General features: G+C 39.9%; 2 protein-coding genes across 5 annotated transcripts; one reads left to right on the top strand and one right to left on the bottom strand.

Moving 5' to 3' along the window:
* Positions 1–13,344: 13,344 nt before the first annotated feature.
* On the bottom strand, positions 13,345–31,558 carry urpta-1.L (up regulated post tail amputation-1 protein L homeolog). 4 transcript variants are annotated; one of them, XM_018225931.2, is made up of 5 exons: positions 31,221–31,558; positions 18,517–18,585; positions 17,032–17,128; positions 16,898–16,949; positions 13,345–13,726 (listed from the first exon to the last, which is right to left on the bottom strand). In XM_018225931.2, the coding sequence occupies exons 1-5, from the start codon at positions 31,245–31,247 to the stop codon at positions 13,582–13,584; spliced, it is 390 nt and encodes a 129-aa protein (XP_018081420.1). In that variant the 5' UTR covers positions 31,248–31,558; the 3' UTR covers positions 13,345–13,581. The 4 variants fall into 4 exon arrangements, with proteins under 4 accessions (XP_018081420.1, XP_018081422.1, XP_018081421.1 ...); XM_018225933.2 differs by lacking the exon at positions 31,221–31,558 and adding an exon at positions 21,743–21,943; XM_018225932.2 differs by lacking the exon at positions 31,221–31,558 and adding an exon at positions 21,760–21,943.
* Positions 31,559–40,720: 9,162 nt separating this feature from the next.
* LOC121395553 (interleukin-18-like) lies at positions 40,721–49,086 on the top strand. Its single transcript, XM_041569301.1, has 4 exons — positions 40,721–40,893; positions 42,306–42,443; positions 46,279–46,418; positions 47,584–49,086. Exons 1-4 carry the CDS (start codon positions 40,854–40,856, stop codon positions 47,815–47,817), a joined length of 552 nt encoding a protein of 183 aa, XP_041425235.1. The 5' UTR covers positions 40,721–40,853; the 3' UTR covers positions 47,818–49,086.
* Positions 49,087–60,581: the final 11,495 nt, after the last annotated feature.

Below are 60,581 nucleotides of genomic sequence, written 5' to 3'. Positions count from 1 at the left end.
GTGTTTATAGTGTACACTGCCCTGAGCCCAGAGTCACTGTTAATTCTTTAACTCACTTAGTTATGGGTAATGAGATATGAGATATTACACCCCCGACGTTTGCCTCACAAGGAAACTTCAGGCGTATAACTTTGTTTTTCCGAAGTCACCCCTGAAGTTGCCTAACAAGCAGCTTCAGACTTTGGATAACTAAGCAATACATATGCCATCCAGCTGGTGATTTGCATTCTTAGCCTGCGGGAAGATATTTGGGGAGATTAGTCGGCCGCAGTAGAGATTTGTCGCTTAGCGACTAATCTCCCCGTGTCCCTCCACCCTAAGGTATGGCGCCCACACTAATGTTTTTCTTCCATTTGCATACCTTTGTAATAACGTTGTGTAAAAAAGTATAAAACCCCCACCCTGTTTTTGTTCTGTATTTTGCCTCTTGCAAGTACAGAATCCATGCAGTTTGTGTCAATAAACTTCAACTCTTTACCTCAAGTGATCTCCTGTTTATTGTGAATTCCCACAGCAGAGAAAATGAGGACATGCTCAAGTTGTTAACAGCACCCATCCACAGTGAGGACCTTGTTCTGTCTCCTTTCTCCTCTGGTTCCACACAGACTGACCTAGGAGATCACTTAAGGGGCAGATTCACTAAAGCAGGGTTGGACTGGCGCAGTCGGGGCCCACCGGGTTCTGAACCTCGGGGGCCCCCGGGCGCATGCGCAAAAGCCTGTGCACTGTGCGCATGCATGAAAGGCAGACGCACTGCGCGCATGGGCGAAAACAACAGGCCCACCGCGTGCATGCGCTACCGGCGAGTACACTTTGCCGCACAAATTTTTTTTTTGTGCGGGGGCCAATCTAGAACTGAGTCTGGGCCAGCGGGGGCCCAGTCCGACCCTGCACTAATGGTTAAGTTGGCTAACGCTAGTGACTTTTCGCCAGCGTTACCATCCGCTGCGACATCACCAATTCACTAACAGGCACTAATTCGGTAGCGAAAGAGAACTGAACGTTACCTCTTTTGCTAGAGTTGACTTCACCACCTCAGACCAGGTGAAGTGCTAAAAAGTAGCCAGATCTTCCTCAATCACTTACATCTTATCCTGTGTGCCGAAAATGCATTAAAGTTCCAAAAACGCTGGCGACTATTCCTTTTTTGAAGAGGAATTGCCTGCAAAAGTCCTGACAAACTTTTTTTGGGTAAGCGGTTTTCTCCAGACATTTCCTAACATATGGAACATTCATTTTACAGTGGGCTCATGCGTAGGGCATTATATTAACTCTCTTGTCTTTATTAAGGTTCTCTGGACATTTGAAATAAAAAGTGGTAACTTCAAGCATTTGTACCAACATTTATAATAAAGATCTCCATACAACTTTAAATTACCCACAGTATGCAAATTGACCTAAGTGCAAGATCACTAGCGAATTTTTGCTAGGCACAAACAAACGCTAGTGCATCTTTGCTATGAACTGCTCCCACTACCGAAGTAACGCTAGAGAAAATTTGCCAGCGTTTGGCGCCCAGGGCGCAACTTCGCATATTAGTGAATTAGCATAGTGGTAGCAAATTTGCGCCTGCTGAAGTGGTGCGATGTGTGCGAATCGGTCTCTGGCAACAATTTGCCCTTTAGTGAATCTGCCCCAAGGTATCTTGATTTGTATCTTTGTTTTGTCCTAACCATGTGTCCAGTATAAATGTACATATGTGTGGGAACTAAAAAGAAGGAGTGTTCATCCTCAGCGGTGTTTCAGGGCTGCTGCTGCCTGAGACAGCAGCCCTGATACTGCCCCCCCCCCACTCACTCCGCACTTTCAACTTTTAGGGGCATATTTATCAAGGGTTAAATTTCGAATTGAAAAAACTTTGAAATTCGAATTCAAAAATACCAACCTAAATTAAGTTGAAGGTTTTTTTTTTGTTGAATAGGTCAGTTTTCGATCGAATAGGTCCATATTCTGCCAAATTTGAATTGTACGAATCAAAGGAATAGGGCATTCGATCGAATTCGATTCAAAGTTTCCCCCAAAAAAACTTTGATTTTCAAAGTCCACCAATAGACTTCAAATAGGTTCTAGGAGGTCCCCCATTGGCCAAAACAGCAATTCGGCAGGCTTTAGATGGCGAATGGTAGAAGTCAAATTTTTAAAAAGACAGTACATGATAAATTTCGATATTCGAATTTTGGAATTTTTTTCAAATTGGAATCGAAATTTGGACTATTCCCTAGTTGAAGTAAACAAACAATAGCTCGAAATTCGATTTTTTTTTTTCATTTGAAAATTCACCTCAACCTTTGATAAATCTGCCCCTTAGCGTTGGAGCAAGTCCAGGGGCAAATGCATCACTAGCTCAGTGAGCGTTATTGTGCTATTAAGTCTACTTAAAGGGATACTGTCATGGGGAACATTTTTTTTTTCAAAATGAATCAGTTAATAGTGCTGCTCCAGCAGAATTCTGCACTGAAATCCATTTCTCAAAATAGCAAACAGATTTTTTTATATTCAATTTTGAAATCTGACATGGGGCTAAACATTTTGTCAATTTCCCAGCTGCCCCAAGTCATGTGACTTGTGCTCTGATAAACTTCAATCACTCTTTATTGCTGTATTGCAAGTTGGAGTGATATCACCCCCTCCCTTTTCTCCCCCAGCAGCCAAACAAAAGAACAATGGGAAGGTAACCAGATAACAACTCCCTAACACAAGATATCAGCTGCCTGGTAGATCTAAGAACAGCACTCAATAGTAAAAACCTATGTCCCACTGAGACACATACAGTTACATTGAGAAGAAAAAACAGCAGCCTGCCAGAAAGCAGGCACAAGTCACATGACTAGGGGCAGCTGGGAAATTGACAAAATGTCTAACCCCATGTCAGATTTCAAAATTGAATATAAAAAAATCGGTTTGCTCATTTGAGAAATGGATTTCAGAGCAGAATTCTGCTGGAGCAGCACTATTAACTGGTTCATTTTGGAAATTTTTTTTCCCCCAAGACAGTATCCCTTTAAAATGATATAAACATTAATTAAACCCAATAGGATTGCTTCGCCTCAAATGAGTATTCATTTTAACTTAGTTGTGATCAAGTACAAAGTACTGGCGAAGCAATTCGTATGCCATCCCGCCGGCGATTCATATTGTTGCCGGCGGGAAAGCATTTTGGGGAGATTAGTAACCCGAAGAAGAGATGATTTGTCGATGTGTGACAAATCACTCCGAATATTCACATGTACCATCACCCTCAGATGGTACTTGAGGTCACAAGATAGTTAAAAGCTTCCAAATATATATCTTAATTTGATGCCAATATAGAGAAATTGGAAGTAATCGCCCTACAAACTTGGGTAATTGAGACCAGACACATTAACCCATCACAACCAGCCTTAGCCCCAACAGCACCACAATCTTACGCTGGTATATACCCAATTCTAACTATAGGTAGGGGAGAACAAGAATCTCAGGAAGCTACAGAAGAAGAACAGGAAAGTCATAAAAGTGCTTTAGAACCCATCGGTGAGTTAATTGTCCTTGGCAACCATCTGCTTACAAAAAGGTACAGTCCCTCCTAGAGTCATTGAGACTAGATCAGTCACCACTTAACAAAAACAAGAGGAAGAAGAGAGAAGAGAGAAGGCTTAGAGAGGAGCTAAAAGCTGCATTATACAAAGACGCTGACAGCTCCGATCAGACAATCCCTGTCAAAGCAGTAAAAACTGAAGCAGCTCAGTGTATAGTTTGACACACACACACAACAAATTTTATGGACAGCTGCAGATCTTAGAAGGCTCTTTCAAGCCTCGCAGCAATCCTCACAAATTTGTGGAGGAACTTGTATTCGTCCATGCCTCACACAACAAAATAAAAAGAGTCGCCAAATCTGTTTAGTGAGGCCCTCCGGCAGTTACTAGATACCTAGGAGGCCCCAAAAGATTCGGTCCTCGTGCAGTATGTTGATGACCTCATGTTAGCCTCACATCTAAGGAACACCGTGTAAAAAAGGTCAGTGCAGATGTCTGGGGTTAAAGCTGGTCACCTTCGGAGGCAGGACAAAAGAATACAATTTGTAGCTCCCTCAGTTTTTCATAGCAAAGGCAGGAGTACCGGTATGTAGGCCGAAATGACCCTTGGCAATAGCCAACACCTCCATAGAAAAAAAAGGGAGGGACTTACTGCATCGACAGTACTGGCCCAGGAGAAAAGGATTTACCAGTAAGAAAATCGATTTTTCTCGGGCGGCCCGTCCTGTCAGATGTCTGGGGACATTTCAAAGCAGTTTGTGCCCGACAATGACGGTAGCATCTCAAACAGTAACTAATGGTTGGAGCACTTTTCTGCCAAAAGTTGCTTCAGAGGAAGCAAATGTGTTCAGCTTTTACAATTTGGTGAAAGTATGGATTGAGGAACAGGTGGCTGCTTTGCAAATTTCTTCAGGTGATGCTAAGTTTTGCAGTGCCCACGAAGCACTGACTGCTCTGGTGGAATGGGCTCGCACTTGTAGAGGTACTGGTCTCTGCACCTGTTTGTAGGCATATGAGATGGTATCTACCAGCCATCGTGCAATTGTTCGTTTCAAGGCTCCTAGGCCTTTTTTAAATGGTCCATAAGTGACTAGTAAAGAAGACCTCTTGATGTAGATCTGGAGCACCCTGACCATATCAAGGTAGTGAAAATGTTTTTCTGCTTCATTCTTTGATTCTGGGCAAATAGATGGGACTAAAATCTCCTGGTTAATGTGGAATGTAGAAACTACTTTTGGTAGAAATGCCCTTGGTCTTCTGAAGACTGCCTTGTCCTTGTGGAAAACCAACCATGGTCTATTGATTAACAGACCATGTTCAGAGGCTCTCCCTGCCAAGCAGACCACTAGAAGAAAAGTCACTTTCCAGGTTAGATATTTAACTTCACATGAAAGGAGGGGTTTGAACGGTTCATGCTGCAGCGCCCTGAGTTTAGATCCCAGGGAGGTGGGATCCATATACCGCCTGAAAAAATTGCTTGACCTCTGGTAGTAGAGCCCACTGAAATTGAAAAAGTGTGGATAATGCCGATGTTTGGGTTTTAAGGGCAGCCAGGCTGAGTCCTTTTTCCAGTCCTCATTGTAGCAAGTTGAGGAATTGTGGAGTACAGCAGTCTTGCCACTGCAGCCTGCTATCTCTACGTCATGTCTGAAAGACTTTCCAAACCCTGTGGTAGGCCCTTGACGTGGTTTGTTTTCTTGCTTTGAGTAGTGTACTAATTACTAGTTCTGGAAATCCTCTGTTTCTCAAGTTCCACGCGACAGCTTCAGCATCTCTAAGTTATCGTGAAGGACCGACCCTGTGTCAGAAGATCCCACCTCAATGGTAGGAGCCATGGAGGAGCTGCTGACATTGAGACCAGGTCCACATACCACTCTTGGTAGGAGTGGGAATGGTGGGAACATGTACACTAGGGACCAGGGAATCACCAGGGCATCTATGGCCTCTGCTCCTGGGTCCCTGGGCCTTGCACAGTATCTGGGTAGTTTGGTGTTCTTGTGCTATGCCATGTGGTCTATCTCAGGTAGTCTCCCAGTTTTCCACTCCAGGAATGTTAATGGCCGAGATGTCTGGCATTCTGCCCTCTGCCCACTCTAAGCTTTTTGACGCCTCCTGCATGGCCGCCCTGTTCCATGTTCCACCTCCAAGGTTATGGTATGCCACTGTGGTTCCGTTGTCCGATTTGACTCAGACTGGTCTCAACCAGAGGAGAGCCGACCAGTGGCAAAGTGTTCTGTTAACAGTCTTGAGTTCTAGAATGTTTATAAGGAGGCTTGCCTCCTCCCGGGACCACAGGCCTTGGCAGGACAGACCTTCCATGTGAGCTCCCCAGCCTATCAGGCTGGCATCTGTGCTGATCATGTTCCACAGGGGGAGCGCCAATAAGTGGCTCAAGCTAGGTTGCGATCATCTAGCCACCATGTAATCTGTTTCTTTACTGTGTTGTTGAGAGGGATTACCTGAGAAAGATATTTGTGGTTCTTATTCCACTCTCTGAGGAATGCAGTTTGTAGCAGTCGCATATGGAAGTGTGAATACAGAATCGCCTCTAGGGATGAGACCATCAGGCCTAATAATCTTAGGCAATCCTCTGCTGACATTGTCTGCTTTGTGAAGAACCGACGAGTTGCGACCTGCAGGTTGGCCATCTTGACGTCTAGAAGAGAGATTGTATGAGCTTACGAGTTGAAGATCATCCCCAGGACGCGTATCTCTTGTGATGGCTGTAGGCTGCTCTTCTTCAGCTTGATGAGCCAACCAAATTCCTCCAGTACTTGGAGTGCCTGTTGAGTTTGGTGACTCGTCATCTCTAGTGATGGGCCTTTGATAAGTATAAATATCCATATAACCCAAGCAAGGTACATGCAATTGGTATTGGCCAAATAACGGCCCGCATTAAGGAGGTGTCCACATTTGATTTATATTGACATATTTCCCCACACGAATATGGGACTTATCCTCCAAATACGATTAAACAATATTAGATAACCAGGACCATGCAGTTTAAATTAAAAAGCAATATTTATTATCACCATGCCAAAAACTAAAACCATTTAAAATAAGCAGCGCTGCTTGGGGGGTAGGGTTCCCATTTCTCCTAAATATGTATTAATAAACAGTCCAATGTAGTGTAAGAGGCTGCATGCACGCTTTGAATCCGAGCCTCCACTGAGTATCAATTGTAACCAGCTTCTAGTCAAAAGCGCCCATCCATACAAGGACCGTGGTTAAACTTTCATAAGCTGAGGAGAGCAATGGATCATTACAGCAAATTAAATAAATCACCAATAAAGTGCTTGGTTCGATGGAGAAAAGGAGATTAGTCCAATTCAAATTGTGAATGACAAGTGTAGAGCGGCATGTGAGGCGGAACCGGTGTGGGGTTAACTCGTTGGTGCCCAAAATAGTACAGTTCTGAATAACAAGGACGTGGGCTCTGAAGAAGGGGATGTCCCCTAAATGTGTCCGATAGACATTTAGATTCCGATGTTATGGTGGTATAACAATCACTATGTAGTTGTATGTGTCCCACCGCTCTGCAGCGATCGCTGCACCGAGTAAGGAAAATACTGACCGTAGCAGATCACCTCCCACACCGGTTTGTGTAACAGTCCATACTCACATCCGTCTTCCGATATCGCTTGTACCTCTGGTGCGCATCATCCCCAACGGGAAGGAGAGCAGAAGGACGCGATTCCCCTAACAGCGCTGCTAGGGGAATCGCGTCCTTCTGCTCTCCTTCCCGTTGGGGATGATGCGCACCAGAGGTACAAGCGATATCGGAAGACGGATGTGAGTATGGACTGTTACACAAACCGGTGTGGGAGGTGATCTGCTACGGTCAGTATTTTCCTTACTCGGTGCAGCGATCGCTGCAGAGCGGTGGGACACATACAACTACATAGTGATTGTTATACCACCATAACATCGGAATCTAAATGTCTATCGGACACATTTAGGGGACATCCCCTTCTTCAGAGCCCACGTCCTTGTTATTCAGAACTGTACTATTTTGGGCACCAACGAGTTAACCCCACACCGGTTCCGCCTCACATGCCGCTCTACACTTGTCATTCACAATTTGAATTGGACTAATCTCCTTTTCTCCATCGAACCAAGCACTTTATTGGTGATTTATTTAATTTGCTGTGATGATCCATTGCTCTCCTCAGCTTATGAAAGTTTAACCACGGTCCTTGTATGGATGGGCGCTTTTGACTAGAAGCTGGTTACAATTGATACTCAGTGGAGGCTCGGATTCAAAGCGTGCACGCAGCCTCTTACACTACATTGGACTGTTTATTAATACATATTTAGGAGAAATGGGAACCCTACCCCCCAAGCAGTGCTGCTTATTTTAAATGGTTTTAGTTTTTGGCATGGTGATAATAAATATTGCTTTTTAATTTAAACTGCATGGTCCTGGTTATCTAATATTGTTTAATCGTATTTGGAGGATAAGTCCCATATTCGTGTGGGGAAATATGCCTTTGATAAGTATATCTTCCAAGTAATGATGCCCCTTCGTCTTAGGATGGCTATGACTGGAGCTAGAACCATGGTAAAGATGCATGGTGCTGTGGTGAGGCCGAATGGCAGGGAGCAGAACTGGAAGTGTTCCTGTGCTACTGTGAACCTCAAGAATTTCTGTTGGATTTGGTGTATGGGTACATGGAGGTACGAGATCTTGAGATCTATGGTGGTCATGAAGTTTCTTGGTTCCATTGTGTTGATGACTGAATGCAATGTTTCCATTTTGAAGCTGTTTTTTTACAAATTTGTTCAGTGGTCTCAGATTCAGCACTGGTCTGTTTTGACCTCCTTTTCTTCTGACTAGGAATATATTGGTGTAAAAACCCTTGAAGTGTTGTTGCGGTGGAACTCTTATGACATTGTTCAGTAACAGCTCCTGTAGACAAGCCCGGAGCGCTTTGTGTTTGGTGGGATTGTGGGGGATAGAGGAGGGCACGAATGCTCTGTGGGCGGGGAATGAGGCAAAGGGAATTTTGTAGCCCTTCTTTACGATTTGGAGCACCCACTCATCTTGGATGCTGTCTTGCCACACCTGGGAAAACAGTAGAAGCCTCCCCCCGACGGCACCTGTTGTTCCCTGTGTGATACAAATTTCATGCATCATGGGGTTTTGAAGGACCTGGATTCCTGTTCTGTCTATGGCAGGAGGCCAGGTGGTAGTCTTTCCTTTAGGGTAGGTGGAGGATGACGTTTGGGCCTGGTTCTGGTTTCTGTAGTTACGATAGGAGCAGGAGGAGGAACCCCATTGTCGGGTAGGCTGCCTACAATTAGTATCTGGCCGTTGTCTCCTCCCTTGTGAAAGGAATACAACCTTTCCCCCTGTCATTTCAGTGATGATCTGTTTTAACTGTGGACCAAAGAGATGTTCACCCAACAATGGCAGCGCCATGGGCCTGCATTTTGAGGCATTGTCCCCCGACCAGTGGCGTAACCATGAGGCTCTTCGGGTTAGCACTGTGTTAGCAGATGCCCTCACTGTTAGTCGTATTGTTTCCATGGAAGTATTGCTTATGAAATCTAAGGCAGCAGCTATGCACCCTAGCTTAGCCTGGAGAAACTCATCGTGGGCATAGTGGTTTAGTAGTTATGACCGCCAGTTGCAGTAGCAGGTCTAAAAGTCACTGCTACATTGACAAAACTCCTTCTGAGATTATTTTCCATTCCTTTATCCATACGGTCCCTGAAAGCTGTGGCATTCTCTGTCGGGAGAGTTGTGTACCTGAGAGGCGAGAGATGGCCGAATCTACCTTTGGTGGTTTATCCCATTTGGCCTCATATTTTTGGGGGACCGGAAATTTTGTAAAGAATTTTTTTCTTAGATTCACACAGCCTCAATGAGCTGTGTAATGGATTTGAATACTGGAAAACATTTGGTTTTCTTTGTCTGCATACCCAGCACCTTGTTGGCTTTGGAAACTGGTTCTGCTGTATATTTAATATACAGGGTCTGAAGCATGTCTTTTAGTAGTCTTCATCCTTGTTCTGAACTGATATAAACTGGGGACTCAGTATCTGAGGCTGATGCATCTGAGTCTGTGCTCAGGTTAGCGGAAGACTGTTGCGGTATCTCTCCTGAAGATAGGTCAGAATCAGAAGGTGAGGGAGACCTTGCTGTCCCCTTAGTGTATTGCTGCTCATTCATTGACTGCTGGATTGTGGATTTGAGCCAACTGATCAGATCAGCTAATTGGTTCTGATACCCTCTGTCTTGGAATGTGCCGGGCCTGCTTTCAGAGGCTGCAGGCTGCAATAATCCAGGTTGGTCCTCTGAAGGGACAGAGGTTTGCCCTGAATGCTGTCTGTGCTGAGGTATTTGTGTATCAGAACCAGAGTCTGCCATAGGGACTGCCAGTGAAGCATCTGGGCTTAAAGTAGGGAGGGAATCCTCCTGTCCTTCTGACCCTTTTAGCTTTAGCTATATCTTTTCTAGGTTTTGCCTCTGCTGAAGGCATATCTTTGACATTATTAGTGATGTTGTAATGCCATTTTAACGTTTTCGGTAATTATTTGGTCCACATACCACTCTTGGTAGGAGTGGGAATGGTGGGAACATGTACACTAGGGACCAGGGAATCACCAGGGCATCTATGGCCTCTGCTCCTGGGTCCCTGGGCCTTGCACAGTATCTGGGTAGTTTGGTGTTCTTGTGCTATGCCATGTGGTCTATCTCAGGTAGTCTCCCAGTTTTCCACTCCAGGAATGTTAATGGCCGAGATGTCTGGCATTCTGCCCTCTGCCCACTCTAAGCTTTTTGACGCCTCCTGCATGGCTGCCCTGTTCCATGTTCCACCTCCAAGGTTATGGTATGCCACTGTGGTTCCGTTGTCCGATTTGACTCAGACTGGTCTCAACCAGAGGAGAGCCGACCAGTGGCAAAGTGTTCTGTTAACAGTCTTGAGTTCTAGAATGTTTATAAGGAGGCTTGCCTCCTCCCGGGACCACAGGCCTTGGCAGGACAGACCTTCCATGTGAGCTCCCCAGCCTATCAGGCTGGCATCTGTGCTGATCATGTTCCACAGGGGGAGCGCCAATAAGTGGCTCGAGCTAGGTTGCGATCATCTAGCCACCATGTAATCTGTTTCTTTACTGTGTTGTTGAGAGGGATTACCTGAGAAAGATATTTGTGGTTCTTATTCCACTCTCTGAGGAATGCAGTTTGTAGCAGTCGCATATGGAAGTGTGAATACAGAATCACCTCTAGGGATGAGACCATCAGGCCTAATAATCTTAGGCAATCCTCTGCTGACATTGTCTGCTTTGTGAAGAACCGACGAGTTGCGACCTGCAGGTTGGCCATCTTGACGTCTAGAAGAGAGATTGTATGAGCTTACGAGAATGCGAGCGGCGGTAGGGAGAGCTGCTCTGGTCCACCAGTCGGTTGAAGAGGGAGGCTGCATACAAGGAAGCCTGCGTTCTGGTGCAAGCAAGGCGCATCCATGGCGAGCGAAGTGCCGGTTGCCATGGAAACTGGTGGTCTGGGTAAGAGCGCAAGTTTTTGAAAGTGCCAAGAAACGCTTACCATTTATTTCTCCCGCCGATTGCACTGAATGCAAAGCCAGGTTGTCAATTTCAGCAAGGCAGCCTCTGTTCAGAGTGACTTAAGGTAATTCTCTTCATGCCTATAAAGGCCTAACTGTCTGGGCCTTCTGCCGATAAACATTGTGCAGGAACCTAGCTCCTCGCTTGACAGTACACTGGCAAGGAGGGGGAGCCCAGCCCAGATACCTGGCAAACGGTTTACAAGCATTTCCTTTAACTGAATTTACCTAACTACTCTATTAACAAACTAAAAGTGGGGAATCACCCCAGAGTCCTACCTCCATGTCACAGGACAAAAGAAAAACTGAGGGTAGGAGGAGAGAGCCCGGTGGATACCAAGGGAAGGAGGAGCTACAAATTGTATTCTTTTGTCCTGCCTCCGGAGGTGACCAACTTTAACCCCAGATGTCTGCACTGACAGGATGGGCTGCCCCAGGAAACACACTATCATCCTATTGCTGTTTCTGCACAAAATAGGTTGCAAAGTTTCCCCAAGCAAGTTGCATTTCAGGGCATTGCATTTCATATGTCATGTCAATACAGACCGTATTGAGACAGTACTGCGCTCCAAACCACCATGTAATCAAAGGGATCTCAGAGCCTTTTTAGGTCTTGTGGGTTATTGCTTTCAGTGGATCCCCAACATGTCTGCATTAACAGCCCCACTGTATGCCCTTACAAAGCAAGATGCACTTGTGTAGTGGAAACCTGAAGCATTAGATGCTTTCCAGGCACTAATGGAAGCCCTTTTGTCTGCCCCAGCCTTGGTGCTTCATGATTACATAAAAGCCTTTTCCACTTTTTCATGAGCACAATGGTCATGCCATTGGTGTGCTTACTCAGAAACATGGGCACAAGCAGAGACCAGTTGGCTACTATGCATATCCACTAGATCAATACTACCTGCATGCTTGTAAAGAATCGCAGCAGCTGCCCATTTCCATATATGTCAGAGAGTCTTGTACCTAATGCAGACTTTGTTATGTATGATGACTCCTACCTGTTTGATGCATTTAGTACTAATTATTTTCTTATTTGTGTCAGTTTTATCTCAACCACAGGATTAGGAAAATACAATGGTGTAACTAGCAGGAAGTAGACCCCGTGACCATGGGGAAAGGACTGCAGATAGAGGGGTGTCAGTAAGAACACAGAGGGCACTCCAAATACAGAAAATACAGTGCAGATTGCATTATTTGCAATCTGTCACTTGTCGTGGATGTCAGGGAGAAAACTGAATAGCTGAGACAATGTGAGATGCTGCTACTCAGCAAACATAACATGGGGACTTACAATGACACTACCATGCACCAAAATGTATCAATGTTAATTATTTTTCACAAATAGATTTTATTGTGTGCTTCCTCAAACTAAGATTTTTTGTGTTGGGGGGGTTGAAAATGTGTGCATAATAAGTGATACAGTTAAGAGATATCTGTATTTTACAATGTTGAGCTTGCACGCATCTGCTACAGGCATGGGATCTGTTATCTGGAAACAAGTTATCTAGAGAGCTCCAAATTATGGAATGACCCTCTCCCATACATTCTATTTTATATAAATAATCCAAATTCTTAAAAATAATTCCCTTTTTCTCTGTAATAATAAAACAGAACCTTGCACTTGATTCAAACTTAAATATAATTAATCCTTATTGGAAGCAAAACCAACCTATTGGGTTAATTTATTGTTTACAGAATTTTCTAATAGACTTAAGGTATGAAGATCCAAATTACAGAAAAATCCATTATCTGGAAAATCCCAGGTCCCGAGCACTTTGGATAACAGGTCCCATACTTGTATACCCACATTCCACTGATCTCAGCTATGGGCATCCAACGTCTAGTTCTGCAGCTGTTGCTCAGTTACAACTCTCTCTCTCAAGGCCATGAAGGTAGTTGTACATAACCTCAAAATAAATACTGTGCATCCATTTTAAATGGTCCCCATCATTTTTGAAAAAAACGAATTAAAAGGCACTATAAAAACTGTCAAAATAGTATATAAAAATTGAGAAGCACCAATGTTTTTTTTATTAAAAATGATCCTAAACTTTGATAGAGTACTGTTAAATCCATGTAAAAACAGAAAGGCCAGTGATGAGTATGAGAAAAAATTAGCAAAAGCCAGATCAAGTATTTTACACCACAATGAATAAGTGATTTAATCATAATATCTATAATAATTATGAATAATTATAATTCATCCATCTGATAACTAAAATTTTAGTACTAGAGTAAGATACATATACAGGGGATCCAAACAAATAATGAAGCACTTTATTAAACTTGTAGGATTTATGTAAACAGAAACACTTTTTAGATCAAAACCTACATTTAATAACAATAGTAAGAATATTCACAAAATATGCAGGTTCGAAATAGATTGCTCTATCTAGCATCAACATCACAAAGCTTGTACTTGACATCATCAAGATTTATATTAAGGCACAGGAGGTAACCTTAAACTTTGAAGGACAACTCAAACGTTATTCTTATCTTTGCAGTGTATTTGCAATTTTTGTAAGGCGATTCCTGAGGCTTTCTCGCTTCTGTTTTAACTGAATTTCTACTGATCTGGCTTCTTTTACGATTCCATCAAATTCCTGAACGTATGATGCATCAACTGCAGATCTTTCACTTAAAAATAAAAGAACATTTGGAATTGGCGTCAAAACTTTATACAGGCAGTCCCTTACCCTTGGGGCCCCCTACAACTCTCCCCCCTGTCCCCCCCTGATGGCTGCCCTGCGTACGAGATAGGGTCTGTAGGTTTGGTCTTAAGTTGAATTTGTAAGTAAGTTGAAACATATACATTTACTTATTAAATGCAACTTACAGACAGATGTCTGTCTTAACATAGTATTTATTTTTAACTTTCTGTGCTCTGCAGTAGACAACACAAACCAGAGGGGATTGGGGCTGATTGTTTATTAAAGATAAGCTCTAATAAAAGCCAAGAAGACCACAGTACATTACTGTAATAGCCTCTGTATGTAAGTATAAATTGTATGTAAGTTGGGTGTATGTAATTCGAGACTCCTTGGTTTTTGTAAATTACCAACAGCTTGTTAGACACAGGCTGTAAATTCAAGAAACAATAGTTGCTTGGTGGGCTGTGCAGGGCCGCCATCAGGGGGGGACAAATGTACCGGGCCCGGGCATGAAAGGGCTGCACTTTTGAAAGATCCGGGCCCCCCTTACGAGCGCCCGAGCCGTACGTCTTGCCTCTGCGTTGCCGAATGCGGCAAATACCCGAAGTCACGAAAAAAGCCGAAGTCCCGAAGGGCCGAAAAGACTCGAAGTCACGAAGCGTTGAAAAGACCAGAAGTCAAGAAAACAGCCGAAGCCGAAGTCCTGAAGCGGCGCAAAGACCCGGAGCCACGAAAACAGCCGAAATTGAAGTCCTGAATCGGTGAAAAGACCCGAAGTCATGGAAGGAGGCAAAGTTGAAGTACTGAAGCCATGAGTTTGATTCTACTGAACACCAGTTTGTGTGTTTTTTATTTTTTAATCCCCTGGCCTCCAATGTATTATTTTAATATTCTATAGGCCCCTGCCACCAATCTTTTTTTAAAGCATTTTTTTTTGGGGCCCCATTTTTTTTTATAACTTGTAAGGGGCCCCTTGCCACCAATTATTTATTTATTTATTTATTTTCATTTTTTTCAAAAAAAAATTTGGGGGGCCCCTGCCACCAGTTCTTTTTTTTTTTCACATTTTTTGGGGGCCCCAATTTGTTTTTAACTTATAAGGGGGCCCCTGCCTTCAATGTTTTTTTTTTATTTAGTTTTTTCTTTACATTTTTTTTTGTTGGGGCCCCAAGTTTTTTTTAACTTATAAGGGGGCCCCTGCCACCAGTTTTTTTTACAAAAAACATTTTTTTTTTTTTTTGGGGGCCCCAATTTTTTATAAGGGGGCCCTGACCATCAATAGCTTTTTATAACTTGTGTGGGGGGGTTACTTTTTTAGCGCTGATGCCTGTGTGGTCTTTTACTGTCTTTTTGGCTGTGTCCCCAACGTAGAAGCTGAAGTGATAAGATGCTCCAAATTGTCCTCAGAGTTTGCTGAATGTTGGCATACATACACAAGAGAGGTGATATGACTTCACTGCAGTAATATTCAGCCAGTGGCATTTTAGTAGTTGACAAAGCCGTAGGGGCAAATTCACTAAAAGGTGAATTCGTTACCACTACGCTAATTCATTAAAATGCAAAGTTGCATCTCAAGCAGCCATTCGCTAGTGAATTTTCGCTAGTGCTACTATGGCTGGGCAAGCATTTCCTAGCGAATTTTCGCTAGCGTTCATTTCAAAACTTCGCTAGCACTCTTGGTTAATTTGAATAGAGTGGGTACATAAAAGTCATATGGATGTCTTTAGTAGTAATGTTGGTGCAAATACTTGAAGTGGCCACTTTTTCAAACACATGTCCAATGGGCCATAATAAAGACAGAAGAGATTCTCTAATGCCCTAGACACGAGCCCACCCTTAAACAAATGTGGCATGCCCCTCAAATTAGTTTTAAAAAATTCCTCATACATTTTAGAAAACGTTAAATAAAAACCTTTTAAAAAAAAATTTCCTCACACATAAATCTGTAATAGTTTGGACTTTTAAAAAAAGAAAAAAAGCATTTTTGGCATACAGGATGTGATGTCACTGACATAAGATTGAGGAGGATGTAGATTTGTTTTATCAGTTCGCCTGGTCTGAGGTGGCAAAGTAAACTCTGGCGAAAGAGGTAATGTTCAGTAAAATTCACACTTTAGTGAATTTGCGGAGTAACGACCATTTGGCAGAGCGAAAAGTCGCCTGGGGATAGGGCTACTTTTCACTAGTGACGGCCACTTTGCCCTTTAGTGAATCTGCCCCCTTGTATGATGTCATTGTGCCAAACTTGCCCCTCCCCAGAGCACCTAATATTATTCCAGTGGTGGGAAGAAAAAGCAGCTTTCTCTAGGTCACACTGGGTAAGAGTCAAATTTCAAACAAAATTTACTATGTACTTATGAGCTTTGATAAATATGTCAATTTGTCAATAACCCTCTGGACTGTCAGAAAATTTCTTCTGAAGGTTTTAATAAATGGAGAAAAAGTCAAACTGCTGTGAATCCTTCTGGAATCCCTAGCTGGAATATTCCTATTTATACCCCATAGAAAGCATGGTGGAAGCTTTTCAACATTTTCTTTTAGGGATGCACCAAATCCACTATTTTAGATTCTGCCGAACCCCCGAATCCTTTGCGAAAGATTCGGCCGAATACCGAACCAAACCCTAATTTGCATATGCAAATTAGCGGTGTTAAGAGGAAAACATTTTTTACTTCCATGTTTTCTGAAAAAAAGTCACGCAATTTCCCTCCCGGCCCATAATTTGCATATGCAAATTAGGATTCGGTTCGGCTGGGCAGAAGGATTCGACCAAATCCGAATCCTGCTAAAAAAAGGCCGAATCCTGGCCGAATCCTAGATTTGGTGCATCCCTATTTTCTTTTGTCTCTGTCTCAAAAGTATCTTATGAAATCTATTTTATTAATTACTGCAGGAACAAAATGTAGGCACTTAACATAATATTAAAAATATTTCTAAATTGTCCAGCATGCATAATTACAAATGAACGCATCTTGCTGTTACCTTAAAGGTAGTGATCCCTAGCCAATAGCTTGCAAGCAACATGTTGCTCACCAAACCTTAGATTTTGCTTGAAGTGAACTCAAATCTGGTGCTTAATTTTGAATTCCTGGTTTGGGGGTAAGTTTTGTTTGTATCAGCATGTCAAAATAAAAAAAAAAAATATAGTAATACTTACTTTAGTATCTGTGCATACTTATCAAAAAGCAGGTTTATTTCTTTGTTCAGACCTGTCAATTATAAATAAATTAGTTTTGAATCACCAAATAAAGTATAATATATGAAAGCAGCAGCAAAAGCAGTATTGGTGACCTCTTATTAATGTTTCTATGTCTCCAGTTGGAAAGCTGTCAGAAACACAGAGGGAGGGAGAGGGAGAGGAACATGATGAATTTTCTGGATCTTCAGCCTATGAATATTAAAAATATAAAGATAAGAGATTGAAAGCATTTAATAAAGATATAAAAAAATCAAACAATAAGAAACCCAAATCTTCATTCCACAACACAGTACAATATCTGTTCAGATTGTTCAGTCTCTATATATTACCCAAGTGGTGCAGTTCAAAGTTAATAAACGATTGCCTGGGTACTCTAAAACCACACTTTACACAAGAACACAAGTAAAACAGACCAATTACCTAATACAGACCAAGGTAATATGGTCAAAGCTTTTCATAAAGCAATTTAAAACATTTTGGGGGTTATGTAATAAAAGGCACTACGTTTGCCCAAGTGTAGCAACATATAGCAACCAATCAGAAGGTAGCATTTACTGGCCACCTGTTTAAAAGCAAACATCTTCTTGGTTGCTATGGATTAATGCTCCTGGGCAAACTTAGTGCCTTTTATTACATATTGGGTTTATATTTAAAGGGATTCTGTCGTGATTTTTGTGTCACGCCCAAGGGTCATCTGAATTTAAATTGTATTCTGGGATAAACAGAGTGATGCTACTTTTAAATATCCTGCCAAAACATGAAATTACCACCATAACGTTTATTTATATAGCAGTTTTATTATCATGTATAACGTGTGAGTGACATCTAGTGGTATAAGTCATGATTTGCGCTTTTAACTTTTCATATTCATTTCTTTTCATCTTCATATCAAAAGATTTGCACATAATTTGAATAAACTTTACTGGGACATGAATAAGTATGCAACTGTCATTTTTTCCACTTGTTAGAGTGTATTTAAATTGCACATTGATCACGTACAATGAGGGGCCTTGACATGGCACATGAGCTTACATATTTTGGAACTACCACCTAATTTTTTTTTAAATAATTATTTTTAAAGGCAAACCGTACACTGGCAATTTTTCTGTTTGTGTACATTGATCACTGTTTTGGTATCCTTGATAAAGGTCTTAATGAGGACTGAAACACAAATATGTGAATAAACATATATATATATTTATATATTTTTTAGGTTCAGAAGTATATAAATATATATATATATATATATATATATATATATATATATATATATATATATATAGTATCGAAAAAATTCTTACATAGATAAAATGGAAGGGCAGTGAGGTAAGTACAGTATATAGAAATTCCCTTTGTTTATAATTTCTGTTTTATTCAATCTAATAGTACATTAACTATTGTATATTGAATTAATAAAAACTATATGAAACTAATATGTTTTCTGTCAATTAATTATATTATTGCATTATTATTTCGAGAGTCAGCACTCCCCGGAATCTGCCTTAAGCCATTGCTAAGGGAAAGGTAGGTGAGACCCTAGCAACAAGATTAGAATACTTACAGGGAGCTATTCTTACCTCTGGCTCATTCTTGCGTTTAAAACTTTTATTTTCCTCAAATTTCTGTGGTTTACTTGACATTTTGACCTAAAAGGAAGAACAACAGTCCTATCAAGTTCAACCCCCACAAATAATCCCTGGCATGGTCATCTGTAGAAAAAGTTTTTAAGTAATACTTGTACCCATATTGGTTCCAGAAATTACACAAAAAGCTGATATAGGCATCTAAGTCTAACCCATGTGTTACCTGAAAATGTGCCTTCCCTAAGATGGCTGCCGGATACTCTCTGGCACAGTGAAACATCAGTGTACTGCTCCCATTCAGGGCTGTGAAGGAAGAACTCCTCCCACAAGAGAGGGAAGTAGGAAGTGGCAGTAATAACTGGATGAAGAGTGCTCTCTGTTGTGAGAGAACTGACTGAAAAGAAAGCAATGTGCACCCTAGCTTTTCCACAGAGGACTTTACTAGTTTATGTTACAACTGTGAAGTTTATGTAATAAAAAGTGTTTAATATCTGTACTGATTCCTGTACTGGCCTGTACTGTTAATACACAGATTGTTAAATGGCATCTGCTGTGGATTGATTTATGTGCATACCTCCCAACATTAAAACAATGGAAAGAGGGACAAAAATGTTTGCAGCGAGGCAAAATGTTTTGACCATGCCCATTTTATGACCACACCCCCCAATTACCATGTACATTTTACAAAATTTGGCAGGCTTTGAAAGTTTGAACACATTTCTGGGAGTTCTAGTGCAATGTTTTATGTGTTGCAACCATTTTGCTAATTAAAGTGAATAGCCTTTTAAGCTGCAAGTCTCAGTTCTCCTAAGAGAATTGCTTATCTTAAATAGTTACAATTGTATCTTTGTTTACCTTAAATTGGTACAAAAATATCTAAGTGCAGCTGCTGGCTGTTGTGGGCTCTCTGCCAAAAAGCCTCTTATTTTAATTAAGTTTCAGAAACTTTGTATCTTTTTCTGGAGTCAGTGCAGAAGATCAAAGAGAAAGTCAGGACATTTCAGTAAGACACCCAGGACTATAGGCTAAGCTGTCAAAATTGGTACTGTCCACAGAAGATGGGACAGTTGGAAGGTATGCTGTCATATGTCAATAAGAATAATTGTGCTGTGCAATGCCATTTTGAGTGGAGGCACCAGCACTGCAGTGTACATTCGCATAGTGAATTGGAGATAGATTTTTTTTAAAAAGTAAGCAAAAATGGGATTTTATTTTTTTGCCTTTACATCCCCTTTAATAGTATAAATGGCAAGAATATAGGAAGGCCGGTATTTTTTTCAAGAAAAACCCTAAGCAGAACCCTGCCTGACAGTGTTCTGTGCCGTGCACCTTGTATTGGATTTTTGGTAATTTCCCTGGACACAGCTACTCTGTGTAAGTTTTGTGCCCTTAATGCTCTTGTTTTAGGTTCCAATAATACATGAAAACTACACAAATAAGGTTCAAGAATGGAAGAAATAAGCAAAGATGGGGCTCACCAAAATACTTTGTTACTTAAAAAAAACACACACAGCATGGTTATGTCCATATATAACTATGTAGCAAACCCTTTTGAACCCAACTGTACCTACGGTATATCCAAATCACAGGGTATGTGTTCTTAATAGGTGATTACCCTCTTTGTACAGTCCTGAAGGCAGACTCTGTTAATATTCTAATGATTTTTTTATGATCAATTCTCCATTATGTAATGTGTGCATCCAGAGCTAGGCCAGGCTGCCAAAGCAACCTGACCCGCATTGGCGGACAGTCGGCCAGAGAGCAGAGGGGGGCCCGGACTAGGGGAAGGAGGCAGAGAAGGTATGTGCCCACCCAGCTTTGTGCTCTAGGCACGTGCCTACTCTGCTTACCCCTAGTTCCGGGCCTGTGTGCATCAGATAATTTCAATAGTATATTGTAATCTGGTTTGTAACTAAATGAACTGAACATTGCGCATGTTGAAGATACTTTGGCTAATTAGGATAAACTTGCCATAATGACTTTATAATACTTCTTTTGCACAGTGTTGTTTTAGTTTTAGGAAGTTCCATAGATTTGTGCTGGGATACAGTTGGGTATGCTATTTAAAAGTGTACCAACATTGTGGCTCAGTAAAAATTTATATTTTAAATTAAGAGCCTGCCAGGCTGGTCAGGTTCCCTAAGCAACCTGGCCAGCCATGGCACCAACTGGACACACGAATGCGCGGATAGATAGGTGAGCGCAAACGCGAATCGATGTGCTCACTTGAATCGACGCACTGCCGTACAGTAGGGCAGAGAGGGGACCGAACTAGGGGTAGAAGGCACCCCCTTATTTTTGCACCTTAGGCACAAGCCTACTTGCTTACCCCTTGTTCCGGCCATGTTTAAAATATACGTAGTAAATGTGCTCTTGGAAGTAACTTGTAGCCACATCAGTTAATCTGTTGAATCTTTTAAATAAACTCATTAACAATTTTGTATCCTAAAAGTCGACAATCAGCTAAATTGTTTAACTGAAGCTGTGACTGAGCAACCATTATGTACAGCTAGATTGTTGCTCAGATAATTCGATTTCAAAAGTGCACAAGGGAGGAAAATATTTGGTACTTATACTTTAACTTTTATTGTGGAATTCAAAACACTCCCTAATAGTCCTATATGTCACCTGAAAGCCTCCGCACTGGAATTTAGCAGGAAAGAGGACGCACGTATCACATTTCAGCAAAAAGGAACACCATCCATGGATCTCAGGTATGGTATTATAATACCTTTTAAGACATGCAAAATATTCTTTCAAAAACAATATGTTTGCATATTCTTATATTATTATTATTATCTATTTTCATAAAAAGTCCACTAGGTGGCATTCAAACTGCATTTCATCTAATATATGTCAGGTTTTTTTTTTTTTTGCATGACCCTATAAAGGATTATAAACCCAACTATAACATTTTAAGCTGTAAAGTATTTTTTTTTTTACAAATGTAATTGCTATTAAAAACAGTATTGATCTGTAATTTGCCACTCTCTGAACTGCTGGTTATGACTTCATGTTCTAATGAAACAATGTAGCCAAGGCTGGATTTAAAAATGCTCACACACACCCCCATCCCCTACCCGTTCCCTGCTCCCGACCAGCCTGTTCCTGACCTGCTCGCCTCCCCCCCATTCCTGACCCATTGACATACCTTCCTGCCCACACCCATAGCACACCACTTGCAACCCCCTTCCCCACACCCCCCACCGCTCACGCTCACCTACTTCACAGAGTTACCTAGATTGCCAAAACTGGGGAGCGGGCCGGTATTTAAACCAACTGGTCCTCAGTTCAGATCAGGCAGCATGCCCCCAGCAATCTGCTGCCCTAGGCCCGGGCCTTTGTCGTCTGCCCACAAATCCAGGCCTGAATTTAGCAGTAGTCAGCTCTCCACAGCTGAAACTGCATAGCCCACATTTCCATGTATGTACTGTAATTAAACAGAGATGTAGGGCAGCTGGAAGTGAGAATGCATGGCTTCTACATGCTATACCCCCCCCCTCTCTCTCTCTCTCATATATATATATATATATATATGGGCATTCCTCCAAGGTGAATTTTTCAGATCCATCTAGTTCTATAGAAGTTTAGAAAAACATAATTATGGATGCAAGAGAACTGAACAATAAGAATACTGATTAGATTACTACTGTACGTCAGCCATCTTGCTGTTATTTTACATACAGAGATGTGTGTCATTTTGACTTTAATTATTAAACACGGTGATAAAGGACAGACTTGTCCATTGCTATGAAACTGTGTTTAACGCTTTCAAATCCATTTGTTGGAACAAAGGTCATGGAGCAAGATTTACACAGAGAGTTTTTGGAGTATTTTAATATACCATGTAGCATTTTCTTTGGGAAAAGTATTATACTGTACATATAGCACACCCTTGAGTGCACTTTAGCTGTGTGTATTGTAGTGTGTGGACTTCAAGGCATCCTTCATTCCCTATTTTACTCCACTGCTGTATTGTGCCACTGACCCATATGTACCTGAGCAACTCCCAGTACCTTGGATGCTCCTCTTGGCAAAATGTAATCCAGTCACAAAGATTTATTTGCAGCAATACCTTGTTTATTAAAGGAGAAGGAAAGGCTCGGTGCACTTGGGGAGCCACATGCTAGGCACCCCAAGTGATTATAGTTACTGAAGTAAGTGCTCCTTTCAGCAGAAAACTGCACCGGCCGGGGCTATACCAGTGAGCACCACAGAGCGATTCTCTTCCGGTTTCCTCTTTCCTTCACATGGCTGCGCATACGCTGGAAGAGGATCGCTCTGTGGTGCTCACTGGTATAACCCCGGGCTGGTGCAGTTTCTGCTGATAGGAGCACTGAGGTCTTGGCACCCTACCTGGCCCTCAACTCACCCACTAAAATTCCTGCACTGGTGGTTCACAGACCACGGGGTCCTAACCCCACTATTTCTCCTTGTTGGAGCGGAAGCTGCTCACTATCTACCCTGAACCTGCCTCTTGCTCCTAGAGCAACTATGACAAAACTTATTAGCACTATATAACTTTATCTAACTTTTATCAAAACTGCAGCCCTGGGCCTGTAACTCCTCCCAGAGAGGTGAAGTCCCAGGAAAGACCCCTTGACACATGGGGCTAAACCCCTTTATTCTTTTACAGGCTTCCACCTAATGGGCAAGCTTCGAAATAATATGGACCCAGGAAAAGGGACATAGCTGCCTGGGTTAATTAAAGGACCACTTAAGTGTCCAAATACGGTGATATATGGCATGATGGCAAACTAATCTCCTTTGCTCAATTGAAAGACCAATTCCAGATCCCACATAACCAATGGTTGACTTTTCATAAGCTCAGCTGTGCTCTCACTGCCACTCACAAGCGCCATGATTTATCGCTGTCCACACACCCCTTTCTACTCTACATTAAGAGGGGACATACAAAAGGTTTGGTCACGATGATATATGCTAAGTTGCTACAAGAAGTGCACGGAAATAATTTAGATGGGCTACGCTCTAAATGGGAGGTGGATGTGGGCACAATCCTAGATGAGGAATGGAAAGAAGTCCAGTTAGTATCCCCCAACCATTAGACTACGGCTAATTCAACTATATATTCTTCACAGGGCTTACTACACCCCTGTCAGACTTCAGTACATTAATGCCAACACCCCGGATGTTTGCACTAGGTGTGCTTTGGACAGGGGAACTCTGATACACATGCTGTGGAGCTGCGCTAAGCTTACTGCATACTGTAGGGAAGTACTAGATGCCTTAGAGGGGGTGCTTCAGGTGACAATAGCCAGAACACCTAAAACTTGCATCTTGGCCATAATTCAAGACTTAAAACTGAATCAATAGCAATCACTTTTCCTCCTAGAGGCACTGCTACTAGCCAAGAGATTAATCACCCAGAACTGGAGAGCTGTGACTCCTCCTACCTTCTCTACCTGGAAAGCAATAATGCAGGATACCTGTAACACTGAATACTTAATGTACTTAAAAAGGGGAGCCCCCACCAAATTCCATAAGATTTGGGGACCCTGGACTGACATTTACCCCCAACACCCAAGACAACCACTAGCAGTTTAAGTCAAATAGGGTTCAGGAAAGGTAACTGGTGTAAATGTTTCACTTGTCCAATTAGATTGGAGGGAGACCTGATATTGTCATAAATGTTATGCTTATGACGAAATGTTTGTTGCATGCTATGCTTTTTTCACGCTGCTTGATCTAGACATGTAACATGTGATACAATGTTTTCTCTTTATTTGTCTTTACATTGTATACTGCTTACTTTATTCTCTCAATAAACTACCTGAATTTAAAATAAAATAAATAAATTAAAAAAAAAAGTGTCCAAATACAAAGGGGGAACTGTCTGAGTTACTATACCTTAAACTCAGGGTCCCTACACACATACACCATACATAACTGCCATATAATCCTGTTAATTGTATGCATACTTTTATTAATAAAGCACTACATGAACACACAGAGCTGTACAGTAGAACAAATCAAAGAACATGCTGTAGCAATTCCATTTCCAAAAGAGGAAAAACTGTTTATTAAGGTCAAGCAAGTGCCACAACATGTTATTTGATTTTGACTTACTACCCCTAGCAAGGGTTTAAGCTGCCACAGCACTGATCTGAGAAGCATCGTTGTTGTTCTCCTGTTATTAAAGAACTGTACAGTAGAGCAATGCATTAATAGAACAAATGGGTCTATACAATAATAAAAGATAAATACAAAATATAGTTACATCCAAGTGCAAGTGTTGAGTATTAAACAGACAAGGAGGATAGAGGTCCTGGACAATTTACAATGTAATTACTATGCTTATTTTAAAGAGGCAGTATTCCTTGATCAATCAACATATGTTTAATAACTCTGACATGTGCTTAACATACTGTATAATAAACTTCTATGAATCTGTACTGCTGAGACACAGGCTACAGATGACCTTACCTTTTATTAAACAAACTCCTGAGAGAGATGTGGTTGTAAGGGTAAAATAAAAGACAATGATACCTTACATAGGGAATGATTAAAGAGGGAAGGTGATAGTAATGATATGAAAAAAACAATTATACCTGAAAAGTATAGGCAGAATACATTTTCAGCAGAAGTCATATTTTTATGTTTATGTTGACCATGCACTTCCCCTTTTAATGTATCTTTAAGAAATCCCCTTTAAAAAAGTATTACTGAAATTAAAAATAATTAGTTACAGAATACTAAACTCAGGGACACTGTGTGCAAATGCACTGTGCCACTATATTACATCAGGCTCATTTCAGTAAGGTAACCAGAGTAGAAGTGCTTCATGGGGGTCTCTTTGCTTTATTGCATGGCTGCTTTTTGTAATTGAAAATTACATATGTAAGAGGGTCAAGCCACATATGCAGCCAGGCAAACCTATGAAACAGCCTTTTGCAGTCATGTTTTTTGCAAGCACTACCCCATTGAGAAGTTGCTCATAGAGTGCAGCTTGCAACCAAGAAGGAAGAAACAGACTCTGTTCTTCAAAAAATTTTATCTAATTTTTTTTTGAGCCTGAAGGTTCAGTAATGAGTTGTTCTAAAAACAAGCATCACCCACATATTTGTGTTATAAAAAAATAAAAATGATTTCCCATAACTGATGTGATTGCTGAAAGTGAGTGAAAGCAGGTCAGCTGTACAGAGTTTTTCCACTGACAGACAAAATGAACAACTGGGAACGATCATATTTGCAAAAAGCATGTGAAAAAGGTCACTGGATGAAATCAAAAAGAGAGGATGCATGAAGGGATGTTCAAGGGACTTTTTGCTTTGCACCAGTCTATGGGAAGCAGATAAACTATACTATCTAATCATACCACAGTTTCCTGTCACTGAAGTAAAATAAAAAACACAAACCTAGAAATCGTACCCATTTTTTAAAGTCTTAATGGCACATATATATTGCTCTGTCCAGCTATACGTCTGCCTATAACACTGCATTGCCACTGGTAAGTGTTATAAACTTCTTTCATTATATGTTCAATTAAAGGGGTTGTTCACCTTTGAGTATGCTATAGAATGGCTAATTCTAAGCAACTTTTCAATTGGCCTTCATTTTTTCTTTTTTTTATAGTTTTTGAATTACTTGCCTCCATCTCCATCTCCATCTTTCAAATGGGGGTCACTGACCCCATCTAAAAAACAAATGGTCTGTAAGGCTACAAATATATTGTTATTGCTGCTTTTTACTACTCATCTTTCTGCTCAGGCCCTCTCCTATCCATATTCCAGTTTCGCATTCAAATAGGGTAATTGGACACTAGCAACCAGATGCTGAAATTGTGAACTGTAGAACTACTGAATAAGAAGCCCAAAAACCCAAATAAAACATGAAAATTGCAAATTGTCTCAGAATATCACTCTCTACATCATGCTACATGTTAATTTAAAGAGCGGATAAACTAATTACCAATCCACTGAGAAGCCCCTAAAAGTCCAATTTAGCAAAGGTGTTTTGAGGTGTGTATTGCCCCTTGCTCTACTCTCTTATTTATATACTAGACATTAAGCCCGTTAAATTAACGGGCGCTAGAACATATGTCGTCACATACCTCCCAACATTTCAGAATGGGTAACATTAGTAGGCAGGGCCCCCTTTGTAGCACTGGTGGCCAGGGAGTTAATGCTGGTGGCCAGGGGGTTAATGCTGGTGCCCAGGGGGTGTTAACATTGGTGGCCAGGGGGGTGTTAACATTGGTGGCCAGGGGGGTGTTAACATTGGTGGCTATGGGGGTTAACATTGGTGGCCAGGGGGGTTAACATTGGTGGCCAGGGGGGTTAACATTGGTGGCCAGGGGGTGTTAACATTGGTGGCCAGGGGGCATTGGTGGCCAGGGGGGTTAACATTGGTGGCCAGGGGGGTTAACATTGGTGGCCAGGGTTTTTTTAACATTGGTGGCCAGGGGGGTTAACATTGGTGGCCAGGGGGGGTTAACATTGGTGGCCGGGGGGGTTAACATTGGTGGCCAGGGGGGTGTTAACATTGGTGGCCAGGGGGGGTTAACATTGGTGGCCAGGGGGGTTAATATTGGTGGCCAGGGGGGTTAACATTGGTGGCCAGGGGGGGTGTTAACATTGGTGGCCAGGGGGGTTAACATTGGTGGCCAGGGGGGTTAACATTGGTGGCCAGGAGGGGTTAACATTGGTGGCCAGGGGGCATTGGTGGCCAGGGGGGTTAACATTGGTGGCCAGGGGGGGGTTAACATTGGTGGCCAGGGGGGTTAACATTGGTGGCCAGGGGGGGTTAACATTGGTGGCCAGGGGGGTTAGCATTGGTGGCCAGAGGGACTTACCTGTCAAGTTCGCCAGGGCCCTTTCACGCAGTTTCTCCTTAGTGACGTCTTCTTCCTCGGCGGTGGCTTCTTCTTCTCCTTTGGCGGCGGTGGATCCTCTCTTCAGACGGTGGTGGATCCTCTCTTTAGACGGCGTTGGTGGATCGTCTCTTCAGACAGTGGTGGATCCTCTCTTCAGACGCCGGCGGTGGATCCTCTCTTCAGATGCCGGCGGGGGATCCTCTCTTCAGACGCCGGCGGTGGATCCTCTCTTCAGACGCTGGCGGTGGATCCTCTTCAGCCGGCAGTGGATCCTATTCAGGCGGCGGTGGATCCTCTTCAGGCGGCGGTGGATCCTCTTCAGGCGGCGGTGGATCCTCTTCAGTCAGCGGTGGATCCTCTTCAGGCGGCGTTGGATCCTCTTCAGGCGGCGGTGGATCCTCTTCAGGTGGCAGGCGACAGATCCTCTCTTCGGACAGGTAATTCCAGCAGCTAACGGTCCGTGGGGCACATGTGCAGTTCCAGCAGCTAACGGTCCGTGGGGCACATGCGCAGTAGAGCAATTCCACGGACACAGGGACTGGACGCAGAGACACTTGAAGATTATTATATAGGATAATCTGAATGTAGAATAATGAATGAATAATACAAATAGTATTTATTAACATTGGAGACAAACAACATCAGTGATGTTGCCCATAGCAACCAATCAGATCTCTGCCTTTGTTTTCTAGTAACCAGATTTTTTTTCTAACTTATAAATGACTGTTCAAATATAGTTGGTGCTATGGGCAACATCACCGTTAGTGTTTGTCTCCAGTGAATATTTCTAGTTTTTTTAAAGAAGAGGAGGTATGAGATTTGCGACAATTTTGTGCAGCATGCTCAGCTACCATTTTCATGTCTGCTTCCATGCGTTACCTGCACTGCCCTGGGTTGGAGCATGATACATACAGAACTTCTGCTGTGACTATTCTACTGGGCATGTGCCATGCTTGAATGTTTAAGTGAGCCTAGACATCTGCCTATCAATTGCAGACATATTAACTAGCAGAGAGATTCACCTGAACTATTTACTCTTCAGTTTGATGATCCATACATGATGGTGTCTCTTTGCCAAGAGGCATTCTGTTCGTTCTCCTGGGAGGGCAAAAACTCTGCTGCAAAGTTTATCATAGATCCAATGTGGTACCACCTGGCTGGAAACAGATTTATACTAGTAATTATTCATGATCCACTAAAGTGGATCAATTGCATGATGAAGACAAATGCAAGGCTGACTAGATTGTGGTACAGGTATGGGATCTGTTATACGGAAACCCGTTATACAGAAAGCTCCGAATTACGAAATGGCTGTGTCCATTCTATCCAAATAATCCAAATTAAAAAATTGGTTTCCTTTTTCTCTGTAATAATAAAACAGTACACTGTACTTGATCCCAACTAAAATATAATTAATCCTTATTGGAAGCTAAAACAGCCTATTGGGTTTTTCTATTGATTTTCTAGCAGACTTAAAGGGGTTGTTCACCTTTGAGATTGATAACTTTTAGTATGATGTAGAGCGTGCTATTCAGAGACAATTTGCAATTGGTTTTCATTTTTTATTATTGAAGGTTTTTGCGTTATTTAGCTTTTTATTCAGCAGCTCTTCAGTTTGCATCTTAAGCAATCTGATAACTAGGGTCCAAATTACCCTGGCAACCATGCACTGATTTGAATAAGAGACTGGAATATGAATAGGAGAGGGGCTGAATAGAAGGATCAGTAATACAAAGTAGCAATTACAATATATTTGTAGCCTTGCACAGCATTTGTTTTTTAGAAGAGGGTCAGCGACGCCCATTTGAAAACTGCAAAGAGTCAGAAGAAAAAGGCAAATAACTATAAAACTGTAAAAAAATAAATAATGAAAACCAATTGAAAAGTTGCTTAGAATTCTATAACATAATAAAAGTTACCTTAAAGGTGAACCACCCCTTTAAAGTATGAAGATCCAAATCACGGAAAGATCAGTTATCTGGAAAGCCCCAGGTCCTGAGCATTCTGCATAACAGGTCCTGTATATGGCCCACTGTTTTTGTTTTAAGTTTGGCCTCAGCATGGTAAAAGAAAATGCAAATGTTGACTTTTCCTTCGGAAAAGTACTTAAGAGTTAGGTTTTCTGGCTAGATTTCTTTAATTGTGAGGAATGTTGCAGGATCAACTTTTTACATACTGTATATATAGCCCAGCAATTAGGATTTAAGGTATTGGTTATGTATGACTGATATAAGGAAATTGTAGCATCTGAGTAAAGCTGATTTATTCAGGCTGATGTGCAGCTTATTTCTCCCTGCTGGAAGGAACTTTTTGACAAATATCAAGGTTTGTAGTTTGTTTGTTTCTTGTTTAGATAACTTTTGTGTAGCGGTAAAAAGTTTTTTTTGTTTTCCAGTTTTCCTTTTACAAGCAACATACGCCTACCTTATGTATAAATGGTAAATGATCATGCAGACTGACATTTTTACATGCATTCCGTGTGTGAAGTTCGAGCACATGAGAATGCATGAGTTAACAGAGCCCATGCTTCCCTGTGCTACCTGTACCAACGGCACCATGCTGGACTGTTGAATGGAGTTAAGACACTGCATGTAGCTCAGGGCAGAATGGAATTATTACACTTCAGGGCCAGAATTAGGGGTAGGCTGAATAGGCTACAGTGCAACAGTGGAGGGCACAAGTGAATGATAATTCTTTATGGCTAGTGAAACCTACACCCCAAGGGCACAAATTAAAATGCATCTGTTATAGTCTTGTTCTTTATGCTTTCAGACAAAGTATGACCAAACAATGCAATATAACTCCATAGGAACCATGTCTCCTCCAGGAGGCGAACAGCAACTAATTTTTAGAAAAATATCAAGCCACTGCATACAATTGTCCTGCATATCTTCGACCCTTGTCTGTATTATTATTTTAAGAGAGCAGATATTCCTTTGGACTCAGGCCTGCCCATCTAACCTATGAGACGGCACCATTCTTTAGTAGTAGCAGCACATTATGGCAAAAGAGAAACTTGTACCCAAGTTATTTCAAGGATGCTGATCTTAGTTCTGTGGTCCATTTATTATAGGACTCCACAACTTAGGTGGAGATAGATCACACCAGTGATGTCATGGGAGTGGGATTTAGGTGCCAATTTTCACTCACTGCTGACTTTTTCAATTGGTTTGGGGAATTGTTTGTGATGTCTTAATAAAGGTCCTCTGTGTAGGACCGAAACGTCAACTTACACCATTAAAGTTTTGCATACAAATTAAGTCCCATGAGTGCTCCATGTTCTTTATGCTCATAAGACTTATTGCGGCAGCACTGGGGCTTTTTTGCCTTTTCTAGGGATGAGGGTGCTGCTCTTCACACTCTCTCTCTCTATATTATGTATATATTATCCAGAAATAAATGACACACACTAAAGTACTCTGCTCCCATCTTGAGATCTTTTGCTGCTCCACTTTGTCTGCTGTCTGTGTCGTGGAGGTTGCGATGCTGGGCCAGTGCTTCAAGTTTCTCCTCTTGTACTTCTCATAGACACTTCCCTAGTTTATCTGTAAATAATAACCCATGACAACCCAGCATATAAATAGAGTTTCTACCTCTTTATTGACCTTCTTATATGTGTTATTTATCTTTCCTTTAAACTGACATGGTGCATATCCCACAGGAATTCAAGCTTTATTACATGACTGTGACTCAACAGGAGTTTCCAACTCTCAGGCTGAAATCAAATATCCCGCCTGTCATTTTGCCGCATTACTGAAAGAAAAGGAATGTCATTGTCATATTCCCTGGTAAAGAGTTTGTGGATAGAGCAGAGTTGTGCAAGACAGAAGTAGGACTACAATTCCATGAGCAGAGTAACCCTTACCTTTGCTTTACAGCATACTTTCCTCATGTAGGAAAAAAATAACAAAAAAAACAGAAACTGCTGTGCTGTCCTTGCTGCTTCAAGACCTCTTTCTGGATTTGCCTGGAAAAGTCCATCAAATGAGGAAAATCAGGCTGCTTGAGAAAAAGAAGAACGTTTAGGTAATCATAAGAAAGATATGTCAGCTTTTGGGTCAAAAGCTTGGTGCAACATGCATTACAATTACGATAAAGTAGTTTACACAGTATTTGCTTTACCATTTAAGTACTGTAGTTTTTAAAAGGCGGTTCACCTTTAAACGAATTTATATTAAGCCTTTTCAATGTTCTGACTCTCTCTAGTTTTTAAATGCTGCCAAAAAATACTATTACTCTGTGGGGATAAAGTGTTGTTATTGTTGTTTCATTTTAACAGTTATTAAAATAGTTATTGTTCGATTTATTTATCTTTCAATGTCTCACTGAAACCACTGCCTGATTGCTAGGGTAAACTGGGCCCTAGCAACCAGTTAGCAGCTAAAATTCAAAAATTTAAAAAAAGAGAGCTGCTGAACAAAAAAAGCTAACATTTTAAAACCATAAAAACTGAAGACTGTCTGCAGATTGCCTCAAAATATCACTGTCCATATCACACTAAAAGTTAATTCAAAGGTACATACTTTTTTCCTGGAAACAATGTGTGATATTGTGTTAGTCTAATAAAGAATAACAAGTTATTTTTACTGATTTCTATGTGGCAAATAGCCAGTCAGACTTTGCTTTTTGCCATAGGGTCTGCCTATCCACTCATTAAGAGACCAGTTAGCAATCCTTTATTTGCAGTTTGGAAATGCGTTCATCTGACCCAAAACATGAATATAAAACAGATAGCAACTAGTTCTGCTTTTGACTTTTTATTGCAATTTATCTTTGTACTGTATGTTAACATTCATTTCATCTAAGGCAGAGGAATATACAACGAAAGTAGGGATGCACCAAATTCATGAAATATTTGTCCCAATCTGAACCCTAATTTGCATATGCAAATAAGTGAAGGGGAGGGAAAAAGAGAGGTGCATGTGACTAATATTTTTTAACTTCCTTGTTTTGTGATGAAAAGTCACATGATTCTAAGGATTCAGATTCGGTTCGGCCAGCCATAAGGATTCGACCAAATCCTGCTGAAAAGGTCTGCATCCTGGCCAAATACTGAACTGAATCCTGGATTCAGTCCATCCCTAAAGGAAAGGCTTAAACATTTTGCTATCCATTATTGTTCATACTATGTTTCTTATCTGATATAATAAACCATAGCTAAGGTTGTGCAAACAAAGCCTTTAAACTATCATAGCATGAAATATCTACTGTTATAGTAACAAAACACATTAAAGCTAGTGAATTCATTGTAAAGGTATGTAGTGTAGCATATTTTCAGTCTAAGAGTTGGAAACTCCCATTGAGATTAGAATCATTGAATAACAAATGTAGGAAGATCAATACTTTTTTTTCTGAAAGAGGTGGCAACTCTGATTATATGCTGGAGACCATACCTTTACAATGAAGGTTTTACATGTATTATGTATCTCTAGCAAACAAGCAAAAATATACTGCATAAGGATGAAGGCACTGGAGGCTGTGGAGTGATTCATTTACCAAAATTAAAGAATAACACATTTCTGCCATGAACCAAGTTAGCCTCTGGCTACCTGGTTACTTCACTTTTTGAGCCAAATTTCAGTAATTTTCGCATTTTAAGTGTAGGAAATGCAGTTGTGCTCTATGCATTAGCAACCTGTAAGAGGGGAGGAAGCAGGTCCGATGGCAGCCTTGATCCAACTTCAGACTAGTGTTTAAAGGGGCTGTTCACCTTAAAGTGGACCTGTCACCCAGATATAAAAATCTGTATAGTAAAAGTCCTTTTCAAATTAAACATAAAATCCAAATTCTTTTTTTTATTAAAGTGTTCATAGCTAGTGATGGGCGAATTTGGGGCATTTCACTTTGCAGAAAAATTCACGGATTTCCCAGGAAATTCGTGACGGCGTCCATATTTTTTTGAATTTATTCGCCGGCGGCGAAACGCGGGAATTCGCGCCTGGCGAATAAATTCACCCATCACCATTCATAGCTGTTGAAAACTCAATTAAAAATCTCAGCTGCCAATCAAATATTATCTGCCCCTCCTCTATGCCTTGGGCATAGAGGAGCATAGAGGCGGGGCAAACAATTACTTTCAATTTCCATTCAGCACTTCCTAGATGTCACTGCTCCCCACACATTCCCCCGTTCTCTCAACCATTTAATTGTGTAACCAGTTCATGGGTATGGACATCAGGTCCCCCATTCTGGTGCACAAAAAAGATTCTAAGATGATGCAAGGTTTGCCTTAAAGGGGATCTATCGTTAAAATCAAATTCTCTTAATGGATAGTTGAGGTGGAAATAATAAAATCTTCAAATATATTTCTTTAGCAGAAATGCTTACTTTTCTAGTAAAATGAAATATTAATACATGCAATGAGGGTGCTTTCTCTGTGAGACAGTTCAAGCTACTGCTGAGTGGGAGTGGCATCTCACTAGCTATGATGTCACTTAGCAAATAGCAAAGTCCCATCCTCCTCCATGCTGAATAGCATCCTCACCAACTGCTACTCTGGAAGCTCCTTGTGAGAAAAGTAAGGCTGTCAGGTCTGCACATTCTCTCAGTCAAGTACAGACAGAGTGACTGGTAAATATTGTACTGAGAAAAATATAAATATAGTATTGTATTGGCAGGAGAGCAGGCAGAATTGGGAAGGAAGGAATGGAGAATTGACCAGGTGGGCAAAAAATACAGCCGTATCAAGGACCACATTGGTTTGTTGATGTGATCTTCGCACCAATCTCCTGCATTCCCCTCATTGTGATATGATCATTAGGCCCTAGGGCACATGAAGGGATCAGCCCTATATTGACCACCTTTTTTTCTGGCTAATAGTGTTGCTTGCTCCTTTGAAGACCCATACCCCAGGTGTGCATCTAGGTCTAAGCAATAAAATTAGGAGTAGTATGTGTTACCTGAAGTTCTGGTAAGCACTACTTAACGCTGACTTACCTTGTGTTTAATGGGTGTGTGTAACGTGTGTAACCTGCAGCCTTTCAATTGGGATTGCACTACAACTACTAGGAATATCTTAAAAATGTACATCAACAACAGATGAGTGAGGGCAGTTCGGATCAGCCTAAACTAATATTTCCTGAGGTTTGTCTTCTTCTAATAGTGAGACAGTGCCAAACCATGGTAAATTTTATTTTCAAATTTTTAATTGCTACAAGACAAAGGAATGGAGTAACAACTCTGATAGAGAAGTGCTGCATGTGCCAGTAATACAGCTAGTAATTAGTTGCAATATGATCACTAATTGCCCAAGTAGTGGAAGCCCATGATAACTATAAATGATAAGGATATTAGAAGTCACTGAGGGGTTGTTCTGTGACCAGGGCTGGACTGAGAGTCAAAATAGGCCCTGGCATTTCAGGTACAAAGAGGCCCAATCAGCCCACACAGAGGCCCAAACAGACCCCACCAGCCCACTAAATACTGACTTTCTATGGCACTTTATAGCAGCCCCCCTGGCATTTGCCAGAACCCACAGATTGCCAGTCCAGGCCTGTCTGTGACCATATAAAGGCACAAGGCTGCAGGTTGAGTTAAACAGGGAACTCTTACTATCACTCATGTATTATAAGGGATAATGTACCCCCTACTGTAAATGATAAGGATATTAGAAGTCACCGAGGGGTTGTTCTGTGACCATATAAAGACACAAGGCTGCAGGCTGAGTTATACAGGGAACTCTGAGTATCACTCATGTATTATAAGGGATAATGTACCCCCTACTGTAAATGATAAGGATATTAGATGATATATTACTGTATAATGTGGGTTATTTGTTCTATTAGAGCCAGAGAACTGACAATTTATTGCAGGTTGGGAGTAAAATCCAAATACAGCAATGGGGTGCTTCATTCATTTCTCTTGTCCTCCAGGGACATTTGGGGTGCAGGATGAGGTGTTTCTAAGTATCCCATGTGTACTGGGGAGTGTTGGGGTGATGGCAACAGTAGATTCTACAGGAAGATGCTCAGCTTTGGGAAACACATTTTATTCTCCAATCAGATGTGTTGCCTTTATTTTTATACCAAGAATGATTTTTGTTCTACAGAGTTTTGTGTGTGCGTTGGGAGATGGTGCTGCTGTACACAACCTGTCATACTGCTGCTCTCATTCTACAGTCACATGATGTCATGTTGTGTCACACGTGAGTGTGTTGCTCCAGTTTAATTTTGTTGCGTATGTAACACTCACGTGTCTCACTACTCACACACAAACTTATATGTGGCAGGGAAGAAAAGTTGTAAGGAAAGTTACCAGTCCACCTTTATTTACACATGGCTAGTGAAAGGGAAGGGGGAGCTGCAGAAGGAGAGCAGGTTATTGTGAAATAAAAACAGAGCTTTTAAACTTATCAAACTACAGGTGCTGCTTTCAGAGGGGGGTGCTGGCTGCAGGGGGGACTGGCTCAGGGGGGAGAGAAGGAGTTTCTCCATAAATCTATAAGGGAACAGAGCAAAGGAGCCTTTGAAGCCACTGAACTACTGATGTGTCTTTACACAGCACTGACTGACTGACACACAAACAGCCAATGAGAGAGAGGACAGAGCAAATAAACCTAACCCAACCTCAGAGCTAGCCAGAGGCAGGTAGGAGAGAAGCAGCTAGAGATAGATTCACTATAATGACGGCAATGTTTTAAAAATTATACTTTTTTTAATACATTATATTTAGACATTTTAATAAATTGATGCAATGATTCTTTTTACAAATTTTTAATTTTGTGATAGTTCCCCTTTAATAACAGTGTCCACAAAATGGCTCCTGCCTGCTTGCTATGAATTCCCAGACGGAAGGAAACAAGATTCAAATAATTTTTACAGAATAATTAAAGTTAATTTTGCTTGACTAACATGATAAAATAGGATTTGAAATCATTTTTGTTGAGTGACAGGTCCCCTTTAAATCAACTTTTAGTTATAGAAAGTCTGATTCGTAGCAACTTTGCAATTGTTTTTTATTATTTATGATTTTGAGTTATTTCGCTTCCTTTTCTACTTTTTCCAGCTTTCAAATGGGGGTCACTGACCCAGGCAGTCAAAAAAACGATTGCTCTGTAAAGCTACAATTTTATTGTTATTGTTACTTTGTATTACTTATCTACCTATTCAGCTACCCTCCTATACTTATTCCAGTCTATCACTTAAACTACTGCCTGGATACTATGGAAAAATAAGACCCTAACAACCAGCTGCTGAACAAAAAGCAAAATAACTGAAAAATATTAAAAATTAAAAAGGCCATTTGCAAATTGTCTTAGAATATCACTGTCGGCATTTTATGAATAGTTATTCTAAAGGTGAACTACCCTTTTACTATCCCTTAGAGAGAAAAAACAATAGTGGATTTCCCTGAAAGGAAATACATGCAAACATGAGTAGAGGGGAACTATCACAAAAAAATTTAATTTAATATGATTCATGTCACTGAACTAAGAAGCTTCCTAAATATAATGAAATAAATATTCTGTACTGTTTCTGAAATAATCAAGTTCTCTTCACTATTTCCCTCTCAGAATCTGTTTCTATATGCAGGAGTCGGGAGTCTGATTTTGATGCTTAGTTAGGTCCACTATATCTTTGGGGGGCTCCCCTTCATAGCAAATGTATTGGAGCTCGTTTAAATAGCTGATTCGAGCACAAACACAATCTAGCAAATTAACTGATTGAACTGATTCATTTATTACTTTATGTAGAGAGGATTTCTGGTGAGTTTAAAATAGCTCAAATACTTTTATTGAGGAAGTGGGTCACACACACACACACACACACACACTCTACTTATCAAGTGTGTCACACTTGATAAAGGGCCTAGCCCAAAACATGTAGTGTGTGTGTGTGTGACCCACTTCCTCAATAAAGTATTTGCAGCTGGAAATAATGCCTTGGACTTGTTCTACGCAATATATGTTATCTTTGGATGGTACACTTGACACATATGGGGCAAAGTTACTAAATGGCGAAGTGACTAACATGACGTCATTTCGGTACTTCGACAATTTAGCGAATTTGCGCTATGGCGAATGGACGTAACTACACAAATTCACTAAGATGCGGATGTTACTGAACATTACTTCTTGCGCCACACTTGCCTTCGCCAAGTGTAGAAGGGAGGTTTACTCGTTTTTTTTACTTACCCACAATGTATACAGATGGTTTCAATTGTGCTTTTGATGTAACATGTTTTTAATGAAATATATATGTATTGTGAGCTTATGTAAACTTTTGTCATATACAGTATGGTTCTATTGTTATGTTGTATAATCTTTTCAGGAAGTGTAATTAACCTGTACTGGGTGTGGGAGAGATTGTGGTTTTGAAAGGTTCATTTGAATTGATTAACACTGCCTATGAGTTAATGCTGCATAAACAAAACCTGTAATAAATTATTTATGCTTATGGTGTACAATTACTGTTGTAGACACCCTACAACAATATGAATTTGTTTTAGTGGCATATTGACTGGACTGCATTATTTTCTTTAATATAAGCTATTGCTTACATTGGCAGTTTTGGGGGGAAGTTGCATAAGCTTCCCTGTACCTTCCCATTAACCATTGGCGGCTGGTGAAGGCTATGTAAAATTTCCATCTTCTTAAGAAAACTTGTTTGTGCTGTTCTGCATCATCCTGGGGATCCCCCATTTCATCATTTATTTTCTAAGAAGTTTGAAAGGGAAATGCCCAACTAAAACTGTGTTTGTTTTGCACATTCTCACTTTCTTACATTCATATTTTGCTGTACTATGCCAATGTGAAACCTGCATATTTCATAGCATAACCCATTTATTCTCACAGTAATTATAACTTTGTTTTTTTTTTTTTTGCTGGACTACAGCAACCCTTAATTCAAGGGTTAAAGAAAGTAGAAGTTAGCCCAGTTTTAATGGGAAAAATATGTGCAATGGGAATATTCCTTTGTCCAAAAAATGTTTATTGGAAACCATCATTCACTGACAGAAGAATGTCCTGTCTCTATTCCAATTGTCCTGTCTCTATTCCAATTACTGGAAAAGCAGATAATTTGCATCAGTATACAGATGTTCTTCTTTGGTGAACTTTAGAAAACTTTGTTTACCCAGCATCACCACAGACTATACAATGTTTAGTTTTCTAAAGGAATGCTCCAACAGAAGAACATTCCAATAATGTAGACTGGTAAACCCTGTCTCCAATCTCGTTATACGAACAATAACTAATATAAAGTGGTTTTGTGTACCAAATTTTTTTGTGTGCTTTGGGCTCAAAAGCTGGGTATACATGCACATTAGCCTAGTCCTGTGTCTACTAACTATGACTTACCTTGTGCACTTTTTCATCTCCAATTTGTGCTTGTATGTTAGCCTCTATCCCCTTAGAATGTAAGCTCTATGGGGCAGGGACCTCATTCTCACTGTGTCTCTTACCACAGAGCACTTAAGCTCTTTGTCCTGATATGAATTATGTGTATAATTATTGTGTGATTTGTCTTCCCTGTGTATACTTTTATATATATATATATATATATATATATATATATATATATATATATATATATATATATATATATATATATATATAGTACTTTTATGCATTGTACAGCGCTGAGGCTCCTTAAAAGCACTTTACAAATAAAGTTATACATACATTCATCTAGAGAGAACAATGACAGACACAAATGCTGTTTCCTAGGAAGTATCAGTACATAGCAGTCACCATGTTCTATGACACCTTTCTCGCAAACGACAGGAGAAAATAAAAAACAAAAACCATCCTCCGAGACCGAAACGTCAGTCTTCTTTTTAATAAATAAAACTTTCATAATATTTATAAGACCTGAGAGTATATATATATATATATATATATACACATAAATACAACATATTTCAGTACAGGTATGGGATCCATTATCCAGAAAGCTCAGCATAATGGGAAGGCCATCTCCCATAGACTCCATTGCATCCAAATAATCCATACTTTTCTTTTTTTGGGTGTGGGTGATAGGTACACTTTAAAGGATTTTCTAGTAGACTTAAGGTATGAAGAGCCAATTACTTAAAGATCTGTTATCCAGAAAACCCCAGGTTATCCAAGCCCCAGGTCTGGATAACAGGTATCATACCTGTATAACACTACTACACTACATACTAGTGCTGCAGTTCTAACCATGTAAAAAGGGTGTGTGTGTTCTTGTTTAACAGGTATGGTATTTTTGGGCAGGACCTAGATTTGTAACCAGTGCGCTGCATGTAGCAGTCCATTATACTATGTAGGTTAGCATACTGCTACATTAATATTACACATAAAGAACAGTGCTCAGTTTCATTGTTCTCCCTTAGGTAACTGCCAACTTCCATGTGCAGAAAAACACAAGAATTCTAATAATCTCCCTCATTCTTGTCACGGCTGAGTGCCCTTCAGGACTCAGGTATGTATGCTTGTAGATTATCATCCTGCTTTTCTAGAAGAGCACAGACTACCTGAGTAACTGTCACAGACCACAAAAAGAATCATACCTTTATAAATGGCTTCAGATGAGTTAAGTCAAATCAAATGTTATCCTTGCAAGGATGAGAGAGAAATAAAGAGCTAAGGCAATCTGTTTATTTAGTCCAGGATTTATATACCCTTTCTCAAATATGTGCCACACATTGACAGATGATCAAGCAAAATAATACATTGTTGGCAAATAAACTCAGCTAAAGTAAAATGTAGTGTAACTGCTGTGAACGTCAACTCTGTGTGACTTCTGTACTTCCTAAATGATTTGTTCTTCTCCAGACTACCATGTTGGGTACCAGTATTATCAGGTATTGTATACTAGTACAAGGATACAGTTGTCTATCAATGCTAGGTTTTACAAGAAAACCTCATAGGAATACATACCTAAACAACCCAAAGTAAAACCCCTTCATTCCCTTGTATTCCCTTTTCTCCTTTTCTCAATAAAATCTTGAACATGGCTTTATTTCTGTCAGTATTTCTATGTAATTTGTACATGCATATACCCTTCTGATGTAAATAATAAGTAACTACCATGAGAACTTTAACTTAATTCAAGTTTACTGAATGAAGATCCAAATTATTGCATTCAAATGACCATCATGTATTTCCTATTCCATTTAAATTAAAATTTTAATGTTGAGAGGTACCAAGAAGGGTGAATAATGAAACCCATTTGCAATGCTGGACTGCTGGTCACTAGCTCAAGATCTGCTTGTAAATCAATCTACTTGAGGATATTGTTCTTGAGATCCATTAAGTTACCATTGGCTTCTATTGAAAGAATTTTGAAGGTGAGTGTTTGAGTTACCAGTTCACATGCCCAATAAAAATAGCTAAATTAGCCAAAACTTCAAGTTTTGACAAAGTTTTACAATATAAAACAAATATTTCTTACTATTTGATGCAGCTGTTTTAAATTCAAATTCAAAGGTTTCAAATTCAAAACCAAATGATAGATCAGGTAAATACAGCAATACAATTAGCAGTAATCTCCTTCCCCCATTTCTTTTAACAGAGATCATGGCAAGTTATCATTGCTGTCCTAAAATTTGTCTGGAAGGTAAGTAAAGCTGATTAGTTCTTGCTTATTAACTTGCACAGCTTGTCATTCCAGTGTTTGTGCTTCAGGAAGTGCTGCTAAACAACATAATGCATGCGAGTCCTATCTGCAAGAAAAGTTATATTGCAGACACCAACCTGGGATTTCTAAAATGACCCGATAAACACAGCCAGATCACACACAGACATACACTGCAATAGCGATTTGGCAGGTGCAAGGCGTGTATTCTGGCACTGAATGAGATACAGTGTAGAGGATATTAATGTGAGCAGCATGTGATATAGTTAGTGCTAATACTGTGACACAATTCAAATGTGAAATTTGAGTTTATTAGACAAGGTGTACCAATAAGCTGACTTATTCTAATTAATTGAAACATGTGTTCTCTGCACTCATCTGGTTGATTTTAAAATATTTTGCTATTTGCTATGGTAGCAATAATCAAATGGTTTTTTTTTTCTTTTTCTAATCTTCTAATGTCTGTACTGTTAGACCCATATACTGTACTGTTAAAAGCCAACTGAATTCATTTTTCTAGTCTTCCTGAAAAGACAATGCTGATCCCATAAAATGCTTTCCTTTAACTACCTGTGCGTGCTTGAAAATGAGTCCTTCCTAATAAACAGGAGTTATTTCACATGAACTATATTATTTTGATGTATGGAATTATCTTCACTGATCCAGAGACACATTCCTTCTGGGCATTGTAGTGTTTGAAACAGGCATTCAGTAGCAGTGATGATGCTCTATAAGGACTGCAAGACAATATCATTAAAGTACAAACAAATGTTATAATTCACTTTCTGTAGGTGAGGTATTACTGAGGAGTTGGTGCAAAAATCAAAACTATATAAGTAGTTGTAGGAAAGAAGCAGTAGGATAAATCTCTATTGCTAAAGTAAAGAGTTTCAGTTAGTATGACATGACGTGATATTGTAGTAAAATATTCTACAATGTAAATATAAGTTAATTTCTGATGATCTTAGCTAGTCTTATTCTGATTGGGGCTCTCCAGTATGTCTTGTAACCGGCCACCCAGCCCCCAAGGCATTGAGGTGAGTATGTGATTTTAGGATGTAGGTGAGTGACCATAGCATCAGTTGAACCCTGCCAATCTCTAATAATACACATTAAAAAAGGAGTTGTGCTTTGCTCTAACCGTCACAAAGTGACCCTGAAACATGCAGCCCAAGGAACCAAACCATAACATCACAGCAGAAGATGTACTACACCTATCTCTTTCACACACTCAGACTCACCCTAATAGGTTACAATAAGGTGACTTCTTAGGTGCTACTTAAATGGGTAGAAGTTAGAATTTACACCATATGTAGCATTCATTCATGTCTGCTGAAATGTTAAAATCCACATCCTGTATGTTTTGGACAAAATATGCTGTTTTTATGTTCCAGATGAAGTAGATGGGTTCAGGTTGGACAAATTCTCACAACCAACAGCAACAAACCTGAAAAACTGCATGCAACATCTGCTTACTTTTGTTCATGACGTAGAACCTTTTGCCATCTTTTTACCAGATGAAAATACTGAAGGTGCGATATAAATTTATAGTATCAACATGATATTGTTATTCTTTCTAAATATGCTTCACACTGTTAATATGCTTTAAAGGAATAGTGACATTCCAATTTCAGCAATTCCTAATTTATGGAAATAGCATGAGTAGAACTTTGCTGGCATGTACATAGTCATGACCTCAACCCAACTGAATAACTGTGACATGAGTTGGAATGCTGAATGAGAGTATGGCCTGATCCCCAACATCAGCGCCCAACCTCACTACGGCACCTGTGGCTGAATGGAAGCAAATCCCACCAATAATGTATAGAGTATAGCACAGTAAGGAATGGAGAAAGAAAAGCACACAATAGAAGATTGTGTAAAACCCCATTATTGAGCAGACATTTAAACAAGTAATGCACTTACTTTTCCATATTAAAAACAAAGCTTGTGTTAACATCTGTACTAGTCCCAAACACTCTGCATAGTCTCAGTTCAAGTAAAATTGTACCTCACCCAGATGAAAACAGATGGTGTTTATTCTGAATTATGTGATGCATTTATTCAGCATTAATTGGGGGAAGTAGTAATATATGCACCTTGGGTAAAATTATCATTCCATAATATTAAATAATAAAGAAGACATAGCTATACAGTAGGTAGTTGAAAAGTTTAGAGAATCACTATATTTGGGAAGAAAAAACACATCTAGTTCCCTAATATTCTCCTGAACAGATAACATCAGTTGGAAAATTGGTATAGATGGATTTAGCTATTTAGGAATCTTTCTCAGGAGAATTTATTTTTAAGCCCTTTTCATTTGAACATATATGCATCAGGCACTATGGGTCAAGCTGAACAAACACAGAAGGATGGGGCAGTCTTGGGTTAAACTGCAGAGCCATGGGCTGGTGGTGTCAGCAGCCTTTTGGTTGAAACATTATACTTCTAGACTAGTTTGGTTTTGAGTTTAGTTTCCTTTTTATCTGTGTCATCAGTGTTGCTGGCTCTCCACCTAGATATACACAAAGGCATTCCTTGTTTGGGCACTACTGTTTGTTATATGGCTACTCCCTTGTTTGTTTGTTATTAGAGACATGCCATTATTCCTACTGCTAAAAGAAATATGAATGACATACTAATAACATATTTAGTATTTTGGACAAGACCACTCCTGCCATGAGGCAAGGTGAGAACATTGCCTCCTGTGGCATGGAACGGCCAGTTACCAGGAGTGGCAAAAAGCCACCTTTGGTAACTATAAGGGTTGAATTTCAGTTTTTTAACTAAAAGTTGGAAGCGCGGAATGGGATGGGTGGCAGCAGTCCCTAAAACACTGCTGATTTCGGATATGCTAATATGGTGTCTTTATCTGCTATTTATTTTATATATATATATATATATATATATATATATATATATATATATATATATATATATATATATATATATTGGCAAGCTGGCTGCTTGAACACATAAATTTGGGGGGAATTTAGCAAAGGGTAGGGCAGGCAGTATAGGAAAAGGAGCATTTAGACAGGGACACCAGGCTCTTCAAAGCAACATTGGTTTATTTCCCCAAACAGTAAGTCATTCACAAACAAGGATGACCATTTCAGTATGTATAACAAACCATAAAAATAAATCCTTGCCCACTGAGCGCTACCATCATATGAAGTGTTACCTCACTATACTGGGCCCCTTCTGGACTACTGGGGTCACCCCTGTACTCACAGTCTTTGAGGGAATTCCTCAGCCTCCTGGCTTTTCCTCAATGTCCCACACAGACAACAAATCTGTCTCTTAGGTACAGCCACGGGCTCCCTCTGCTTCTTGCAGTAGCATCCGCACCCCCAGCTCCACTGGGAGTTCCTAACACAGACAGGTCTCCTACCTGCTGTGCCCTGCTGAGAGACACTCTCTAAACTTCCAATTAAGTTTAAATACCTAAATACCCTTTCCACAGGATAACCTTCCTGTGGAAGGTGAGCTAGACCACTGGAATGGATTGCCTGTTCCTTCCAAAACACTATAGCATCCAGGGCCAGATAGCAATATCCATTAAAGGAACAGTTCAGTGTAAAAAATAAAAACTGGGTAAATAGATAGGCTGTGCAAAATAAAACATGTTTCTAATATACTTAGTTAGCCAAAAATGTAATGTATAAAGGCTGGAGTGATTGGATGTCTAATATAATAGCCAGAACACAACTTCCTGCTTTTCAGCTCTATAACTCTGAGTTAGTCAGCAACTTGAAGGGGGGCCACATGGGACATTTCTGTTCAGTGAGTTTGCAATTGATCCTCAGCATTCAGCTCAGATTCAAAAGCAACAGATATGAACCATGTGGCCCCCCTTCAAGTCTCTTATTGGTTACTGCCTGGTAACCAGTCAGTGTAAACCAAGAGAGCTGAAAAGCAGGAAATAGTGATCTGACTGATATGTTAGACATCCAGTCACTCCAGCCTTTATACATTGCATTTTTGCCTAACTAACTATATTAGAAACATTTTTTTACACTGAACAATTCCTTTAAACAGGAAGACTATGCTTTGATTAGTAACATCTCCCTTGCAGCTTTCATTTCCTATTGGGGAAAAATCACACCTTTTTACACTTTTTCTTGGGCACTCTACCACAATATATATATATATATATATATATATATATATATATATATATATATATATATATATATATATATATATATATATATATATATTATATATTATATATATATATATATATATAACTTGTATTCAGCGTATGCACTCTTACCGGACTGTAGTCAATGCGGGTGCGTTTTTCAAGGAAAAAGGCCCTAATGTGGGCCGAAACGTCGGATAGGCATTAAAGAATAAAGACACTTTTATTAACTTGATTATGGAGTGCGAGCTCATTTACTGATATATATATATATATATGTTTGGTTTTTTTAAAGACCTAAACAATAAAATAAATATTTACGTTACAATTCGTATATATATATATTAATTTGCATTCTGAGAAAATTATTTAGACTTTTCTTCATTGTACATTGAAATATGTATTTTTTTCTACTGTTACATAATATTACCTATGATTTTATTTTAACTGGATCCTGGGAAATGCCAATTTACGTTGCTCTCTTCATTGCAAATTCCCCACGATGAGAAACAGAGCACATCCAAGCTCAGCATATGTCACTGGATATTGCATCAGTAGATTCCAACCCACAGTATCCTTATCTTTCATCATCATGTAATTGCTCATCTTTCTCTAACAATTAGCAGGATTGTTTTTCTTAACTATGATAACATCAAAAACTAGAAACAGATAAAATACAATTGCAAAATATCATGTTATAATATGTCCATGTAGGTGATGGAACAAATAATAAACACCATGATGTCACACAATCAGAATATCTTATGAATGGATATTTGCAACAGCTTTACAAGCTTCGTAAAATACCCTAGCATTGCAATCACCCTCTGCTTCTCCAGTCAGCTACATAAACAGAGGATAAGTCCATCCAAAGCATTAACAATTACAAACAGAACATTGCCAAAAGCAGGCAGTGCATTATTCATGGACCAGGCACATTTCTCTCTGCTCAGTTTTGGGCAATTCTGGAAAGTGCAGGGCAGGGCTCAAATGTTAAAAAAAACCATGGCTGTTTGTGTTTCTTTGCATCCTTTCCTGCATTTGCTAAATGGAACCTTTAATATTTCATTTCTTTCTAATACTGTATTAATTTATTGTAAAATATACAGCACTGCATATACAAGTAGTGCTATTGGAATACATTTATGGATTTCTTTTATTCATTGCATTTATTCTGTTTGTATAAATACATACCTATTTGTATGCATTGTTTTTTTTAGAACACCAGGCCATATTTTTGCTGCATAAATATAGAGAGAACTGTCAGCATCAAAATGGGTTAGCTGTAGTCTTCAGCAAGTGTTCTGACAACAAGATGTACGTCTTGTGTTCTTCAAGTTGTGGGGAAATAAGCTTTAAGGTGAGTTCTTAGATAAGACAAATGTTGTGACAGTGTTGTGAAAGTGAAGATTGAAACGTCAATGAGGAAAAAAAATTTACCAAACATTTATATTACAAAATCTGCCATCTAAAGGAATGCTAAAGCCAAAAAATGACCCTTAGGTGGAACACTTCATACTTTTACTGTTCAAATACACTGCCATTGTGTGACATTTTTATTAAGGGTGGGTGCTACCCATGTCAACAGGGCCACGCTGTCACGGTCGGCACCCTAAACCAGAACTAGTGCCAAGCTCCCTTATCTCGGCTCGGCTTCACCAGTAGTGTGACCTCCGCCTTTGGCGGATGCCACCTGGACTCGGATGCCACCTGGACTTTTCGAGAGGAGCAAGGCGAGGAGTTCTGGCAAGCAAAGGGGCATGACAGTTGTTAAAGTCAGTTTAGGCCGAAGGTCTCGGTACAATAGGATAAGGCAGATTCGTGGTCAGACTAGCAGGGTCAAGGCAGGCAGATAGCTAGGATCGTCAGGAAGGCAAAGGGTCAAAGCCTGGTAATCAATCAGATGGGTTGAGGCAGAATCGGAGTCAAATTACAGGCAGAGGTCAAACCAGAACATCAAACAGGAGGGTTAAGCAGAATCAAGGTCGGTTTCAGGCAAGGGTCAGGTTCCAGAGATCAGAGTAGTCAAACAGCCAGGCAGGGGTCAAAACAGGTAAACAGAATCAGGTTCAAACAGAATAGCAACAGCTAACAGCACCAGGAAACAAATCCTATCACGGGCACTGAAAACAAGCAAGAGTCCCCTTTAATACAGTTTGAATTTAGCGCTACATGCGCACAAAATCCAGGAAGAGGTGCGCGAAAGATTTCCTTACACACGCGCATGCTCAGATCAGCTGTCAGTAATCCCCTGCAGATAAAAGTTATAGGTATATGGAGAGCACAATTTGCAGAGGAAAAGTGGAATATTCCTCATAAGAAGACATAACATAGCCATAGCTGTTGCTGTGAGTCACTGGAAAAATGACTTTCTTTGTATTTAACTGGCATGTACTTGCAAAATAAAAATTAGTTGTAATAAATGATCCTTTTGCGAGTTAAACCCAACCCCACCCACATTTTATAACAAACTACAACACCAACTTGCCATTTTTAATTTTGACAAATCCTTTTCTCCTCTACAGGAAAGAGAAATACCAAATAACATACAGTCTCAAGCGAGTGAATGCATATTCTACCAGAGGACATTTTCAGATGGCAGTTCTTCTCTGCGGTTTGAGTCATCAGTGAAAAAGAACTTTTATCTGGCTTGTGAAGAGACAGAGAGTTTTCAGAAACTCATTTTAAAGTACTGCCCCCCTGGTAACTTGGATGAAACGATAGCAATGTATATAAGTATCTTGCCAAACTACAAATGATTGTCAAATTTAAGAAGCCAGGGACAACATGCAAGTGGGAAAAAAATGAGCGTCTTCCACATCGCCCTGCGTGTTGTTCTGTAAGGTGCAGCTCATTGCTCTCCAAAGTGCAGCATGTTGTGTTCCAGAATGGATCACAAAGAGCCGCACCATGGTCTGAATACACTGCTGCCTTTGTATGGCAGCACTGCAATCAGAGTTGGTGGTAATGGCACATACCCTGGATCCCTCCAAGCTTGCACATGAGGTGCATTAGAGTCCTGTAGCAACCTACCTGCATATGGCAAGTAGTTAAGAACAGGGCTGCCTTGCAGCTGGGAGTGCTGTGATTTTTGATGCTCAGATTAAACTGTGGCATTATATTTAAGAGCATGATAGAATAATTCAATGTTCACCCTTTTGTACTACCGTTGATATATGCAAATTAGTTTTCAAGTTCATTTGGGTTCAATTCTGCATTGCAGCTGTTGCAACTACATTTACCTTCACGTTACATTTTAGTATGTTATAGATTTATGGTTAGTTTTTAGTTAGTTTTAATTATTTAATTTGTATGGTTTTTTTTAAGTATTAGCATTCCGTTTTTGTCTCTTGCGTCATTTGACACTGACCTGGACAACCAAACATCAGATTTACTGTGGGACTTAACTTAATTGCTATTTTTAGTGACTAACTCCGACATGTGCATGAAGAGACAGATTGCTCAGAGGTTGATATTTATATTTATTTATAGTTATTTCATTGAGATAAAACTTATATTAAATTGTCATTACCAGGAAGGTCCCCCTTAAAAGTTAAACAGACACTTTTTTACTTTTTAATATTGTGTATCTATAATTTTAAAAAATTCTTAGAACTTTTTTTTTCCCTTTACCAGTTTCTGGATCCATTAGCGCTTCTACCACAGCTACCTTACTGAGCCAGGCTAGGGATGGGTACAAAGACCTCATAGGCTGGAGATACTACAGTACTGTATTCTATCAGGTTATTGCTCAGCCCCATAGCCTGTGCTGAGTCTTACACTAATATGTACCAGAGGGATACTGGGATTTTTGTTTGTTTTTTATGAGAACAATTATTTAATTTGACAGAGGCGTTCCTATAAAAACTGGAATGTGCCAACATTATAATAGTGGGATAGAAATATTATTTATATATTTGATATATACTTGATAGACCAGTCATATGTGTTATACATGTTATTTATTTGATGTTGTGTTCATTTAAAAAAATGTTTTTAAAAATGCTAACCCTTGAACACTTCGGGGCATATTTATCAAGGGCCGAATTTCAAATTGAAAAACTTCGAAATTTGAATTCAAAAAGACCAACTGAAATTAAGTCTAAGGTTTTTTTTTGGCTGAATATGTCCGTTTTTGATCGAATAGGTCCGTATTTGGCCGAATTTGAATCATACGAATCGAAGGAATATCGCATTCGATCAAAGTCGATTTGAAGTTTTGCCCCAAAAAGACTTCGATTTTTCAAAGTCCACAATTGACTCCAAATGGGTACTAGGAGGTCCCTCATTGGCTAAAACAGCAATTTTTATCGACCTTTGATATTTATGCCCCTTCCACTATAAAACCTCACTTGCTCTTGCTGTTGCAACTTATTTTGGACAGCAGACACCCAAACAAAAGTTTCTACCACATTAATGGATAATATCAGCAAACTAAAGTTGTACAAAAAGTTTTAATATATATGTTAAAGTAACAGCATGGTGCATCTCTGACAAATAGAAATTCTATTTAAGAATTACACCCCTTTAAAGTGTTACTTCAACAAAATTGCAGCTGAATCTAAGACTACAAAGTTCTGCCTTTACTAAATAAACAGTAGCAGGTTACCAACACTTTGGTGGTTATTTATTATAGTCCGAATGCCAAAAACTCTTTTTTTAACTATGAGATCCAAATTTTTAGTGGAAAATATAACTCAAATTATTTAATAAACCCCAAGGATGTAAAAAGTCTGAACTCGAAAATCCGGCATCTCAGACCCACCGGGGTTGTTTACTGTATAAGTAAATGGAAGAGGTCCCAATCTTATTTGGAAGTTTCTGTGGTCTGCGCTGAAATTAGCCCGAAAATTCAACAATTTCAGGTTTTTTTACAAAAATTGAGCAATTCGCTCGATTTTTCACACTTTTTTCTTGTTTGTCCCTGATCCGAAAAAAATTAGATTTTTTAATAATAAATAAGGTCCAATCATGGATTCTAGTTTTTTAATGTTTCTTAGGAAAAGGTATCGTTATAAAAATGATCAAATTTGATATCTCTGTAAAGCAAAATTAATTGCTGTCAAAAAGGACCAATGAACAATTTTTGTGCACTAGAAAATTACAAAAATTGAAGTACATGTATTAGTATTAACCAAATATTTTAGTACATGCATATCCCACTTTAAAGGTAATGTTCATGAAACAGTGAACTATTGATGTGAATGATGCAATGTTATTTTAATGCAATATGCAGTGGCTTTTTAATAATGAACACAACAAAATTAAGACCAACTGCAGACTGTTTCTCATCATCTACATCTGGTGAAAAAAAGTTAATTCCAAGAGGAACTTCCCCATTAACTGGAGTGCATGTAAAATTACTTTTTTTATTGTAATAAGATGAGACAAAATACCTGGGAAAGTCTTGGACGCAGTTTAGGTTTGTCCCAGGTTTCTTTTTGAATGGTTCCGGGCCATATGGCTGACCCTGGGGAGTCGTTGTGAAGGAGACTGTGTTTTCCATGTCGAGCTGCAGTTTTGTGAAATATCACCAAGTGACTGGAGGATTGAACATAAAAATCCCTCCTAAGAGACAGCGTTGCTGAAAGTTTAACAAAGGACTCTGGGACTTATTACTTTGAAGTGCTGGATAGATTTTGGTTTCTGTTCATTTTGTTTATAATAAAAGCCAGCCAAGCTGTATAAAACTAGTTTGACTACAATCTAGCCAAATATTAACAAAAGCAAACCTGTTTGTATGGTTATAATCCTATTTATAGCAGTTACCTTTTAAATGTACAAGAACTTGCGTCCTAAAGTATCTATGAATTCTGTTGTAAAGTATTTTACTTCTTCATTTAAAAGTGATATCTATCTCTCTATCTGTAAGCATGTTTAATATTAACTCAATAGATTTTTTAAAAATACACCGTGTGTTGTTTAACTGAAGGGTCTTGTTCACTTACACAACTAAGTCCTTTGAGTACTGCGCAGCACAGTTACAGTGAATGTAAATATGACAAATGTAGAAGTAACTCTGTATATGTCTTTGTAGTGATCATTATTTAGGTATGCTTTAAAACTTTAAACAAATAATTAAACTTTTTAAAAATGATTTCCTTTTTCTCTGTAATAATAAAACAGTAGCTTGTACTTGAGCTAAGCTAAGATATTATTAATCCTTATTGGACGCAAAACCAACATATTGGGTTTATTTAATGTTTAAATGATTTTACAGTAGACAAGATATGAAGATCCAAATAACAGAATAATTCAATATCCTAAAAGCCCCAGGTCCCCAACATTTAGGATAACAGGTCCCATACCTGTAGTAAAATAAAAGCAAAAATCTCTTGGAACCAAATAACACAGTGTTAGTTATGTGTATAATAATGCAGAAATCAGGTAACCACAAGCCTTGCAGTGGTAATATCCTATTACCCTGGAAATACTGTACATAAGGGGCCAATAAGGTGAATTGCCCTTTAAGCGGCAAGTCACAGTTTCCCCGAAAGACCTGCTTATCTTAAATTTTTATAATTGTTTCTTTGATTATCTTAAATTGGTACAAAAGTATCTAAGTACACCTGAACATGCACGTATTCTGGCCTTTCTGCCAAATGCCAATTAAGTTTTAGAAACTTTGTATCTTTTTCTGGCTATTCAGAGAAAGTCAGGGCATTTAAACTAATCCAGGACTGCAGTTTGAGCTATCAAAATTGGGACTGTTCCACAAAAAACAGGACATTTGGGAGGTATGGAATCCGACGACACAAAAATCTGTTCACATCAGTGATGTAACTCTTAAGCTGCTAACTCTGCTAAAGCTGGAAACATACTTCGTACCTGCCCATAAAACAGGAGGATATGATATAGTGATGTTACTGAATTAGAGGATAAGAACACATTCATATTATTCGGAAAACTTTAAAGATTATTTATTACTGAAGGGATGGACTGCTATAAAATTGATAAATTTGGACAAAATAATTTTTTATTAAAACATACCTCCCAACTGTCCCTTTTTGAGTGGGACAGACCGCTTTTGACATCTCAACCCGCTGTCATGGATTTCTCTTTCTCTAAGTCCCCGGTTTCTCATTGATCTGCTGCACCGAACAGCCGGCAACAGATACAAAGTTTCTAACTTAACCGCGTTTTGGCAGACAGGCCAGAGTAGATACTTGACATTCTTTTGTGAGATAAGAAGTCAGACTCAAAGCTTAAGGGTAGGGACACACTGGGCGATTTGGGGAGATTTAGTCGCCTGGCGACTAAACGCAGAGACTTTTCTCCCCGAATGCTTCCCCTCGCTCTGCGCCTGGCTAAAATGAAAAATCGCCTGCGCTAATCACACGCGGCGATTCGTTTTCCGAAGTCGCCTCACGAGGAAACTTCGGGCGACTTCGGAAAACGAATCGCCGCGTGTGATCAGCGCAGACGATTTTTCATTTTAGCCAGGCGCAGAGTGAGGGGAAGCATTCGGGGAAGATTGGTCGTGGAAAGTCGCGGCGATTAGTTGCCAGGCGACTAAATCTCCCCAAATCGCCCAGTGTGTCCCAGCCCTAAAGGGCAATTCACCTTCATTTGCAAAACTGTAATAACTAGGGATGCACCGAATCCAGGATTCTGCCTTTTTCAGCAGGATTCTGATTCGGGCGAATCCTTCTGCCCAGCCGAACCGAATCCTAATTTGCATATGCAAATTAGGGGCAGGGAGGGAAATCGCATGACTTTTTGTCAGAAAACAAGGAAGTAAAAAATGTTTTCCCCTTCCCACCCCTAATTTGCATATGCAAATTATGGTTCGGATTCGGTTCGGTATTCGGCCGAATCTTTAGCAAAGGATTCGGGGGTTTGGCCGAATCCAAAAAAGTGGATTTGGTGCATCCCTAGTAATAACATATAAAAACCACAGAAATGTGTTCAAACTTGGTCTTGGGGAACCTGTCTGGCCAATCTGAGCCTGTTTATTAAAGATTTAAGAGGTAAAGTCCCCTCTTTCCCCAGTGTGCAAGTACCAGAGCACTTAGGGGGCACAATAGCATGCCCTTGTGTAAGTGTGCGAATTAAGGGAAGGCCATCTCAAACAGAGTCTATTTAAACAAATAATTCTAATGATAAAATGATTTCCTTATTACTTGTAAAAATAAAACAGTACTTTGTACTTGATCCTAACTAAGCTGCCTAAATCACTAGTGGTTGCTAAACAATACTATTCAGTTTGCTTTTTGAAAAAATGTTATTTAAATTATTATTAAATAAGTTATGGGGATCCAAGTTCTGGAAACATCTCTTATTTAGAAAAAATAAGTCTAAGCATTTTGCATTATAGATCCTATCCCCACAGTCATTAGTCATTTCACAGCAGTGTGGTAGTCTCTGCTTGTTTTGTTATTTACAGTATGAGTGATGTTGGTGGAAAGCCATGATGTTATTAGGGCTTTTGAGGGTAAAGGTGTGTTTGCGTTATTGTTTCCCTTTGGATCCGACTTCTGCCGTCTGTCACTACAAATGCAGCATGTTATGACCTGATAATTGTAGCTCTGTTCTTTCTATAGAAATGAATAGACACATTGCACAAAGTCAGGTCCTGGCACAGGTACATGAGGCAACGCGATGGCTGCAGGCACAGGTACTGCAGACAATATGAATGGTAAGGTGGGAAATGGTAATGCAGGACCTGGTGGGGTGGGCACTGATTGAAGCCCTTGCCTAGGGTGCCAAAATACCTTGGTCCGGCCCTGCACAAAGAACCTATGTTCAATGATCAGAAATACCTTTAACTCTTGATAGTGTGATGAAGAGTGATGGGAGAGTAGTCCATGTATTGGGCCAAAAATACCGCTATGGTAGATTTACAGCTGATCCATCTAGTTGAGGATTCTATTGGCAGGTCCAAATTACTGCATCCCTAGTATATCTACAATTTGGCCTCTATGTGTGTGCATCGTTGGCTGAACAAATGGTTTACAGATACATTTTGTATGATGTATGATCAACTTTAGAGTGTAAGGAACCAGGAAGTACAATAACATAGGTATTCTGTCATGATTTTGTGGTGTAGTTTTTATTCCTAAATTATACTTTTTACCCTGAATATAATTCACTCTACCATATAAAATCATATCCCTGAATCAACAAGTGTATTTTTTTAGCTGTAATATTGGTGTGTAGCCATCTCAGGACATTTTGACTGATCATGTGCTTTCAGATGTAATTGTTTTCAGATGCACTATTGTTTCTTCTATTCAATATACAGTAACTGGAGGAGTCACAGCAGGACTTGGATTTTTACTATTGAGTATTTATCCAGAAGCTGTTATCTGGTTACCTTGCCATTGTTCTGTTGTTAGGTTGCTGGGGGGAAAGGGAGGGGGTGATATCACTCCAACTTGCAGTGCAGCAGTAAAAGTGACTGAAGTTTATCAGAGTAAAATTAAATATAAAAAAATCTGTTTGCTCTTTTGAAAAAGGAATTTCAGCACAGAAGTCTGCTCTAGCAGCACTAATAACTGATGCATTTTGAAAAAAAACATGTTTTTCCATGACAGAATCCATTTAACCTTTTTAATAGGTCAAAACTGAATCCACAACTCTAGAGCAAAGTAGTAGGCAAGAGTAACTCCAACAAACTCAAGGGGCATACCAACTCAAATATATACAGAACAAAGAACAAAGAAAACCAAGAGAAACAAGAGCTGCACCATCCTTGTGTTCCCTACTATTAAAAAAGCAGGAGGGAATTAACCCTCCAATATCAATCATAACAATTGTAATAAAGACCCCTCTGAATGAATAAAGTCATTCATTAACCTGCATGTCGGTATATAGACATATATAGGAAGGAAACCTTTGTATTTGCCTCTAGTATGCATCCTAAGGCTTTGCTGAATGGAGCCATTTTATTAATTTATTCTGTAATTTAATTATTAATTACAGTAATTATGTTTGACATTAAGGGTTACTTTTCTCCCTCTGTATAATGATAGATTGGACAAGGATGGTGTAGTTTCTGTATGTCCTGACATTTTTTATTTTACTTTATAGCATTTGGTTCAATGTAGGGCCTCATTTGGAAAACTAAAAAACTTATATTGATTGTGCTTGAAAAAGGTCAGCATTTTCTGAAGGTCATCACTTCTTTTGTTTGTGATTATTATTCTGTTGGTAAAATGTAATAAACATTATTTGTATGGCAAGTAAAAAACAGCTAAGGTACTGTATACAAATTCAATAGTTCAATTTTCTTTTAATAAACCAGTATTGTGCAATAAGAAACTCTATGCACAGGCATTATTGTGGTTTTGTTGAGGCTTAGTAAAACACAAGGCATTCGGGCATCTATTTTAATATTCTTTTGTAATACAGTTGAGCAACAGAAGTGTCAAAAGTTGTAATACAGTCAAGCACTTCACACTAGTGGGAGGCCTTAGGTTGGGAACATGACAGGGGCACCACGGAATATCCATAGCCCCTGTCAACCACACCACCCACCTCCCTACTTACCAACCCAATAAGCACACGCGACACGGAACTGTGGAATGAAAAAGCTACAGAACATTTATTACAGTATTACATTTTAAATGTTGTCATTCCATAAACAATAAGTACATCAACATCTATAAACCCACATAGTATAGCGTAGTACATAATATAGTGTATAACAAACAATGTATATCTTTAACAACTGTTAACTGTAATAATCTTGTAACTGCACAGCACAACTAGTTCTGTCAGCTGCCACAGTAGCCTGGAACCTACCTCCTCCAACAAACAAATTACCCCAGTGGCCGCTTGCTTACCCCTCAGGTGCCAGGCCTCAGGGCCGGAACTAGGGGTAGGCAGAGTAGGCACGTGCCTAGGGCGCAAAGCTGGGGGGGCGCCAGGCACGTACCTGCTCTGTCGTCTACCCCGTGTCCGGTCCCGTCTCTCCCCGACTGCCGCTGGTTCTTTCCGTAAATGCGCTTCTGCACATGCGCGCTGGAGCCAAGTTCTGCACATGCGCGCTGTAATGAAGTTTCACGCATGCGAAGTCGAGCGCACGCTGAGCCTGCGCCATGGGCCGACAAGTTGCCTAGGGCGCCTGGCCGGGTTGTCCCAGCTCTGCCAGGCCTGTCAAACACGCATCAAAGGAGAAACAAACCCTTAATAAGAGAAAACCCTACCCCCCTACACTACATAGACCACCCTCCACCCCGGCCTTGCTGCCCCCCCCGGGCAAATGACCCTTACTCTTTATTTACCCCTCCATGCAGATTCTGTCCAGCGGAGTTCAAGGGCGCCATCTTCAGCCGCTTTGGTAATCTTCGGAGTGAGACCAGCGCTTCAGTAATTTTCGGGAGTTTCGACCCATGCGCAGTTGTAGCGAAACAGAAATTTGCTGCAACTGCACATGCCAATAAAGGAAGAATATACAAAAAAGGGGGGGGGGTTTGTGGGAGCACTCAAAAGGCTAAGTTAAAGTATATTTAATTATAATGGAAGTGCTACTTTTTAATTCACATTCCCTGGTCACCTGTCTCATAAGCAATTCAGTATAAATGCAAGTGCATTTGTTTACAAAATAGGGGTTTTTAGTTACAAAGTTATGATCATAAAGTCACAAAGTCGTAACTTTGTAACTAAAAACCCCTGTCCCAGGGAATGTGCATTAAAAAGTAGCACTGCCATTATACTTTAATATACTTTAACTTAGCCTTTTGAGTGCTCCAACAATACCCCTTTTTGTATATTGTATTGTAGCCTGAAGCTGTGGCTGAGCTTCATATGTGGTTTATAGCACCCCATACCCACCCTTTTAAACTAACTGTGGTCCTATGCTTTTAAAAATGGGCATTGGTTTGGGCAATCTCTCCCTCTTAAAGCCGCATACAGGCGGGGGAGGATCTAGCCTGAAACCAAGGTTCAACGAGACACTGATTATAATGAATGCTACTATGCAGGGAAGTAAGACTTTTTATACTATGACCAGACGTAAACAAGTTAGGGAGCACCATATGGGGTTTACCTTGACGTGGTTTGGTGGACTATCAACTTTATGATCATAACTTTGTAACTGAAAACTGTTTTGTAAACACATACACTTGCATTTATACTGAATTACTTATGAGACAGGGGGCCAGGGAATCTGCATTAAAAGTAGCACTTCCATTATACTTGAATATACTGTAACTTAACTGCTTTTTGAATGCTCCCACAACCCCCCTTTTTGTATACAATAAAATGAGAAACCAGGGTCAGTCTTACAAAGTGCGGGGCCCAATTGGAACCATTTTGGTGGGGCCAACGGGGGGGGGGGGGTTGGCTGTCTGGCACAGGGTTCCAGAGCTGGGTTGGCAAAAAGTGCCTGTCTTATCAAGTGACTGCTGCCAATCAGGGCTGGGGGCAGGTGGTGGACCATGTTCCCTTTTACAAAATATTTTGTGCAACTTTGATGACCAGTGTACAAAACCATGTTGTTTTATAAAAGCACTAATGGAGTTATCCTGCTTGGGTCCAGCTTCCTTTCCTTCATACTTTTAACCATTAGTGAGTGTCAGAATGGGATGTGACAAGGAAGAACCTGGACAGCTTTAGGGTAGGGGCACACGGCGCGAGTTCGCCGCGATTCTGCGCTAAGCGAGTTGTCGCTGCGTTTTTTAAGCCGAAATAGCTTTGCTAACTTTGGCGCTGGCGTCAATGCAAATCGCGGCGAAATCGCTGCGCTAATTCACACGCGGCGATTCGTTTTCTATTGTCGTCCGAAGTTGCCTCGCTGGGCGTTTCCGGGCGACAGTAGAAAAAGAATCGCCGCGTGTGAATTAGCGCAGCGATTTCGCCGCGATTTGCATTGACGCCAGCGCCAAAGTTAGCAAAGCTATTTCGGCTTAAAAAACGCAGCGACAACTCGCCCAGCGCAGAATCGCGGCGAAATCGCGCCGTGTGCCCCTAGCCTTAGTGTTTGGTTGTGGAACCTATTGTGTTAGTTGCCTAATTGCAAGTAGGCAAAGTATTTTTAAAAGAGACAGTACTTCAACTATCGAATGGGCGAATAGTCGCAGCGTTTTTTCAGTTTTTTACTCAGGCGAATTTATGCCAATTCGATATTCGAGGAGCACAAAAAACTACTCGAAATCCGAGTTTTTTTCCCTCTATTCATTCACCCGAGCTTGGTGAATGTGCCCCTATGTGTAGGTCAACTTTCACGGAGATTAAGCTAATTTTTTAAAATCATTGTATGAATGGTTATATGTGGTACTTGATGATATCTAAACTGCATGAATCCATATTGGTTGCAAAAACAATCCCATTGGATTTATGTCATGTTTAAGAACCCTTATATGAATAATAGATTTGGAAAGTCTCTCAATTGCACCAACACCAGAAATGCATATATTTAGAATATGTCCACCATTTTAACAAATAATAATCATAATAATAAATGGAGGTTCCCCCATCAGAAAAGTCTTGTGCAGCAGACAATTAAATGTCCAACTTGTCCAGACATGAGGGTGTCTGCTGTTATGGGCTTGGTCCTGTGATCATCATGTTGCAGAACTGATATAAGAGCCCCCTTGACTAGATGCTGATTGGGTTGTTATTCCCTGGCAAGAGCCGCCAGGGTAATAATAGACTACCTACCAAAACACATAACGCCTATGTTCTTTATCAGCACATAAGATATAACGTATGTACAGCGCTGTGAAATATGCTCGCGCTATATAAATAAATGTTAATAACAATATGTACTTGGCAGGCAGAGGTTTAAAGTGATCCACCACCCAAATATTTTTTTGCACAGTGAAATATATGTACTTCTCAAATACACACATTGAACATCTGGTTTTAAAGATATTTGAAAATAGGCTGAAGTAGAAGAGAACTGACCAATTAAATACTGTGTTAAAAGGCAATTATATTTATAAAATATTTTAAAACCTCCGGAAATAACTTTAAAACCTTTGTATAATGTAAAGTCGCTTAGTTACTTTCTTTCATTATGCAAAAAAATGTTTTTAGTTAGAGGACCCCTTAAAACAGGGGCAGATTTATCAAAGGTCGAGGTGAATTTTCGAATGAAAAAAATTAGAATTTCAAGCTGTTTTTTGTGTACTTCGACTAGGGAAAGGTCCAAATTCTATTTGAATTTAAAAAAAAAAGAAAATTCGAATATCAAAATTTATCATGTACTGTCTCTTTAAAAATTTGACTTTGACCATTCGCCATCTAAAACCTGCCGAATTGCTGTTTTAGCCTATGGGGGACCTCCTATTTGGAGTCATTTTTTTTGGGAAAAACTTTGAATCGAATTCAATTTGTATGATTCGAATTTGGCCGAATATGGACCTATTCAATCAAAAACGGACCTATTCGACCTAAAAAAAACTTAGACTTTTCGGTTGAATTTCAAAGTTTTTTCAATTCGAAATTCGACCATTGATAAATATGCCCCTTAAAGTTCATCTGCCTGCCATCCACCTATGTGTGGATCAGTGGTGTAACTGCAGAGTAAGCAGACACCGCAGTTGCAAGGGGGCCAGGGGAAAAGGGAGCTCCGGACTGTGACGTCTGCTTCCTCTATAGCTAATTAAAAAAACCCTCCTCCCCAGCCGCTCTCTTATTTGCGGCGAGGAAAGGGGGCACAAGTAGGGAGGGAGTGGGCAGAGTCAGAGCAGGGAGTGGGTGGAGTGGAGGCAGGACAGAGGCGGGGTGCGAATTGGGCAGAAAGATGGGGATCGGCATGTGCGGGGCCCCTCTGAAGATTTTCTTGCAAGGGGTCCGGCGCACTCTAGCTACGCCACTGGTGTGGATGGCAGGTATACCGCTTAGTAATTATTAGTGTTCTATGGAAATGCATGACTGTAAACTCAGTGAACTGAGAATTGTAGTTCTGCCCTTCTACAAATGGATGAACAAATAACACATTCAATAATTACATTGTAGCAACAAAGCTTCAATCACAAACAAATGTCAATGTGTACGACAAACATAGACAAACCTGGCTGGGTATTTTAGAACAAACAATAATCAATCACTCCATAAATGAGACCATAAGCAATCATGGAGAACAATGAAAGTCTGATCCAGAAAGTGGAATGTTTAACCAGGTAGGCATGGCTGATCCATTAGGTTAATGCTCCCTATTGGCACATGCATGGAGATGGGTCCCAAAAGATTGTATTCTTAGTTGGAGCTTTCTGAGGACATTACAGCTCCAGTGTAATACCTTGGTCAGCTTCAGTGTGATGAAGGTGAGAATTTATTTATTTTTACTGTTTGTCATGACAGTATACTTTTGTCAAAATACAAATTTCACAAATAAAACAAAATTACAGGTTTGGGACCCATTATCCAGAATGATAGGGACCTGGTGTATTCAGAATAAGCAATCTTTCCGTAATTTGGATCAACATACTTTGTCAACTGAAAAATCATTTAAACATTAAATAAAGCCAATAGGATTGTTTTACCTAGAATAAAGATTAATTATATCTTAGTTTGGGTCAATTACAAGGTACTTGAGCCATGGAAAAGAAAATCATTTTGAAAAAATTTAATT

The sequence above is a fragment of the Xenopus laevis genome, chromosome 7L (genome assembly GCF_017654675.1).
Source record: "Xenopus laevis strain J_2021 chromosome 7L, Xenopus_laevis_v10.1, whole genome shotgun sequence".
NCBI lineage: Eukaryota > Metazoa > Chordata > Amphibia > Anura > Pipidae > Xenopus > Xenopus laevis.
This window is presented reverse-complemented; position numbering and strand designations above follow the sequence as displayed.

Excerpts from the sequence above, each read along its gene's own strand:
- LOC121395553 (XM_041569301.1), top strand. The coding sequence starts at position 40,854 with ATGGCAAGTTATCATTGCTGTCCTAAAATTTGTCTGGAAG. Across the intron at positions 42,444-46,278 it reads ACCAGATGAAAATACTGAAG|AACACCAGGCCATATTTTTG; the intron begins GTGCGATATAAA and ends TGTTTTTTTTAG. Across the intron at positions 46,419-47,583 it reads GTGGGGAAATAAGCTTTAAG|GAAAGAGAAATACCAAATAA; the intron begins GTGAGTTCTTAG and ends TCTCCTCTACAG.
- urpta-1.L (XM_018225930.2), bottom strand. The coding sequence starts at position 18,802 with ATGTTTCACTGTGCCAGAGAGTATCCGGCAGCCATCTTAGGGAAGGCA. Across the intron at positions 18,586-18,745 it reads TAGGGAAGGCACATTTTCAG|GTCAAAATGTCAAGTAAACC; the intron begins GTAACACATGGG and ends TCTTCCTTTTAG. Across the intron at positions 17,129-18,516 it reads AACGCAAGAATGAGCCAGAG|GCTGAAGATCCAGAAAATTC; the intron begins GTAAGAATAGCT and ends TAATATTCATAG.